At 38.3% G+C, this 72,089-nt stretch overlaps 4 protein-coding genes and 1 non-coding gene across 5 annotated transcripts; 2 read left to right on the top strand and 3 right to left on the bottom strand.

Annotated features, from left to right (window-relative positions):
- Positions 1 to 23,697: 23,697 nt before the first annotated feature.
- LOC110682123 (SKP1-like protein 1A) lies at positions 23,698 to 26,257 on the top strand. Its single transcript, XM_021858369.1, has 2 exons — positions 23,698 to 24,133; positions 25,740 to 26,257. The coding sequence occupies exons 1-2, from the start codon at positions 23,816 to 23,818 to the stop codon at positions 25,911 to 25,913; spliced, it is 492 nt and encodes a 163-aa protein (XP_021714061.1). The 5' UTR covers positions 23,698 to 23,815; the 3' UTR covers positions 25,914 to 26,257.
- A 718-nt stretch (positions 26,258 to 26,975) lies between these two features.
- LOC110682122 (pentatricopeptide repeat-containing protein At3g51320-like) lies at positions 26,976 to 29,753 on the bottom strand. Its single transcript, XM_021858368.1, has 2 exons — positions 27,398 to 29,753; positions 26,976 to 27,297 (listed from the first exon to the last, which is right to left on the bottom strand). Exon 1 carries the CDS (start codon positions 29,553 to 29,555, stop codon positions 27,489 to 27,491), a length of 2,067 nt encoding a protein of 688 aa, XP_021714060.1. The 5' UTR covers positions 29,556 to 29,753; the 3' UTR covers positions 26,976 to 27,297; positions 27,398 to 27,488.
- An 8-nt stretch (positions 29,754 to 29,761) lies between these two features.
- On the top strand, positions 29,762 to 48,888 carry LOC110682125 (protein preY, mitochondrial-like). The gene is made up of 3 exons (XM_021858370.1): positions 29,762 to 29,924; positions 30,043 to 30,097; positions 48,456 to 48,888. The coding sequence occupies exons 1-3, from the start codon at positions 29,824 to 29,826 to the stop codon at positions 48,552 to 48,554; spliced, it is 255 nt and encodes an 84-aa protein (XP_021714062.1). The 5' UTR covers positions 29,762 to 29,823; the 3' UTR covers positions 48,555 to 48,888.
- A 2,894-nt stretch (positions 48,889 to 51,782) lies between these two features.
- Positions 51,783 to 51,854, bottom strand: TRNAE-UUC. The gene has a single exon. It is a non-coding gene; the product is annotated as a tRNA-Glu (tRNA).
- A 5,016-nt stretch (positions 51,855 to 56,870) lies between these two features.
- LOC110681696 (protein FD-like) lies at positions 56,871 to 71,861 on the bottom strand. The gene is made up of 3 exons (XM_021857833.1): positions 70,837 to 71,861; positions 57,953 to 58,030; positions 56,871 to 57,261 (listed from the first exon to the last, which is right to left on the bottom strand). The coding sequence occupies exons 1-3, from the start codon at positions 71,458 to 71,460 to the stop codon at positions 57,190 to 57,192; spliced, it is 774 nt and encodes a 257-aa protein (XP_021713525.1). The 5' UTR covers positions 71,461 to 71,861; the 3' UTR covers positions 56,871 to 57,189.
- Between the last annotated feature and the right edge of the window lie 228 nt (positions 71,862 to 72,089).

The raw sequence follows: 72,089 nt of genomic DNA, 5'->3' as shown, positions 1-72,089 counted from the left end.
AATTTACACATTATTATTTGTTCAAGAAATGAAAAAATGCATGATAAATTAACGAAATGAAGCATGCATTAAACAGAAAATAGATGATTATAAGTATGTCAATAATGAACATGTCACATAATACACATTATTTTTTGAAGAAATGAAAAAAAGCATGAGAAAAATAAAAGAAATGAAGCATTAAATTGAAGAAAGTGAATGAAATATTATTAATAATGAGAAAATTAATTTGAAGAATTGTATTATTAGTTAAAGAGAAGATAATAATGAGAATAATTGATGAAGAAATGAATTGAAATATACCATCAATGTTAACGCAAACAGATTGAACCATTATTGCAGTGAGCTCGAAAGATCGATTTTCTTTACACTAGATTGGTTGATTTTTTCTGGTGATAATTTGTTTTGATTTTGTGGGTTTCTGACTTTACTGGGTTTCAGGTATATATAGACACATTTATAGCCGACATTAGCTGGGTTTTACTACCTTTTTTTTGAAAAAAAAAAAAAAAAAAAAAAAAAAAAAAATAATAATAATAATAATAATAAAATGATAACTACTTTGTAACAGAATTGAAATCAGTTACTCCCATTTTATTTAAAGAAAAAGAAAAAAATAAAATAACTGCCTCCGATTCTGTTATTTCTGTTGCAAATCTTGAAGGTAATTTCTTTAAACCTCGTGTTCTATGTTACACACTTTACCCTTATTTGTTTGTCAATTTAAAGTTGGTTAAGCGAGGCGCATGACAAGAAATTCTAAAGCAACTACTAGTGCAAGATTATTATCTAATCTTGATCGACTTGTAGTACTTTATTTTCGGCTTATTTTAATTTTTTTTATTTTTTTTTTAAAAAAAAAAAAACTTAATGAGATGTATTGATAGGTCAATTATAGATGGCTCGTACGAAGTACTCGTATTATTTTACGCCAACATATTTCTTCACTAGTTAATACTTTTATATACCAATCCATATTGTAACTTTTTTTAAAAGAAAACATGTTGGGAGAGCGAGTATAAGCGTATTAAACCAAAAATATATATAAATTACTCCTTTTTTTTTTTTTGAAGACAAACGGGAATTTTATTGAATCATATCAAGTTCCGCCAAAGATTGGAAGCTTTGGGGGAACAAATTCATACGAACACGTTCAAAGTTAGTCTCTGACTCCCATCTAGCGACTAAATGGGCAACGGTATTTCTCGTACGCCTCACGTGGCAACACTTAAAAGAAGAAAACATCATACTAATACGTCTAACATCCTCATAGAAAGTAAAAATAGGAGCAGCTCCCTGTTGGTTCTCGGCAATAGCAAGAACGACATTCAACGCATCACACAAGGACTACACAAGCATAGCCCAACCTGTTCGCAACTTCAACTCCTTAAAATGCTTGTCAGATAATATAAACTCCTTGATCAGAGTGATTTCCATTGATCAATATTTATAGGGTTACAATGAGAAACTAATCATATTAGGTAACATAAGATATGTACAGATATCAAAGATAATCTTATACAAAATATATCCTAAACCTAAGATAAGAATATTCTATGGATATTCTCTATCATACCCCCACAGTCGGAGCGGGAGAAAATCGGATGCTCAGACTGGATCTGAATCACGCATCGAGCGGTAAGGATAGTATGGTAACCCATGATCAAAAGGGAAGTAGTAGACATGTGCCGGTGATGACGAGAGAAGCAACAGCCACGACCTACATAGAGTAGAAATAAGCACTGCTAGGCCGGAGGAGAAGGAGAAGAGCCGCACACAGACTTGGGCTAAGTTGCAGATCCAGAGAAGAAGAAGCTAAGGGATCAAACCATCACCGGGAAGAAGACACTACACTACTACGTGAAATCACAGTTGAAGAAAAACAAATAGAATTGCGCAAGAAAACGATTAAATTCCACCGCTTGAAATTAATCAATTCTCAAAAGAGAAACCTAGGTAGCAAGAATCAATACTCCACAAAGATTCCAAGTGCTGCAACAATAAGAGGAGCCAACTTTATAGCAAAAGAGATGTGCAAAAGTTGACCTTATTCTGGTATACCACCACCAAAACAAAATCTATGTGATTATGTGTAGAAAAACCAATGGGGCAATGTAAGAATCATTGTTGGTCATGAGGAGGTGGAAATAGAGTGCAGCACATGGAGTAGGTTGACAGATATGGTTACTGCCAGTAGTGGGAGGCGGTAGTGTATGCGATTGCCAACAACGATGGAGGAGGCTTTCGCGATTGCTACTGTTGGTGGGAGGCGCAAGGCTACACAAAGATTCTAAAAAAAACTTTGAGAAAAGAAAAAAAAATCTATATGTGTGTGTGTTTGCGGAAGCATAAAAAATTTGTTTATATCCCGCCGGTGGGTTTTGAGAATTTTTGTATATGATCCCAAGATCTCACCTAAACTGTGATACCATGTTAGATTTCGGGAAAACTCCTCGACGAGAGTGATTTCCATTGATCAATATTTATAGGGTTACAATGAGAAACCTAATCATATTAGGTAACATAAGATATGTACAAATATCAAAGATAATCTTATAGAAAATATATTCTAAACCTAAGATAAGAATATTCTATGGATATTCTCTATCAATGCTTATTAGTTATTAACGTCGTCTTCGTCTCATATTCCATTAATAGGTTTCTTTTCTGTAAATAAGTTAGTTATTTTTTTATTTTTTTTTTATTATTTGCTTAATACAAAGGAGGGCATAAATGAGATATCTCAATTTTCAATTTGAAAAGCCATAGGGTTAATCGGAGATTCAAATATGAATCAAATCATTTATATGTCGTGCAAAAATTAATTAATTAATAGTTCAATTGTAAAACCTTAGATTTCATCATGAGTTTAAAATTAAGTACCCAATACCTTTTTACTAGCGAAACTCCTAGAAAAAGGGGTTAGCTTGCTTTAATTTGCTTGCATCTTTTCCTTAATTTACAATTGATTTTATTATTTTTTTTATTAGTATGTACGTATTAGGTAATAAATAAGCAACTAACATGATAATATCAATGTTAAATAACTTTCTTAAATTAGTTTCCACATTCCAACATATAAATCTATTACATATATCATACGAAGTAATATTGTATGTACGAGCTTGAACCACTACAAATATAATTTATACCCAATAATTGTTTTGTATAAAAAATTAAGGAAAATAGGTGGCTAAAATCACACACAAAAAAAAAAAGAATACACATTATTGGCTAGCTTTTTTCATTAATATAGAGGAAAAGACATACGAAATGATCGCGAGTAAACTAAGAAAATTGTTGCATTGCATAGTATGATACCAAACACTAGTACAAGTACAATAATACTCCTAATTGAAAACCACGCAGTAACAAGAATCCTTATTGTTTGTTATAGGCCTACTACTAAGTACTAACATAGGAGAATAGAGTTTTGCTTCCTAATTAAAGAACACTTATTATCTAAAATTGTTTCGAGCCTTGTTTGCACTTATCAACATACATGCAAGAGTCATCACCTCCTGGCACCGCTGCTGCCGCCGCCGCCACGATGGGGAGTCCGAGGCAATGAAGCAGAAGTAGTACACTCGGCGGAGTCGTCACAAGGTTCAGCAAAACGACGTTCTAACTCCAACAACTGAAGTTCGTCACTAGGAAGGGATGGATCTTCCTTTAATTCCAACGACTCAACTCTGTCACTAGGAAGGGATAGATCTTCCTCCTTGGTTCCCAACGACTCAAGTCTATCACTAGGAAGGGATGGATCTTCCTTGTAAACATTATTCTTGTTAATCCTGATATATGCCCTAAACACCCCATCAACTAGCCCAGAACTGCTACCAGTGTTACCGCGATAGAATGTACAGCAGTTTAAACCGCAGGGCAGTACAATCTGACAGCAATACTTCCTTCGTCCACCATTGGAATCCAACTTAAACTTGTTATGAAATTCAAATATGTCGGTATGCCATTCGATCGCAACACGGTGTTCAACTATCATGTACTTGCAATCTCTAGTTTTTAGGTCTACACTGCAGTCCGGCATGTCCAGACGAAAGAACATGAAATAGTCCCCCGTCCCATCCCCAACTTCCGCGAATTTTGCTTCGAATGCGCCTATGTCTTCCGGAGCTATGTATCCGTATATAAGACCATCCTCTTCCTTCAATGGCCCTGCAATTACATTATAACACGTATTTTATGTTATGTCACACAAAATAAATAAATTAATTATGTAGGAAGAATAACATGAAAAAGATTAAGATTAATTATTATTTTACCATTCATTTGTTTTCGTCCATTCTCCCCGTGGCAGCATGTACAATCATCGTTGTGTCGATCCAACAAATTGATTCCATCTACGTACAAAATTTATTTAATGGGAAAAAAAATACTTAATTATTATACAAAATTAAAATGACTTAAATAAATTAGAATAGTGTACATAAATATATGAATGAAAGTAGTTTGTTCATTACCAATTCGAACTCTATAAGGATGATTATGTGTGCCCGAAGAGTTAGAAGATGAACTTGATGATCCTTCATCTAAAAATGTTCATTCCAATAAACAAGATTATATTTCATGCTAAAAAAAAAAAAAAAAAATCCTCAAGAAAAAAAAAAGAAAAGAAAAGAATCTGACCAGATTTCTTATTAGAAGTACGAAAAATGAGGGAGGCATGATCAACTCGAGTAATGAGAATTCTGCAGGTTCCATTTATGATCTCATGGTCGACTACGACTTGATCAAAGTCTTGACATTCAACTTTCACAATAACAACATAAAACCTACTTGAATCTTTCAATGTGTGAAAATCTTCGATTTTTTTGGCGTAACCTTGAAAACGAATCTCCTTATCTTCTTTGTACCTTATAACCTTCAAATCAAACGGTATCACTCCCGGCATGTCCACACGAAGGTAATACCCGTTTTCGATCTTCTTCATCTCGTACGCTCCTTTTGGTCCTGGAATTTCGTTTATTTGCAGTGGGTGTTGCCTTGGAAGTTCTTGAATTTAAACAAATATTATGATTAATTATGTCACACATTATTTTTTGAAAAATTAAAGAAATGAAACATCAAACAGAAAGTAGCTTAGATAATGAGAAAAATGGAAGAAATAATGTAATGGCAAAATAAAGAAATTGAATTGAAGGAACAATATGAAATATTAGAAAAGTGAAAGAAAGAAAGAATTATACCATTGAGGTTGACAACTTCAAACGCCATTTTAGAGAACTCTAGGTTTGTCAGATTGATTTTCTTTAACTAGTTTACTGGGTTTTTTCTGCTAATTTTTTAGGGAAAGGTTTTTTGTTTTTAATTTCTTTTGAATTTCTGGGTTTCTAACTGTACTGGGTTTCTGGTATATATAGACACAATTATAGCCGACATTAGCTTGGGATTAAATACTTTTTAAAAAAAATAATAATAATAAAATAATAACTACTTAGTAACAGAAATGGAATCAGTTGCTATTGTTATAAAAATATATAACTGCCTCCAATTTTTTTAATTCTGTTGCAAAAACCTCTTTTATTCTGTTATTAGTATTGGTAATTTATTTTTAACCACGTGCTTAATTAGTCTCTCATTATGTTACACATACACCCTCTAAATTTTAGAAACGTAAACCCACATTCTACGTACATGAAGAGATTTAGTAAGATAACGAATAGAAGGCGAAGTGTAATTACCTCCAATTAGAAAGCATTGTATGTATGTTGCAACATGAAATGGAAACATCTAAGGGAAAAAAATTGAATATAGGAAAAAGAAAAAAAAAAAAGAAAAAAAAAAAAAAGGAAAATGTTAACGAATTAATAATATGATTGTAAAGCCTAGCTAGCATCCAATATGAGCACTAAACACTACTATCTAAAATATGTACTCCAAATTATTAGTGATTAGTTAAAGTCTAATGTACAAAAGAAAATGATATCCTAAGTAATTAGCTAGATTGTCGAGTGTTAGTGGAGTATTAGTAGCACAACTCCTAGCTAAAAATTAAAAATGAAGCATCAATTCAAGTATTATTCTTAATTATACGGAATAGTACGTAGGCAGGTGTTAGCTAGATTTGCATGCATATATATGATATTATCCTTAATATATACTTCGTTTTTGTACGATTATATTATTTTATATAGAGATGAGATATGAAGATATATATACCAATTGTTACTAGTTATTACTTGTCATATAGATCGATACATACATGTAATATAGCAAACTAATACAATAATAGCACGCAGTAACAACATTGTTTGTTATAGGTCTACTGTCTACATACTAAGATAGAAAATTAGAGTTTTGCTCCCTAAAAAAGATTATCTAAAAAAGAATTAAACACACACACACACTTAGCAAAATGGAATACTTGAGTGGTTGTCATAAGATATGTCATCAGATGACGGCTTAAACCCAAGGAGGATAATAAGTCAACGGGGTGGCCTGTCCTGGATCGGGATCAGAATGAGGATTGTCCGCCAGCATTCTCTCGCCGCCTTCCGATGGATCTTCCTTGAACAGATTGCTCTTTCTAACCCTGAAAACTATCCTGAATTCCCCATTACCACAGGTACAGTAGTTATCACCGAACTCATCAATACAAAATGAACAGCATTTTTCATCGCACTCCAATCTAATCCGACACCCATACGCCTGAATACTCTTCATATGCATCATCAACATCAGATAGGTCACAATTGCATGCTACAAACAACATCTGCTCATTTGCCGCGTAACAGTGGTTCTTATCAATACGACGCCTTTTACCACTCCTCTCCAGTGAACAGCAATCCGGAACATCCATACGGAAGTACATCATATAGTCATCTGTCCCGGCCCCAACTGCCTTAAATTTCACTTCAAATACGCCCATTTCTTTCGGATGTACGTATCCATAGATTCGACCATCCTCTTCGCTCCATGCCCCTGAATGCACCCCGTACTCATTTAATTATACATATGTATGGACGAAATGTAATATATATTAGACCGATAATTATGAAATTATTCATATTTTACCTTGAGTATCATTTATATCGTACCCAAACCCATCGCAGCCGCATAGACAATAACGACCGTGCGGGATGACTCCTTCTATACATATAATTTTTGTTAAAAAAAAAAGCTTAATTATTATACATTAATTCATCGCATATAATTAAAAAATACATAAAAAAGTATGAATGAATACGTGCATGAAAGTAATTAGTACGTACCAATTAGAACAGTATACGGATGATGATACGGTTTTTTATTCTCAGCAGCCTCTGGTTGAGATTGAGATGATGATCCTTCGTCTATTTAAAAACAAATGTTGGATTAAAACAAAATAAAAATTATATTTCATTATAATTAATTGATTTGCACGAAAGAATCTTAATTAGCTCAAGAAATTGTTGCGTTTGTATAATCAAATGCTTAACTATTATTATACGTAAAAATTAAAGAGATCGACCTAAATAAATAAATAAACGCTTAATTTAATTTTGAATATAGTACATGCATACTTGAAATTAGTAATTAATTTATTACCAATTTTAGCACTATTCGGAGGAGCAGACGTGGCCGAAGGGTTTTCATTCTTACCACCTTTAGAAGATGAACTATTACTTGATCCTTCACCTAAAAAAGTTAGAATCAAACAAAATTATATTTCTTGATAATTAATTTCAACGAAAGAATCTCAAGAAAATTAAAAATTAAAAATAAATAAAAACAGACCAGAAGTCTTAGTTGGAGTACGAAAATAGAGGGAGGCATTATCAACTCCAGTAATGAGAGCTCTACAAGTTCCATTAATGATCTGATGTTGGGGCAAGACTTTATCGAAACGTTGACACTCTTCGACTTTTACAACAACATAAAACCTATTTGAACGTTCAATCTCTTCGTCTTTTTTGGCGTAACCTTGAAAGCGAATCTCCTTTGTGTCATTGTCCTTTACAACCTTCAACGTAGTCCAATCCACTCCCGGCATGTCTATACGAAGGTAATACCCGTTTCGGATCTTCTTCATCTCGTACGCTCCTTTCATCGAGTCTGGAAGTTCGTTTATCTGCAACGGGTGTTGCTTTGGAGGTTCTTCAAATTAATCAAACAAAAAACATGGTCAAATTCAAGAAATGAAACATTATCTAACAGAAAATATTCAAGAAATGAAACATTAAACAGAAAACATATACATAATACATGGAATAATGAAATATGAAAAAGAAAATGAATAATTGTTAGATGTGGCCCAAAATTTCATATGGACCAAGTTTTAAAGAAGCCCAATACAATTCTTCTTGCTTCTAGAGTACAATTGGTCTTGGCTGCACTCTAGTGCAGTCAAGATAGCTACAATAAGTGAGGCCCAAAACGCGCGGCCTAAATAAAAAATGAACATTTAGTTAAAAAATATGAACATAAAAAAAGAAATGAACATTTAATAACAAAAAATGAACACGTAAAAAAAATGAACATTTAATACTAAAAAGTTTACATGTTATAAGGAAATGATCATTTATTAGAAATGAATCTGATTATCATATAATCGTAAATTTGCTAGACCACGACCTTAAAAATGAACATTTAGTTAGAAAAATGAACACATAAAAAAAACGAAAAAAAAGAATATTCAGTAATAAAAATGAACATGTAAAAAAATGAGCATTCAGTAATAAAAAGTGAACATGTCAAAAAAAAAAAAAAAAGAACCTTTATCATACAACCATAAAATTGGGATCATATACATCGGAAATTCTCCAACTTAAAGGCAAATTCGTTGCAATATCATATACTTCTTCATCACTTCTTACTTGTTTTTTCACTAATTCAGAGTCTTTGTCTTCTACAAATACAATTAATCTGTACTCACTAAAATATAACAAATAATCAAAATTCATAATCATCACAACATATGTTCATAATAATTATTTAGAATGTTCATAATATATAATCATCAATACAGTAGTTAAAAATATAAATAATTATCACTCTATATGTCATTTGTGTTCATAATCAATAACATATATGTTCGTAATTTGATGAATAACGAAACATATATATTCATAATAAATTTTTCAGATTTTCAACACTAAATGTTAAGATAATTTAACTCTCAACGTATTATATTTTACTTTCAACCTAATAAAAATGAACATTAGTATTAAAAAATAAACACTTATAAAATGAACATATAACAAAAAGTTATGAACATTTAGGATATCAAAATGAACATGATTTTCATAAAGGTTCAAATTCATTGTATATAATTATTAATGAAAAATAAAGATAAAATAAATTGTTGAAATATGTTCATTTTTATGTATTTAATATTAATTTTCGGTGTACTAAATGCCCATTTTGTAAAAGATGTTCATTTTTAAATTCCTACGTGTTCATTTTTTTTTACAGAAATTATATTCAAGATCGATTGTAATTATTGAAACTCTAAAAAATTGAATATACACCTTAAATCTAATCTTGATTCATCTTAGAGAAATTAATTATTGATTTGTAACATGATTAGAAATCAAAAGAAAAAAACTCAAAAGAAAAAGAGAAAGAGAGAGAGAGAGAGGGGGGTGGGGGGAGAGAAAATAACTACAAATTAAGCAATACAATTGATATTCATAAACAATTAAGCAATTTAATTGATATTCATCACAAACTCATAATAATTTCAAACAATCAAACAACAAATCATCATGCATGATCAACGAAATCATACAAAATACAATTACAAATTAATAAAATCTAACCTCCATTGTTTTCTTTTACCTTCAACTTTTTCTCTCCTCCATTTTTTTCTTTCCTCTTTGATAAAGCTAAATGATTGAATCTGAAACTCATAGATTTAGAAAGAAAGAATTATACCCATTAAAACACGAATTAGTAACTCAAAAATTTATAAAAAGAAGAAGAAAACTTTAAAGATTGAAGGGAAATGAGGTAAAGAGGAGTGACAAAATGTTAAATTGAGAAGAAAAGTGAAGAGAGAGAAAAATAATAGAACTAAGGAAGAAAAAGAAAGATAATTAAGATATAAGGAAGAAAAAAAAACGTATGTTTATTTTAACGTACTATATGTTCACATTTAATGGTGTTGCAGCTAGCTTGGCTGCACTAGAATGCAGCCAAGAATTTGCATCTAGAGTATGTTAAATATTCTACAATTATGTTGATTATTCTAGAAAAATGGTCAACTCTCTAGAAGCTATATTATCATGCAAGCAAATCTAGAGAATTCTTCATACATCTTGAGGCATCCATTTCCACCGACCTAACCAACTATAAATAGTTGGAGTTTGGCTCATATTGAGGCATCCAACCAATATACATTCAACCTCCATACAAATTTACTTACCCATAAAATTACTCACCCATAAATTTACTCATATGCTGCTAATGCCAGTCATGAAGAACTAATCTCAGCATTGGTAGCCTGCCTGCTTCATACAGCTGACTCAGATGATCAAGCATCCTTGCCAAGTCATCAATCCGTGTGCTATGACATGTCAGCAGGAATAATAACAAATTCTGTTATTTCTTGTAACAGAATTTGATTCTGTTTTGTAACTGATTGGTTCTGTAACTAATTCTTAGTTGGTTGTTATGAGCTGTAATAATTAGCTTATTTGCTGTAATTTCAGTGTATAAATACACTGCATCTAATACTCTCCTACTCAATGAAATTATACACAAAAATATCAGATTGAGTAATATCATTTTCTTCTTTTTCTCTATAATTGTTCCTTCATATTGTTTGTTATGAAGTTCTTGATTCTCAAAGAACTTCAATACATAAACTTGTAGTGAAATTTCACCTCATCATCTAATGTAAGGGATGCTACACCGAACTTTAACTTATTGATTGTCGTTAAGGAAGGCATGGAGTTGACTTTCTCTTCACCTTGTAGTACAAGTCTTAAGCCGTGAATGTATAACCTATAGTCTTGTTCTCGAGTCTCCAATTGTTCCAACGGAGAGATTAGATTGAAGTTGAGATGTGTAGAAGAAAGCTTACGGTTAGTTTGCGATGAAAGGTTAGGGGTTTTTGGGAAAATTTTCTTGAAAACATTTGTAAAATGACGTCTGATCATATTGAATGATATTGGGGAAGATGAAGTTTTAATAGGTAAGTGGTATCAGCCTATCATCTATATATAAACACGTAAAAGCCGACATTTTGAGTGTACTACCAGTTTTTAATTTTATTATTTTTATTTATTATTATATTTTAAATGTAATTATACGATTAATCCATAACAGAAAGTTGTCCTTATCTGGAATTAGTTACTACCATTAGTTAGAAAATGAAATAAATATAAAAACTCCTTATTTGACGTTCGATTTTGTTTTTCAATGTTGGTAAATATTTGTTAACTTCGTGGAGTTTCATTGTTACACTAACCCTTGATCTACCTTACTTACGATAAAATTGTGTTTAGTTTAAACTTGGTTAAACACATATTTTAGTAAATCAGTTTGGGTGGTGGAGCACCATGCATAGCCAAGAAGCATGATTAAATCAAATTAGAATGCATTATATATAGGAAGCTCTGATAAACGGCTTAACTAAACATATACTCAGTTCGGTCGTTTTGTCTTGAGAATCAGTTGCATTTATGAATAAAAATTAAAACATTTAAAGGATAATGATAAAAGGGTTGCAATACAGGGGCGAAGCCAGGATTATAAAGTTATGGGGCCGGTTAGTTGATATTTCAATTCACAAAATACTACCTCCGGTTCAAATTACTTGCAACTTTGGGGTATTATTTGTGAGAAATAAAATATTACGGTCGGAATATTATCTTTGGGGTTAGTATAAATGTATATGTTAAAATGCTTATAGTCTATAATAGATATTACGGAGTAGTATCTTTTTTTCTCACACTTATTGGGATGATATACCTTTGTTTGCGTAGTAGTAGGTTAGGATCACACTCAAAGTTTAGTAACTATTAAAATATAATGTAATGTAGGCAAATAGTCCAAAATTTTATACGGAGTAATAATTAACAGTTTAAAAATGATTAGAATTGTTGTAGTATAATTATAAAATATGTATTAATTAATCTAGTTTACTTAAGCTTCTTTTTTATTTACATTTGTCAAAAAAAAATAATCAAAAGAATCTAGTTTACAGCCCAGCAAGAGTTTAAAAAAAAGAAAAAGAAAAGTTAATGATGATAATGAGGATCGAACTCCGTGTCAAGGGGTGTAAAAGTTTAAATCTGAAGGAAAAACACCACTATGCCAAACACTGTACATTTATTAAACTTTGATGTAGTTTTATGTTTTTAGGCGGTTTTACTCCATAAATATAAAAGTACAAAAAATGATATAGTGTGTGGGCATAATTTTAGTTTGATAAGTCAATGATATGTGCATTTGTAAGACGATCAGGGTATGTGGTACATTTTTTTACAAACCTCAGGGGTACATGGTGCATTTGAAAGTTTTCAAGGGTATACAGTGCATTTTTCAAAACCTCAGGGATACACGAAACAATTTCCCTAATAATAATAACATGTATCATAATACGAAGCATGCATGCATACATACAGGTAAATACTTAATAAGAATTACTACTCAATTATATTTGAAATAAATATAATAGATAGAACTTACTTTAAATTTTATAAGTTTCTAAAACAGTACCTATACATATATGTGTATATCACAATTAAAGCTGTCAAAAGTTGACCCGACCTGAAATACCGACTCAAACCCGATTATAAACCGACCCATCTGAACCCAAAAAAATGGTGATCCAAACCCGACCTGACCCGACCTGAAACCAACACAAGCCTACCACAAACATTTATAACAACAAATAATGATCATATATGGTTCCAAAAGGCATTATATAATCCTGAGATATATCCCCTATAATTTCAAAACTTTTCGACACTGAGCCCTGAAACCTCCAAAATTTCTCAAAAAGTGTGGATATTAGCCTCTTCAATTTTGGAATTTTTTAACTTTTTTTTGCCCGAAAATAAAAATTGTCGAAATTTTTACCATGGTCCCAAATACCCTCTGTGAGTCCAATTGGTTGGGTGGAACCATCCAATTTATCGATTTACAACTTGCACCAATTTTATTAATTCAACCCTACAACAAACATTTATGACAACATATAATGATCATATATGGTTCCAAACGACATTTTTTGGCTCCAAGATTTATCCCTAAAATCTCCAGCCTTTTCGATACCAAGCCCTGAAACCTCCAAAATTTCTCAAAAATAGTAGATATTAGCCTTTAATTTTGAAAATTTTTGACTTTTTTTCGCCCGTAAATACAAATTACCGAAATGTTTACCATGGTCCCTAATACCCTCTGAGAGTCCAATTGGGTGGGTGGAAACCATCCAATTTACCTTTGAACGACCAATTTACCGATTTACATCTTGCATCAATTTCATTGATTCAAGCCTACCACGAACATTTAACACAACATATAATGATCATATATGGTTCCAAATGGCATTATATGACCCCGAGATGCATCTCCTAAAATCTCAAGCTTTTTCAACACCGGGCCCCAAAACCTCCAAAATTTCTCAAAAAGTGTGGATATTAGCCTTCAATTTTAGAATTTTTTGAAATTTTTTCACTCGAAAATAAAAATTAAAGAAAATTTTTGCCAAGGTCCCTAATACCCTCCGAGAGTCCAATTGGGTGGGTGGAACCATCCAATTTGCCTTTAAACAGCCAATTTACCGGTTTACAATTTGCATCTATTTCATTATCTCAAGCCTACTACGAACATTTATGACACATATATTGATCATTTATTGTTCCAAACATCATTGGGCATTATATGACCCCGAGATGTATCCCCTAAAATCTCATTTTTTTTTTCGACATCGGGCCCCGAAACTTTCAAAATTTCTAAAAAGCATGGATATAATTAGCCTTCAATTTTGGAATTTTTTGACTTTTTTTCACACGGAATTTTTTTTTAAATGTTTACCATTGTCCATAATACCCCCCCGGGAGTGAAATTAGATGGGTGGAACCATCCAATTTTCCTTTAAACGATCAATTTACTGGTTTACAACTTGCACCGATCTCATTAACTCAAGCCTACCACGAACATTTATGACAACAAATAATGATCATATAAAGTTCCAAATGACATTCTATTACCCCGAGATATATTATATAGAATTTCAAGACTTTTAGACACCAGACCCCGAGAACTACAAATTTCTCAAAAAGTGCGGATAATTCGCCTTCAATTTTTGAATTTTTAGACTTTTTTCGCCCGAAAATAAAAATTATCGAAATGTTTACCATGGTCCCTAATACCATTCGGGAGTACACCTTGGTGGGTGGAACCATCCAATTTTTCTTTAAATAGCCGATTTACCGGTTTACAACTTGCATCGATTTCATTAACTCAAACCTAACACGTACATTTATGACAACAAATAATGATCATATATGGTTCCAAACGATATTATATGACCCCGAAATGTATTACCCAAAATTTCAAGACTTTTCGACACCGGGCCTCGAAACCTCCAAGATTTCTCAAAAAGCGTGGATATTAGACTTCAATTTAGGATTTTTTTTATTTTTTACTTTTTTCGCTCGAAAATAAAATATTCCAAAATGTTTACCATGGTAACTAATACGCTCCGAGAGTCTAATTGGGTAAGTGGAACCATCCAATTTGCCTTTAAACGCCCAATTTACCGGTTTACAACTTGCACCGATTTCATTAACTCAAGGCTACCACGAACATTTATAACAAAAAATAATAATCATATATGGTTCCAAACGGCATTAAATGACCCCGAGATGTATCCCCTATAATTCCAAGACTTTTCGACACTAAACCCCCGAAACCTCAAAAATTTCTCAAAAAGCGTGGATATTAGCCTTTAATTTTATAATTTTTGGCTTTTGTTCCCCCAATTTAAAATTGTCGAAATGGTTACCATGGTCCCTAATACCTTCCGGGAGTCCCATTGGGTGGGTGGAACCATCAAAGGCAACCTTTAAACGACCAATTTACCGGTTTACAACTTGCACCGATTTCATTAACTCTAGCCTACCATGAACATTTATGACAACAAATAATGATCATACATAGTTCCAAATAGCATTATATGACCTGAGATGTATCCCCTAAAATTTCAAGACTTTTCGACAACAGGCCCTGAAACCTCTAAAATTTCTCAAAAAGCGTGGAGTTTTCAATTTTGGAGTTTTTTTTTTTTTACTTTATTTCGCCTGAAAATAAAAATTGCCAAAATTTTTACCGTGGTCCCTAATATCCTTTGGGAGTCCAATTGGGTTAGTGAAACCATCCAATTTGCCTTTAAACTACCAATTTAATTACCGGTTTACAACTTGCACGATTTTCATTAACTCAAGCCTACTAAGAACATTTAGGACAACATATAATGATCATTTATGGTTCCAAACGACATTATGTGACCCCAAGATACAACCCCTAAAATATTAATACTTTTCTAAACCTTACCCCGAAACCTCCAAAATTACTCAAAAAGCGTGGATATTATTAGCCTTCAATTTTGAGATTTTATGATTTTTTTTCGCCCAAACTAAAAATTGCCGAAATGTTTACCATGGTCCCTAATACTCTCCGGGAGTCCAATTGAGTGGGCGGAACCATCCAATTTACCTTTAAACGACCAATCTACCGGTTTACAACTTGCACCGATTTCAAGCCTGCCACAAACAATTTATGAAAACAAATAATGATCATATATGGTTCCATACGGCATCAAATGACCCCGAGATGTATCCCCTATAATTTAAAGATTTTTCAACACTGGGCCCCGAAACCTCAAAAATTTCTCAAAAAGCGTGGATATTAGCCTTCAATTTTATAAATTTTGGTTTTTTTTTCGCCCGAATTAAAAATTGCCGAAATTTTTACCATGGTCCCTAATACCTTCCGGGAGTCCCAATGGTTGGGTGGAACCATCCAATTTGCCTTTAAACAACCAATTTACCGGTTTACAACTTGCACCGATTTTATTAACTCAAGCCTACCGCGAACATTTATGACAACAAATAATGATCATATATGGTTCCAAATAGCATTATATGACCCGAGATGTATCCCCTAACATTTCAAGATTTTTCGACAGCGGGCCCTGAAACCTCTAAAATTTCTCAAAAAACGTGGATATTATATTAGTCTTCAATTTTGGAGTTTTTTTTTTACTTTATTTCGCCTGAAAATAAAAATTTCCGAAATTTTTACCGTGGTCCCTAATACCCTTTGGGAGTCCAATTGGGTTAGTGAAACCATCCAATTTGCCTTTAAACTGCCAATTTAATTACCGGTTTACAACTTGCACGATTTTCATTAACTCAAGCCTACTACGAACATTTATGACAACATATAATGATCATGTATGGTTCCAAATGGCATTATATGATTCAAGATACATCCCCTAAAATATTAATACTTTTCTACACCTGACCCCGAAACCTCCAAAATTTCTCAAAAAACATGGATATTAGCCTTCAATTTTATAATTTTTGGCTTTTTTTTCGCCCGGATAAAAAATTGGAGAAATGTTTACCATGGTCCCTAATACCTTCCTGGAGTCCCATTGCGTGGGTGGAACCATCCAATTTGCCTTTAAACGAACAATTTACTGGTTTACAACTTGCACCGATTTCAAGCCTACCACAAACAATTTATGACAACAAATAATGATCATATATGGTTCCAAATGGCATTATATGATCCCGAGATGTATCCCCTAAAATTTCAAAACTTTTCGACACCGAGCCCCGAACCTCCAAAATTTCTCAAAAAGCGTGGATCTTAGCCTTTAATTTTTGAGTTTTTTTTTACTTTTTTAGGCCCGAAAATAAAAATTGCTAAATTGTTTACCATGGTCCCTAATACCCTCAGGGAGTCCAATTCGGTGTGTGGAACCATTCAATTTTCTTTTAAACTGCCAATGTACCGACTTATAATTTGCACCGATTTACCGGTTTACAACGATTAACTTGCAACGAACCCGACTTGAACCGAAATTGACTCAAACCCCTTTTAACCTGTCAAAACCCGAAATTAAGTCGACTTTTTACTAACCTGACCTGAATTCAACCTGACCCATTCCTAACCCGACTCGAATTAACCCAACCTGTTACAAACCCGACTCGATATCAACCCGACTGTTATTGACCTGACCCAAATTCAACCCCACTTATTATTGACCCGACTCAAATTTTACCGTACCTATTACTTACCCAACCCAAAAATTCAACCAAATATGTTACTAACCCGACTTGTTATTGACCCGACCTAAATTCAACCCATATTGTTCCTGACCTAATTTTAAATCACCTTGAATGCAATTTAGACCACCTTAATATTGTTGATCAAAGCATTTTGTCTTGGGAGTCCAAGTCGGTCCATGCCAGAAAAAGAAAGGAGCATCATCCTAAAATTTAAGAGTTATATATAGTATATAGTATGGTCAAAGGAGGTAATTATCTTTCTAAATTATAGACTATAGTTCCCTAGTATATTGCCATATACTTCCTCCGTTTTCTTTTACTGCAACACTTCCCTAAAAAGAAAATGTCACAATACTTGCAACACACTATAAAAGGAAAGTTACTTTAGGGATACTATTTCCCTTATTTAAAGCACATGGCCCACTAAATTACACTCCTAACAACCACTCATCCCATTTTAAAGTGTATTATATCATGTGAACCCCATATTTCTTAAATACCGTGAAAAAGTGTGTGTTGAATCTAAAAGAAAATGGAAGAAGTATATTATAGTCAAAGGAAATAATTAGCTTGATTAAAATGATAATTATCTATTTATAGTTAGTTGAACTCGAATATGACCTGACTTAGAAATGACTCGATCTGATTGTAACCTGCAAATTATTGACGTGAACATAACCCGACTTGAATTTTAGAATGACTAGACTTGGAGATGACCCAACCTGATTATAACCCGCAAATTATTGACTTGAATCGAACCTTACTTGAATCCGAGAATGACCCGACTTTAAAATGACCCGACCTGATTATAATCCTTAAATTATTGACTTGAACCGAACCCGACTCAAACTCGAGAATGACCCGACCTGATTCTAACACGCAAATTATTGACTTGAACCGAACCCGAATCGAACCCGAGAATTATCCTAACCCGTTTTAACCCATGAAAACTTGAATTAATCCCGACCTATTGTTCACCCGACCTAAACCCGACCCAAACTCGATAAGAAGTATGACCCAACGTGACCCGACTCAAGCATGACCCAACCCAAACCCGACTCGCATAGGTTATGGAATTAATTTGAATTGAACCGACCCGAGTTGACTCGACCCACTTTTACCAACTCAAACCCAACCTGTTTATTCGAATTAACAGCTTTAATCAAAATGCACTAATGCAGAGTATTATTTTACATATGACTATTTTTTATATCCACTTTTTTTGTATTAAAATTAACGTATGAGTATTTTTTTATATCCATTTTTTTTGGTCTTTAAACTTATGAATGGCATCTAAACATAATATTAGCACGTAAAATAACACAAAAATAAATCAAACCAACGTTAAGGCTAACCTTTACAATACTCATCACTATATAGATGAAGAGAAGACACATCATATGATCACACTCACAACCTAACTAATTGCAACGTCAAACGTAGTACATACAGTGTTGTTGTTTGTAGCATAGTAAAAGATTAGAGCTTCGTCCCTTCCTAAAGTAGATGATCTAAAAAAAACACTAGCTTAACAGAATTGACTATTTGATCAGCTGGTTTCAGGCCTTGCAATTAACATAACATATGTACATGAATGTCAGATCAGATGACGGTCACTTGTTCGAACATTCTGGTGTAAACGAAGTCGTGGAACACTGTGCGGAGTAGTCGTGAGGGGGATCAGAATAAGCCAGAAACCTCTCGCCAACTAAAATCATGACTAGTATCCTTAAAACCCCGTCTTTAAGGTTACACACAGACAAATTTTCCAGAAATGAACAGCCGTGCACGCAGCTGCTGCTGCTGCTGTTGTCGTCGTAGTAGTTGCTGCAGTTCAAAGTGATCATACACATGTATTTCCGTTGTCCATTATTCTCATCCAACTGAAACTTATCTGTAGATAAGCCGGTATCACTGTCAACAAAGACGCTGTATTTTTTTACCCACACCTTGTAATCGGTGCAGCCCGGCATATCCATACGGATGTACAGGAAATAGTTACCGGTAGCGTCGCCCTCTGCCTTGAATTTGGTTTCAAATATGCTCTTCCCGGCCTTCTCATACGCACGAACAAATGGGTTTATATCACAATCCTCTCCTGTCCAAGGCCCTGCACGGTACCCCATTACATACACGTATTTTATTTGCTACTCTCTCCGTTTCATTATAAAAACAAATCGATTCTAATTAGTATAAGAGGAATATGAAATCGATTAGAAAAAATCATGAAAGATACTGTTATTACCGTTGAAGAGAACAACTCTTGTATTGCCGTTGCAGCATTTACAATCAGCGTTGTGCCATTCCTCGGAAACGACTCCCTCTACATAACATGCATTCGTAGTTTAAGGAACATTAAATTAGTACTACATTATATCATACAAAATTAACAATTACAGTAGGAATACATAAATTTCAATAAGGTACATGAAACTAATTCATTACCAAGTTTAAAATTATTCGGATTATGATGCGGTTGATGCGAGGTCGAGGCCAAAGGTTGTTTTTTATTCGCAGCAGTTTCAGATTCTTCATGGAATTAAACAAAGTTACAACGCATATTTCAACAAAATAAAATTTAAGAAAAAAAAAAAAGGATAAATTAAAAAACAAACCAGAATACTTGTGTTTAGTAAGATAAGTGAGGTAGGCATTATGAACACCAGTAATTAAAAATCTGCAGGTTCCATTGATGTGTTCAAACTCATAGTTTACTTGATTAAATTCCTGACAATCAAGTTTTATGGTACCATCATAAAACCTCTTTGATTCAACGATGAGCCATCCTTCGTCGTCAAATTTATGGGCGAAACCTGTAAAACGAATCTCCTTGAGTTCTTCCACCGCTCTCAAAGCAACGTCTCTTACTCCCGGCATGTCTACACGAATGTAAACGCCGTTTTCGGTCTTCCTCAACTCGTACGCACCTTTTGGTCCTCGAACATGGTCTAGCTGCAGTGGGTGTCGCTTTGCTGGTGGTATCACACATTATTGTAAGAATTTAACATACAAGAAAACGACTAATATGAAAAAGAAAATGAAGAAATGAATTTTACCATTTGTGTGAATTGTTATTGAACCCTTGTTCCCTAAAATCTTGACTTGTATCCTTAAAACCCCGTATTGAAGTTTACACACGTACCAATTTTCCAGAAACGAACAGCCGAGCGGGCAGTCAGTGTCTTTGCTATAGACCCCGTTGTAGTTGCTGCAGTTCAAAGTGATCTGACACTTGTATTTACGACGTCCATTGTTCTCCTCCAACTGAAACGAATCTCCTGTATTTAAGTCGGTAATCCCGTGAACAAAGACACAGTATTTCCATACCCACACCTTGTAATCGGTGCAGCCCGGCATATCCATACGGATGTACAAGAAATAGTTTTCGGTCACGTCGTCCTCTTTCTTGAAATTGGTTTCAAATATGCCCTTCCCGGCCTTCTCATACGCACGAACAAATGGGTTAACATCACAATCCTCCTCTGTACATTGCCCTGCACCCCATACATATACACGTACTTTATTACTCTCTCCGTTTCATAAAAAAAAAACATGATCGATTCTAATAATTAGTACTTGGTATAAACCTAAGAGAAATATGACATCGATTAATTAGAAAAAACATGAAAATATTATTTTTACCGGTCGTAACAAAATGAGTCTTATTGCCGTTGCAGTATCTACAATTATCGTTGTGCCTACTCTCGAAAAAGATTCCCTCTGCGTAATATGCATTCGTAGTTTAAGGAACATTGAACATATGCTAATAAGTACTAATGTATCATACAAAATAACAACTACAGTAGTAATAAATAAATTTCAGTAAGGTATGTACATGAAACTAACTCTTACCAAGTCGAAAATTATTGGGATTATGATGCGGTTGTTCTTCATTCGCAGCAGTTTCAGATTCTTGATAAAATAAAACAAAATCACAACGTATATTTGATGAAAATTTCAACAAAAAAAATGAGGATAAAAATAAAAAGACAGACCAGAATCCTTTTTCTGAGGAGCATTATAGGCGAGGTAGGCATTATGAGCACCAGTAATTAAAAATCTGGAGGATCCTCTGCTGAATTCAGCGTGGTATTTTACTTGATTAAATTCCTGACAATCAAGTTTAATATAACCATCATAAAACCTTTTTGATTTAACATGGAGCCATTCTTCATCGTCAAATTTATCAGCGAAACCGATAAAATGAATCGCCTTGAGTTCATCCACCAGACTGAATCGAACCTCTTCTGCTCCCGGCATGTCTACTCGAACGTAAATGCCTTTTTTGGTCTTCTTCAACTCGTACGCTCCTTTTGGTCCTCGAACATAGTCTAGCTGCAGTGGGTGTGGCTTTCCTGCTTCTCCAAGAAAATGATGAATGTCAAAAAGAAAATGAATAATTGAAGAAATGAAATAGCAAAAGGAGAAAGAACAAGTGAAGAAAGGAATTATACCATTGTTGTCAATTGTAATTAATTCCACCATTATTAAAGAGAGCTCGTGAGTTTTTAAGATCAATTTTGTTTACTGGGTTTTTCTGGTAATGATTTCTTTTACTTCTGGATTTTCACTCAATTTTCTGTTTATCTAGTGTATATATAGGCACATTTTAGAGCCCACATCTTGGGTTTATAATTATAATTAATGACTATTAATTTATTATGAGGATAAAGTTAGTTAACTACCAACGATTCTGTTAATTCTGTTGGATACCTCTGTTTGTTCTGTTTTTAGTTCTTGGTTAGTTTTTAAACCTCGTGTGGTAAATTATGTTACTAACTCTACCCTTACGTACCATATAATTGTTGTTAAATTATTACTGTATAAAGCTGCTTAGACCCATATTACCCATATTTAATTTTAGATTTTTAGTATTATAGTAGTTTAATTTGATTCTTGGACTTTTAGAAAGCCAATTAGATTATAAAGTGGATTGCTAAATACCGCCAGCTTTTTTTATCAAACCGCCAACAAAAGTGAAGAATGGACAAAATTACCCTTACTCATCCTCACTTTGCTTTCTCTCTCCTAAGGCATCAATCAAGCCTCAAACTCAAACTCAACCACCACAAAAGCAACCACCATTGCCACCCACCACTCACGCCACCACGACCACCGCCCATACCACTACAACCACCGCCCATACCACTACAACCACTGCACCAAGGCACCAAATTGTTTTTGAGGCCGAAATCCCGAAAGAACCAACAACAATCATCAACCATCGGACCAACAACAATCATCAGCCATCGGATAAACAACCCACCACCATCCCACGTCGGCGGGAGGGTGGTGATTTTCTTTTAAATCTGGCGACCAGCACAACCGACGCCCAAAACCGGTCACCCAGAACGGTAATCGGTTTCCAGCGTCGGTTGACCATGGTAACCGACGCTGGAAACCGGTTACCGTCCCGGGTGACCGGTTTTGGGTGCCGATTGACCACGGTAGACCGACATCTAAAACCAGTTACCGTCTCGGGTGACCGATTTTGCACGCCGATTGACCATGGTGAGCGCCGGAGATTATTAAAAACAAGAACTAAGCAAAGTGACGAACTGGTTTTTCAATTTTGACCACCGTGATGCCGGTTCATCACCTCCAATCCTCACCGTTGTTGTCCTTCCACGTCCGGCCACCACTTCTCTTCACCTCTGATGTACAACCTCAATTTGAGGTTGATGGTGGTTTGGTTGTTGGCGATTTTGACAAAAATTGTTGGCGGTATTTAACACCCCCCATTATAAACTCTCTCCATTTCATTAATGTTATGGAGTGCAAAGACATTCTAAGATTATACGAGTACATCTTTACTCTTATTAAAATTTTACTATAAAGTCAATTAGTTTTTTTTTTTTTTTTTTTTGAGGAAAATTAGTTTATTTAAAACTATGTAACAATTAATATAATTTTTTGAGTAAAGGGTTGTGTATAAGAAGTTAAAAGAAGAAAATTACAGAAAATTAACATTTAATTACATGATTGATGCTTGTTTTTAATTTGTCATTAACTCCAAACTTATTTAAAGTACTTTTTGTATGGACCCTATCTCATAATGTAACGCCTATTTGAATCAGTTGAAACTCGATGCAAAAGATTCATGGATGGTATAGATAATGTGGATGAGTGAAAAATGAATAGCAAGAGCGGATTTTTTTTTTTTTTTTTGGTGTTTAAAGAGCCACATGAACGGGGGTGAGAATCGATCCTAAAAACCTTCTAAAATCGGGAGGGAAACTCTAAATACTTGACTCTCATAGGGGAATGGTTATGGACTCATGATTGTTCATGCATGCTCAAACAAAATCGAGAAGCCAAAAAGGCCCAAAACCCAATAAACCAAATCGGACCCATAAACCCATGGGTTGGTTTCTCTAGACCATTCCAAAATCCAAATTTCCACGCGTACTTTAATTCATCATTTATTCATGATTGTCTATAAAATAAAAAAACAACAAATTAGAAATTAAAAATCCCCAAACTTGTTCGTTCTTTCATTCTCATCTTCTTCCTGCTATTACCATTTTCTCTCTCCTAGGGTTAAGCTTCTCAATCCAGAAAAATCAATGGCGTCAACCAGGAAGATTACACTGAAAAGCTCAGATGGTGAGACATTCGAGGTAGAAGAAACGGTTGCTTTGGAATCTCAGACGATTAAGCATATGGTTGAAGATGATTGCGCTGATAATGTTATCCCTTTGCCGAATGTTACGAGCAAGATCCTTGCTAAGGTGATTGAGTACTGTAAGAAGCATGTCGATTCTCCTAAATCATCGTCTGATAACGCCGCTGCTGCTGCCGATCGTCAGGTTGATGATGAACTTAAGACTTGGGATGCTGATTTTGTCAAAGTTGACCAGGCTACCCTCTTCGATCTCATCCTTGTATCCCTCTTTCTCTCTCCTCTCTCTATTTCATTCTTCAATTGTTGAATTTTCTGGGTTTTTATTTTTCTCTATTGATTGGATGAAATAGTTGTTTATTTGGGGGTTTGAACTTGAATTTTGCTTGGGGTTGATGTTTTGTAAGACTTGAAAGTGTTGTTTTGTGGACAATTTCTGATTTTGATATTGAATTTTGACTGTGATGTATTATATTTGGGAAGTCTGGGAGTAATCATTTTTCGGGGGTTTGAACTGAAATTTGCTTGGGTTTGATGTATTGCAGAATAATTAAGTGTTGTATATTTTTTGGATATTGAATTTTGAAAGTAGTATACAACAGATTGACAGCTTCTGTAGGTATAGATATTGCCTTATTGGAGAGAAGAAATTAGGACTATGTTTCTTAATTGATTGGAATTTTCTTCGTATACTGCTAGTCTCCTGGATGTTTTATATGATTCCTCTTGATAGGATTTTCGCTCGGATGATTACCTGATTGTTTATTTTTCGACTCTGTTGCGCTATAATTGGATGCGGATTAAAAATTTGTGTGCTCTGTTGGAATCGGATTGTTTAAGGTTGTGGTAATTGTGCATCTGTTATTGTTTTGTTTGATTCCTTAGGGGTGTTGGTGTTGGGGTAAAGGTGTGTCCAAATTTTAGCACTTTGTTTGGATAAGGGAAAAAGAGCGGAAGGAACAAGTTTTTTTTTGTTTGATTAGGATGGAGAGAATCTTCCCTCTTCTCCCTTGCAATCCTCTTCTACCTTGCAATCCAAACAAAGTTATAAGGTTGAATCATCGAGTCCGATGCATCCTTCCGATGCATCCTTATGTAAACATCACACGGATGAATTAAAGAATGGTTTGTCTTTTAATCTTGGTCAAGAACCTATAGGGAAGTAATTGTTTTCTAAAGTGCTGGGAAGCTTTGAAAATCTCTTTGGAGACTCAGTATCATATCATCTAATCATCACTTATTCCCTATTTGTGCTTTTTCTATATTGCTTGACCATTCATTCTTAAATTTACTTTGATTCTGGAGTGGTGTACAGGATCATGTTGTGACTGTCTATTTTCTGTTTTCAGAAGGGGATATGTCTGTGTTTTTTGTGTGCTGAAACTGTTTAACTTTTGGTATTTTGGAGTAGTTCAATGCACTCTTGGGCTCCTTTATCCATTGCTTACTAGAAGTGTATATGACTAATTACTTCTGGATGGGATAAGTCGATAACTAACATCTGCATTAGTCTTACAAAGTTTGAATTATCTATTTGTTTTACATTTTGCTGCCTAGAGTACTACCTGATTGGGTTGTATTCTGGTTTATGTGGTTAGTTTCATAAGTTCATAGCTACAGTTACTGTATGTTCTCTTTGAATCTGATTAATTTCTTGGATAATGTTATACCCTTTCTTGTGCAATTTTTATTTTTTGCTTATATATAAATGTGGATAGAAAAGCCAAACTGTGTTTGACAGTCTTTTTATCTTCTCAGATAATATTGTGAGATGTCTTTAAAGATTCTTGATTTATTTTTCATAAAGTAATAAGCATACTTTTTTTTAGAAAATGTATAAAAATTGGTTGATTTGCTCGTAATTTCAGGCTGCCAACTACCTGAATATCAAGAGCTTGCTGGACTTGACTTGTCAAACCGTTGCTGACATGATCAAGGGAAAGACACCAGAAGAGATCAGGAAGACATTCAACATCAAGAATGACTTTACTCCGGAGGAAGAGGAAGAGGTTCGCAGGGAGAATCAGTGGGCCTTTGAATGATGCTGTGGCATTGGGGAATACAATGAAGCCCGTGGGAAGGATGTGTTTGGCTATTCTATGAATGAATATACCAATGAATTTATGCCTCTTGTAGTAGAAATTGAGATTCCTGACTTGGTCTCATCTTTATTCTTCTGTCTTAGAATGTACTCTTCAGTGGTGAGACAAAGATGGATTGTAAATAATAGTAGTCTTATGGAGGGTTGCTGCTTGTGGGTGACTGCTACTGATGGTAGCCCCATCTTCAGACAGTCACACCTTCCATCTTTTAATCATGTATGTGAATTGTGGGGTACTTTGCATTCATAACTTAAATTTTATGTTTCTGATTTCTTTGAGATTTAGCTACTATGTGTTGGTGTTCTTGCTGCATTTTGAGTTTTGCCTTTAGGCTGAGAACTTGTTTAGTTCTACTGGGGATAAAGGTATGGAATCAGACATAAGGAGAAAGTACTGCAATACGAATAATATTAACTTGCGGTTTGTCTCCCAGCATCATCAAGGCATTCAAATTCGTCATTATCTTCCCAAGAACCGAGAAAATCGTCATTTCTGAGGCTAATTTACAGAAAATTTTGGAGATTTTCAAAGCCAATAGTTAGGAAAGTGAAAGAGATGAATTGTTGTGTTTGAGCCTCGTTTTTGCTGAACATTTTAACAGCCTACACTCTAGATGTTTGCATGTATGTATTTCGATGAACTCATATGAGCATATGTAAGCATAAGGTAGTATTAGTTTTTCGAATTGTTTCAAATTCAACTACCATATTGCTTTCAGAAATTCTGAAGAGTGTGAACAAGCTGCAACTTAAAATTGTTTCTGTTTCAATGAGTTTGGTGTTGTTAAATTTGTTAGTATAAACTATGAAGATTGAAGTGACTAGATGTTGCCTATACCGCCAAATGAATCCCTATAATTTGTCATTGCTAAAAATGATGTAGTTGCATTATTTCAGTGGCTGCTTGGTTAGATGCAAAAGGTTGACATGTAATGTCGTATATCCTAGTTTGCTCAGGAAATGCTCAAAACTATACTAATTCCAGGGGATCTTACTTTACTGCTTTACATATGAAGTTTCACTGACCTTAGATTTGATTTAAATCAGAGGTGCAACCATAAGCAAAACGTTCATGCGAACAAAGAGCCAGTGTAGCATCAAAAGAGTATGCAAATTACAAGGCTCCGGGTAGATATAAAACTATGTAAGTACTCATTTTAAAAATGAACATCACAATTTGTTATTTGGTGACAAAAAGGGGAATATTTCACTCAAGTTGTTACTAAAATAATACAGTAAAACTTGAGATGTCAATGTGTGTAAGGGAGTTTTCTGACCTCAAGAAGGCTCTCCCCATTCGCCTCCTGAGTTATTCCATCATCTTCCTGCTTACATAAAGCCAATGATCAGCCGAACTCCTGGGCAATAAATCCCATATACTCAACAATTCTTTACCAAATGGTGTTTTAAGTTTGAACCACATACCATCAACAACACCATTTACCGTATTTGGCAACTTGCATTGATTTACATCAGTTAAGACATCCCACATGAGTGATATAACATGAGCCTGATACTAAGTTTGACTTTCAGTCTTGCTCTCTTGGACGTCAACAGCTTCTCCACCAATAACCAGTTTGGCTATCTCCACTGCATACTCTTTCCCATCTCCTAATCTAAAATTGTGAACAATTTCTATCAAGTCTACAAGACTACCACCGTACACTTTGCCAGCCTCTCTTTTATACATCAGTTCCTTCACCTCATCAGCATCCTCCCACCTACCGGCAGCAGCGTAAATATTCAAGAGTAGTGCATAGCACATTGTATTTTGTGGCTCTAGTTCAATCAATGTTTTTGCAACTTGTTCTGCAATAGATGAATCACCTTGGAATCGGCATGAACCAAATAAACTAGCCCACAACAATGACTCTGACGACACATCAACAACAAACTCATTTACTTTCTTTACAGTGGCTAGTGCTTCTTGCACCAGCCCCTTACTTGCCAGTAGATTTGCCATGCACCAATAATGCGCAAAATTGGGCTTTATGCCGAACAAATTCTCCATCTGATCAAAATAAAATCTTCCTTCTTCCAATAGCCCTGCTCGTGTACATGCGCATATAACACCGACGTAAGTGATTTCATCAGGAAGCACTTGATGTCTTCCGCCTACATGCACATACCTCTGACCTTCAGCTTCACTATCTAGTTTCATCTTATACATCATATCTTCAAATAAATGAAGTCCATCATTAGGATTTCCGTTAAGACAATGCCCTAATATCATTGAATTCCAACACACCAAATTCCTCTGGAGTAGGCCATCAAATATACTACGAGCCACCTCGACCTTTTTGCATTTACTATACATATCAATGAGAGCGGTGTTCATTATCAAGCTTAAATTCCATAGCCTTCGCACAAGGAAACCATGTATTGATGCTCCCTCTTTCCACCTAGCAGATCTCCCACAAGCTGCAAGCACATTAACCATAGTCGTATCATTCCCCAATATTCCGCTTTCTATCATCTGCCTACAAAGTATTAACACATACCCAGGATTGAGCCTTTCTAAGTAACCTGTCATCATAATGTTCCAAGACACTACATTTCTCTCAGGCATTGAATCGAACAAGTTGTGTGCATTTCTCAAATTACCAACTTTCACAAACCCGTCACAGATAGAGTTCCAGGACACCACATCTCTCTCAAGCATTAAATCAAACACTTTCAAGGCAACATCAATAACCCCACAACAAGCATACATATTGATCAATGAACTCTGTATATGCATCACACCATCAAACCCATTCTTTATAACTTGACCATGACACATTTCACCTATTCTAGAACTACCCTCTTTAGCACAACAATTCAACAATGGCGGAAAAGTATAAGAATTAGGAAAAACCCCAGATTTCAGCATCTCAAAATAAATCCTTACACCTTTCAATGGCAAAATACTACCTGAATAAGCTTTAATCGCATTGTTAAAATAAACTATATTTGAAAAATCACCATCATTCACAAACCCATCACTGCAGGACACTAAATCTCTCTCAGGCATTACATCAAACACCTTCAAGGCAACCTCATTAATCCCACAACAATCATACATATGAATCAATGAGCTCTGTATCTGCACCACACCATCAAACCCATTCTTAATAACTTGACCATGACACATTTCACCTATCCTAGAACTACCCTCTTTAGCACAACAATTCAATAATGGCGGAAAAGTATAAGAATTAGGAAAAATCCCAGATTTCAGTGTCTCAAAATAAAACCTTACACCTTCCAATGGGAAAATACTACCAGCATAAGCTTTGATCACATTGTTAACACAAACTATATTTGGAAAATCAATGCTGTGAAAAACCCACAAAGCATCACGCAAATCACCAAATTGGGATGAAAATTTGAGCAACTTACATCCAAAAAAAGGGATTTTCACGCGATCAGAAGTTATCAAAACTGCATAAAGTTCTTTGATTTTGTTCTTCTTCAACCATTGAGAATTGATGCAGGTCAAAATTTGATGAGAAAGAGGGAGATTATTAGTAGAAGATGAGTAATTACATCGAAATGCAGGAAGAAAGAGACAAGAAATGTCTCGAATTAAAGCTCTTGCCATTCATCTGCAACTGGGTTTTGATGGGATTTCGAAATCAAGTTGGGTTCCGTCATTGACGTTCATAATAGCTTTCTCTCTCCTAGATTGTTTCTCTCTCTAAAACCGTGGGAAATTGGAGGCGCAGGAATTTACCCATTTGTTGGCTTTGAAACGGCGTCGTTTCATCAGCAAAAGGGTTTTACTTGGGAAAAAAAATTAAAAAATAAAAGGACAAAATATAAGCACTATGAAAAAATAAAACAGAGGAGAGAGAAAACCAGGAATAAAAATGGTAAAAGTGAGCAAATTTGTGATGAAAAATGTGGGAGAAGGAATCAGTAAAACTCTGTCTGAAATTCTGGTTTGCCCTTTAACCAAACAACCCTTAAGGTATTCATTTTCTCTCTTTAATTTTTCAGATTTGAGTTGCTATTTAAACAAATTAAATTGATTCCGTAAATAATTTATGAAGTATTTGATTTTTTTTTTGTTTTTAATATATGGGCAGATTTTGTGAGAAGACAGGATCACTAATCAGTGATGAAATTGGGGTTTCTTTTCCGGTGAGATTTACATTTTTTTACTTCTGTTTTTTTGTTTGATGAATTGTTTGCTGGAAATTTGGGATTTTTCTTGTTTTGAGCTAGAAATTTGGGGTTTTTCTTGTTTTGAGCTAGATATTTCTAATGAATTGTTTAAAAGAAGAACCAAATTCCTGGTGATTGGGGCATGAGCAATTGAGCATGGCATGAACAGAGAAACTTGTAAAATTGAATTGAAAAAAAATTAGGGATAGAAGATATGTGGCAACACAAAACTCATTTTAATTCGGTAGGAGCAATAACATGGTTGATTTGTTGTGGTCAACATTGGCTCTACTCTTAGGGCTCTCCATAGTTATTGATATTAAGACTAGATGCTCAATCTTGCATGTGGTAGCTGAAAGATGGTTGAAGCGATAAGCATTGCACTAATGCTGTAATGCACATTGTCACCTCACTAGGATCACTTGATGTAATGTGTTGAATCATTGGGGAAAATGATGATGGTCATGGAATGCCCTAACACGTCTAATTGAATGTCCAAAGTAAGGCATTTCCATCACCAAACTTTAAAGGTGAGTGTGTGAGTCTTTGATGATTGGAGAATAATATGGAATACTCCTTGCCAAATTGCTTCTTAAATTCATTTGTCAATAACTAGTACTTTAATAGAAAACAGAAATGAAGGTTCTTGAATACAAGTCATTCCTTAAGGACCTGTGATCCATCTGATATATAGTTTCTTCTTTCACATTAGAGCACAAGAGTTTTAGACTACTTGCATAGAAGTGCAGGAATAAAATTACTCAATACTCGTATGTTATAGGCCTATAACATTGGTCAAAACTTGGGGAAATTCCGAGCCTGGAACTTTATTAGTAAATGTATCAGATACTTGCAGTTGAGTCCATTAACATCAGCTGTAATATGGTTGCACACTAGCAACTGCATGTCTGCATTACCTATCTTGCATTGTTTCTGTAAAATTCTGACATTAAACTTTGCCTTTACTAATGGTATGCTTAGAGTTGTCAATTGGTAAATGGGTCAGGTTTGGGTAGGGTAAGAGTGGGTCAGCTCAACTCGGGTCGGGTCAACGATTAATTCCACAATCTATGCGGGTCAGGTTTGGGTTGGGTCATGCTTGAGTCGGGTCACGTCGGGTCATACTTCTTATCGGGTTTGGGTCGGGTTTTGGTCGGGTTAATAACAGATCGGATTACATTCGGGTCGGAGAAACAATAGGTTGGGTTTAATTCGAGTTTTCACGGGTTAAAATAGGTTAGGGTAATTCTCGGGTTCGAGTCAGGTGCAGTTCAAGTCAATAATTTTCCGGTTAGAATCAGGTCAGGTCATTCTCGGGTTTGAGTCGGGTTAAGTTCAAGTCAATAATTTGCAGATTATAATCAGGTCGGGTCATTTTCAAGTCAGGTCATTCTCGGGTTCAAGTCGGGTTCGGTTCAAGTCAATAATTTGCGGGTTATAATTAGGTTTGGTTATTTCCAAGTTGGGTCATTCTCGGATTCAAGTCGGGTTATGTTCAAGTCAATAATTTGCAGGTTACAATAAGGTCGGGTTATTTCCAAATCAGGTCATATTCAGGCTCAACTAACTATAAATAGATAATTATCATTTTTATCAAGCTAATTATTTCCTTTGACTATAATATATATGACAATATACTAGGAAACTATAGTCTATAATTTAGGAAGATAATTATCTCCTTTGACCGTACAACAAATATATACTATATTTAACTCTTAAATTTGAGGATGATGCTTTTTTCTTTTGCTGCCTGGACCGACTTGGTCTTCCTAGACAAAATGCTATGATCAACAATAATAAAATGGTTTAAATTGCATTTAAAGTGATTTGAAATCGGGTCAGGAACAATTTGGGTTAAATTTAGTCGGGTCAATAACAAGTCGTGTTAATTTCGAGTCGGGTTAATAACAGATCGGATTGAATATTTAGATCGGATAAGTAATAGGTCTGGTAAAATTTAGGTCGGATCAATAACAAGTCGGGTTGAATTTGGGTCAAGTCAATAACAAGTCGGGTTGATTTCGGGTCGTGTTTGTAACAATGCCGTTTGGAATCATATATAATCATTATATGTTGTCATATATGTGCGTGGTAGGCTTGAGTTAATAAAATCGGTGCAAGTTGTATACCGGTAATTGGCCGTTTAAAGACAAATTAGATGGTTCAATCCATCCAATTGTACTCACGGGGGGTATTAGGGATCATGATAAACAATTTGACAATTTTTATTTCCGAGAAAAAAAAGTCAAAAACCATATATAAAAGCTAATATCCACACTTTTTGAGAAATTTTGGAGGTTTCGAGATTCGGTGCCGAAAAGTTTTGAAATTCTAGGGGATATATATCTCGGGGTCATATAATGCCGTTTGGAATCATATATGATCATTATATGTTGTCATAAATATGCGTAGTGGACTTGAGTAAATTAAATCGATGTGAGTTGTAAAGTGGTAAACTGGCCGTTTAAAGGCAAATAACATGGTTCCACCCACCCAATTGGACTCGCGGAAGGTATTACGGACCATGGTAAACATTTCGGCAATTTTTATTTGCGGGCGAAAAAATGTAAAAAATTCTAAAATTGAAGGCTAATATCGACGCTTTTTGAGATAATTTGGAGGTTTCGGGGTCCAGTGTCGAAAAGCCTTTAAATTATAGAGAATACATCTCGGGGTCATATAATGTCGTTTGGAACCATATATGATCATTATATGTTGTCATGAATGTTTGTGGTAGACTTGAGTTAATAAAATCGCGGCGCAAGTTGTAAACCGATAAATTGGCCATTTAAAGGCAAATTGGATGGTTTCACCCACCCAATTGGACGCCCGGAGTATATTACAGTATGGTAAATATTTCGCCAATTTTTCTTTCCGGGCGGAAAAAAGTCAAAAAATTCATAATTGAAGGCTTATATCCACACTTTTTGAAAAAAATTTGGAGGTTTCGGGTCACAGTGTTGAATGACCTTGAGATTTTAGGGAATACATCTCGGGGTCATATAATGACATTTGGAACCATATATGATCATTATATATTGTCATAAATGTTCGTGGTAGGCTTGAGTTAATGAAATCGATGCAAGTTGTAAACCACTTAATTGGTCGTTTAAAGTCAAATTGGATAGTTCCACCCACCCAATTTAATTCTCGGAGGATACTAGGGATCATGGTAATCATTTTGGCTATTTTTATATCTTGGCGAAAAATAGTAAAATAAAATCCCAAAATTGAAGGCTAATATCCACGCTTTTTGAGAAATTTTGAATGTTTCGGATCCTGGTGTCAAAAAGCATTGAGATTTCAGGGGATACATTTCGGAGTCATATAATGCCGTTTGGAACCATATATGATCATTATATGTTGTCATAAATGTTTGTGGTCTATGTTACTCGGACTCTTTCATTTACCTCACGTGTCCGTGTCGACACGACTCGTGTCGGACACCGACACCGACACTTGGACACTTCATTTTTAACTAAAAACACAACTTTTTTCAAGAAAATGGTCGAGTCCGATGCTTGGACACCCGTGTCTAATTTGACACTTCATTCGAATCCAAGTAACATAGTTTGTGGTAGACTTGAGTTAATGAAATCGTGGCGCAAGTTGTAAACCGATAAATTGGTCGTTTAAAGGCAAAATGGATGGTTCCACCCACCCAATTGGACGCCTGGAGAGTATTAGAGACTATGGTAAACATTTCGCCAATTTTTATTTCTCGGCGAAAAAAGCAAAAAAATTCTAAAATTGAAGGCTAATATCCACGCTTTTTGAGATATTCTGGAGGTTTCGGGGTCCGGTGTCGAAAAGTCTTTAGATTATAGAGGATACATCTCGGGGTCATATAATGCCGTTTGGAACCATATATGATCATTATATGTTGTCATAAATGTTCGTGGTAGGCTTGAGTTAATGAAATCGGTGCAAGTTGTAAATCTGTAAATTGGCCATTTAAAGGCAAATTGGATGGTTCCACCCACCCAATTGGACTCCCGGAGAGTATTAGTGACCATGGTAAACATTTCAGCAATTTTTATTTCCGGGTGGAAAAATGTCGAAAAATTCCAAAAAATAAGGCTAATATCCACGGTTTTTGAAAATTTTTGGAGATTTTGAGGCCTAGTGTCGAAAATCCTCGTAAATTTAAGGGACATCTCGTGGTCATATAATGTCGTTTGGAATCATATATAATCATTATATGTTGTCATAAATGTTCGTGGTAGGCTTGAGTTAATGAAGTCAGTGCAAGTTGTATACCGGTAATTGGCCGTTTAAAGGAAAGTTGGATGGTTCAATCCATCCAATTGGACTCACGGAGGGTATTAGGGATCATGGTAAACAATTCGGCAATTTTTATTTCCGAGCAAAAAAAAATCAAAAAATTCAAAAATTGAAGGCTAATATCCACACTTTTTGAGAAATTTTGGAGGTTTCGGGATTTGGTGTCGAAAAGTTTTGAAATTCTAGGGGATATATCTCGGGATCATATAATGCCGTTTGGAATCATATATGATCATTATATGTTGTCATAAATATGTGTAGTGGGCTTGAGTTAATTAAATCGATGTGAGTTGTAAAGTGGTAAATTGGCCGTTTAAAGGCAAATAAGATTGTTCCACCCACCCAATTGGACTCGCGGAGGGTATTAGGGACCATAGTAAACATTTCGGCAATTTTTATTTCTCGGCGAAAAAAACAAAAAAATTCTAAAATTGAAGGCTAATATCCACGCTTTTTGAGATATTCTGGAGGTTTCGGGGTCCGGTGTCGAAAAGTCTTTAGATTATAGAGGATACATCTCGGGGTCATATAATGCCGTTTGGAACCATATATGATCATTATATGTTGTCATAAATGTTTGTGGAAGACTTGAGTTAATGAAATCGCGGCGCAAGTTGTAAACCAATAAATTGGTCGTTTAAAGGCAAATTGGATGATTCCACCCACCCAATTGTACGCCCGGAGAGTATTAGAGATAATGGTAAATATTTCGCCAATTTTTCTTTCCGCGCGGAAAGAAGTTAAAAAATTCATAATTTGAAGGCTTATATCCACACTTTTTGAAAAATTTTTGGAGGTTTCGGGTCACGGAGTCAAATGGCTTTGAGATTTTAAGGAATACATCTCGGGATCATATAATGACATTTGGAACCATATATGATCATTATATATTGTCATAAATGTTCGTGGTAGGCTTGAGTTAATGAAATCAATGTAAGTTGTAAACCACTTAATTAGTCGTTTAAAGTCAAATTGGATGGTTCCACACACCCAATTGGATTCCCGGAGGGTATTATGGAACATGGTAAACATTTCGGCTGTTTGTTTTTATATCCGGGCGAAAAATAGTAAAAAAAAATCCCAAAATTGAAGGCAAATATCCACGCTTTTTGAGAAATTTTGAATATTTTGGAGCTAAGTGTCGAAAAACATTGAGATTTCAGGGGATACATTTCGGGGTCATATAATGCCGTATGGAACCATATATGATCATTATATGTTGTCATAAATTTTCGTGGTAGGCTTGAGTTAATGAAATCGGTGCAAGTTGTAAATCTGTAAATATGCCATTTAAAGGCAAATTGGATGGTTCCAACCACCCAATCGTACTCCCGGAGAGTATTAGTGAACATGGTAAACACCCCCGCAGTTGAAGCGAGAGGTGGTCGGACGCTTAGACTGGATCGAAACTCGAGAAAAAGTTGTCGAGGTAGCCCTTTGGTGAAGATGTCTGCGTATTGAAAAGGAGAAGGAACGTGAAGCACTCGAACCTCACCCCTAGCAACCTTCTCACGGACGAAATGGATATCCATCTCAACGTGTTTCGTCCTTTGATGTTGAACTGGATTGCTTGATAAATAAACAGCAGACACGTTATCACAATAAACCAAAGTTGCTGCCCGAATGGGACAATAGAGCTCCAATAGGAGATTTCGTAGCCAACATGTTTCGGCCACGACATTAGCAACACCTCGATACTCAGATTCCGCACTAGAGCGGGATAAGGTGGCTTGACGCGTGGTCGACCAAGAGATGATGTTGTCACTAGGGGTGTACATAAACAGGACCGGACCTGAAAACCGACCTGATCCGGACCTGTTGGGACCGGACCTGACCCGGACCTGTAGATTCAGGTCCGGTCCCGGTCCTTAAAATTCAAGGTTTCCGGTCCCGGTCCGGATCAGGTCCAAACCCGGGGTTTTCAGGTCTGGACCTGAAACCCGGTAAAAATGTATTTTTTAAAAAAAAAACTTTTTTTTCCCAAATATCAAAACAAGAAGTCAGTTCATTTCTAACCCTAACTTAATCACTCACTCCCTAACCCACTCAGCCAACACAAGTCACACAACACACTTACAAACCCACTCCTCTAGCGACCACTGGATCGCGCGACTCTAGCAACCCCAGCCACTAGAACGTGCGACTCTAGCAACCGCAACCACCACATTGCGCGACTCCAGCAACCACAGCCACCAAAACACGCGACTCTAGCGACCGCAGCCACCAGATCGCGCGACTCCAGCCACCAGAACGCGCGACACTAGAGGCCGCAACCACCAGATCGCGCGATTCCAGCGAACGCAGCCACCAGAACGCGCGATTCCAGCGAACGCAGCCACCAGAACGCGCGATTCCAGCGAACGCAGCCACCAGAACGCGCGACTCCGGCGACCGCATCCACCAGATCGCGCGACTCCAGCGACTGCAGCCACCCAATCATACACCAATCGCCCTCTTACTCGCTTCACGATCTACCCCGACCTTCCTTTGCGACCATCTACTTTGAAGGTGGTAGATCTGGTGGTTACTGTTGTCTAGTATTTTTGGTGTTTGGGAATTGGGACTTTAGTAAATTTATACAATTTATGTAGTATTCATGATTGATAATATCAGATTTTATGTTATTATTTATTTTATTTTTTAAATAAAAAATCAAAAAATAAATAAAAAAACAGGTCTATTCAGGTCCGAACCCGGACCGGACCTGATTTTTCAGGTCTAACCCGGAACCGGACCTGTTGAATCAGGTCCGGTCTCCGGTCCTTAAATTTCCCTGATTCAGGTCCCGGTCCCAATAGGTCCGGTCCGGTTTTGGACCGGTGTACAGCCCTAGTTGTCACCTAAGAACACACAGTACCCGGATGTCGAGCGACGGGTGTCGGGGCAACCCCCCCAATCGGCGTCGGAGAAAGAGACCAACTTGGTTGGAGAAGAGCGATATAGGTGAAGACCGTGATCAAGTGAGCCCTTGATGTAGCGCAAAATCCGTTTAAGAGCATTAAAATGTGGCTCTCGTGGGGCATGTATGAACAAGCAAATTTGTTGTACGGCAAATGCAATATCGGGTCTTGTGAATGTCAAGTATTGTAAAGCCCCAACGAGACTACGATACAATGTTGGGTCACGAACCGGGTCACCAAAATCCGCACTTAGCTTGGACTTCGAGTCAGCAGGAGTTGCTACTGCCTTGCAATCGGTCATATTAGCACGAGACAAAATTTCTTCCGCGTATTTATGCTGAGATAGGAACATGGTGTCCTTGGTACGAGTGACTGAAATGCCAAGGAAAAAATTTAATTTCCCCAAGTCTGTCATTAAAAATTCTGATTTCAGCATTTTGATCAGATTATTTTGTAGTATGTCGGAGGAAGCAGTTAACACAATGTCATCGACGTAGAGCAGCAAGTAGGCGGTGTCATTGCCGTGCCGATAAACAAATAGTGAATTATCACTCGTACTACAAACAAAACCAATTTGCACAAGGTAAGTAGCAAACCGTTGATACCAAGCTCTCGGGGCTTGCTTTAAACCATATAAAGATTTCCGAAGCAAGCAAACATGAGTCGGAGCCTCGGGGTCGACAAACCCGGGTGGTTGGTGCATGTAGATAGTCTCATGAAAATTTCCATGAAGAAAAGCATTCTTAACATCAAGTTGGTGTATAGGCCAATCCTTCCCCATAGCAATACTCAAAACAGTACGAATTGTCGCCGGTTTGACAACCGGACTAAACGTCTCATCACAATCAATTCCCACTTGTTGAGATTTCCCATTAACAACTAGTCTAGCCTTGTATCGTTCAAGATCACCATTTTCCCGAAACTTGTGTTTGAATAACCACATACAACGTATAACGTTGACCCCCTCTGGTCGTGGGACTAAATCCCAAGTGTGTTGCCCAATAAGAGCATTGTACTCCTCTGTCATGGCTGCATTCCAATGTTGGTCTTGCATGGCAATTTTTGGATTTTTTGGAAGTGGAGAAATAGCCTGCACAGAGAGATTAAAAGGCACTTTGATTTTGAAAATGCCATGTTGGGCTCGTGTGGTCATTGAGTGGGTTGGGATAATGGGCCTTGGGGGGGAAGGTTGGGGTGGGATAGAATGTGGGCTGCCAGGTGGGCTTTGCGCCAGCCCAGAACCGTGAGGGGAGGGAGTAGCACGATTGGGCTGGGTTGGGGTATTTGGTGGTGAGGTATTGGGTTGGGCAGGAGTAGGAATTTGAGTGGGTTGGGCCGTGTGAAAGAGAGGGGAGAGCAAAGGGGACTGGTCATTGCTCAAGAAAGAATAATCAGATTCCTTGAACTGATTAATATTATGAAAAGGGAAGATTGACTCGGTGAATGTAACATGGCGAGATATGATAATTTTATTCGTAGATAAGTCGTAGCATAGGTACCCACGATGATTTGATGGGTACCCGAGAAAGACACAAGGGGTACTACGAGGAGCTAATTTGTGGGAGCTAGTAGAGGACATATTCGGGTAACACAAAGAGCCGAAAGTCCTAAGATGGTCATAAGATGGAATACGACGAAAGAGAATTTCAGTAGGGTGTCTTGTGTTGGAGAGTGCGAGTGGGAAGAATGTTTAGCATGTAAGCCGCAACATGAGATGAGTAAACCCAAAAAGATGGAGGAAGAGAAGCATGAAAAAGGAGAGTTCGGGACATGTTATTGATAGTGCGAATCATTCGTTCGGCTTTACCATTTTGTGACGAAGTATTAGGACAAGAAAACCGGAAAACCATACCATGGGTTGCACAAAAGGTATGAAAAGGGGTATTGTCGAACTCTCGTCCATTATCAGTTTGGAATGATTTAATTTCTTTTTCAAATTGGGTTTTCACATAGGCCCTAAAGTTGAGAAAAATAGAATAGACTTGTGATTTAAACTTAAGAGGATAAACCCAAACAAAGTGAGAAAAATCATCCAAAAGTACGAGAAAATATTTGTGACCCAATTTGCTTACAATAGGAGAAGTCCATAGATCCGCATGAATAATGTCAAAAGGAGAGTAAGTTACAGTCAAAGAAGACTTAAAAGGAAGTTTAACATGTTTTCCTAAAGGGCAAGAGTAGCAAAAATGGGTACGAGCCCCCTTATTACAAGAAATTAACTTCCTATTTTTAAGAGCTTGGAAAGCTTGATTTCTGGGATGTCCAAGTCTACTATGCCAAGTAGAAGAAGAGATTGCGGCTAGAGAGACGGGAGTAGTGGTTGTAGAGGCGAAAGTCGAGGAGAAAGGGTAGAGATCCCCCACACTATTGCATCTCGTTATAATTTTCCCCGAAGTGAGATCCTTCACAGAAAAACCAAAAGGGTCAAATTCAATGGAAATGGAATTATCACTAGAAAATTTCCTAACAGAGATCAAGTTTTTGATTATATTAGGAGTATAAAGAACATTGTTTAAAGTGAATGGTGGGTTAGGTGGGGGGGGTATAAGTCGTGCCATGACCTTTAATCGGAATGCGATTGCCATCACCAACTAAAATAAAATTTTGATGATTAGATGGAACTAGAGTAGAAAGAGTACCGGAGTCACGAGTTAGGTGAGAGGTGGCGCCGGTGTCCATATACCAAGAAGAATCCGGTGGTTGAAGAGACATGGAACTATAAGCGTGACCCAAGTCAATTGGGCTCATTAGTGGACCCGAGTACTGTTGTTGAGGCCCAGAAGAGTAGTAGGCTTGAGGTGGCTGATTTCGTGGGCCAGGTCCAAGAACTCCTTGTCCCTTATGTTGCTGACCAGTAAAGGGAGAAGGAGAAGTAGGATATGGGCAAGGAGGGGTAGCCCATAAACCATTGGGCAGCCATTGTTGCTGTCCGGCCCATTGAGGTTGTGAGGCTGGGCCTTGTTGCCAAAATGGCTGAGATTGCCATTGTTGACCTTGGGAATTAGACCCATGTCCAGGAGCACGTCCCCCACGACCCCGGCCTTTGCCTCCACGCCAGGGTTGCTTGCCTCGGCCGCCGCGACCACCACGCCCCCCACCACCATTACCACGGGGGGGCTGCTCTGTCGCCTGGAGAGTGCTCGCCGGAGATGAAGGAGTAGCAGACGAGGTGGCGACGAGGGCTTGTTGCGAGTGTTCTTCTTGTTTGTTCTTGCGGGTCTCTTCAAGCAGAAGTTGCGAGCAAGCCTTAGTAAAAGAGGGTAACGGATCTGCTTGTTGTATCAATGTGGCGATTGTGTCATAGTCGCCCTTGAGTAGGCCCTTTACTAACTGAAGAACCATTTTTTCGTTGGTAACAGGGGTACCAAAATTACCCAATTGATCAGCGAGCACCTTGATCTGCTTACAATAGTCAGCCATATTTGTAAAATTTTCCAAGCGAGTTCCGGTGAATTGTTCATCAAGATAGACAGCTCTAGTATTTTTGTTGTCCTGAAAAATTTCCTCCAACCGTGTCCATAAATCAAGAGCCGAAGTGCCGGGTTTCATGATGGTGTGAAGAAGATCTTTGGAGATAGTGCCATAAATCCATTGTTTGACAACCGCATCTAAACGCGTCCAAGTGGTATCAGCGATGTCCAAAGGTCGGGAAACAGAGGAATCAATGTGATCTAGGACATTGTAAGCACAAGCATGAATGTGAAAGAGTTTGACCCACGAAGCGTATTGGCTGTCTTCATGATCAAGAACAAGGGGGATGAAGTTCTTGATATTGTTTACGGCAAGGGCAAGATGGAACGAGGAAAACGGTGGGGGAGGAGGGGGAGGGGGAGGGGGAGGAGTATCCTCATTGGCCATGGCAGAGAAGAGGTAAGGATGCCAGGAAAAGGAAAAGATAGAGAAAAATTAAGATGGCTCTGATACCATGTAGAAATGTATAATACTCCCTTGAGGGAAGCTCTTCTCATTCATCCAGTATATATAATGTGTACAACCAATAGTATATGAAAGGGCTCATAATTACAAACATAATTACATAGAATGATTCATATACACTAATGGTTCATATGTAGAAATGTGTAATACTACCTTGAGGGAAGCTCTTCTCATTCATCCAGTATATATAATGTGTACAACCAATAGTATATGAAAGGGCTCATAATTACAAACATAATTACATAGAATGATTCATATTCACTAACAAGGCCTAGTGTCGAAAAGCCTCGAAAATTTAAGGAACATCTCGTGGTCATATAATGCCGTTTGGAATCATATATAATCATCATATGTTGTCATAAATGTTCGTGGTAGGCTTGAGTTAATGAAATCCGTGCAAATTGTATACCGGTAATTGGCCGCTAAAAGGAAAATTGGATGGTTCACTCCATCCAATTGGACTCACGGGGGGTATTAGAGACCATGGTAAACAATTTGGCAATGTTTATTTCCGAGAAAAAAAATATAAAATTGAAGGCTAATATCCACACTTTTTGAGAAATTTTGGAGGTTTTGGGATCCGGTGTCGAAAAGTTTTGAAAATCTAGGGGATATATCTCGGAGTCAAATAATGCCATTTGGAACCATATATGATCATTATATGTTGTCATAAATATGCGTAGTGAGCTTGAGTTAATTAAATCGATGTGAGTTGTAAAGTGGTAAATTGGCCGTTTAAAGGCAAATAAGATGGTTCCACCCACCCAATTGGACTCGCGGAGGGTATTAGGGACCATGGTAAACATTTCGGCAAATTTTATTTCCGGGCGAAAAAAAGTAAAAAATTTTAAAATTGGACTTATATCCACACTTTTTGAGATAATTTGGAGGTTTCGGGGTCCGGTGTCGAAAAGCCTTTAGACTATAGAGGATACATCTCGGAGTCATATAATGCCGTTTGGAACCATATATGATCATTATATGTTGTCATAAATGTTTGTGGTCTATGTTACTCGGACTCTTTCATTTACCTCACGTGTCCGCGTCGACACGACTCGTGTCGGACACCGACACCGACACTTGGACACTTCATTTTTAACTAAAAACACAACTTTTTTCAAGAAAATGGTCGAGTCCGATGCTTGGACACCCGTGTCTAATTTGACACTTCATTCGAATCCAAGTAACATAGTTTGTGGTAGACTTGAGTTAATGAAATCGCGGCGCAAGTTGTAAACCGATAAATTGGTCGTTTAAAGGCAAAATGGATGGTTCCACCCACCCAATTGGACGCCTGGAGAGTATTAGAGACTATGGTAAATATTTCGCCAATTTTTCTTTTCGCGCGGAAAAAAGTTAAAAAATTCATAATTTGAAGATTTATATCCACACTTTTCGAAAAAAAATTGGTGGTTTCGGGTCACGGTGTCGAATGGTCTTGAGATTTTAGGGAATACATCTCGGGATCATATAATGACATTTGGAACCATATATGATCATTATATATTGTCATAAATGTTTGTGGTAGACTTTAGTTAATGAAATCGATGCAAGTTGTAAACCACTTAATTGGTCGTTTAAAGTCAAATTGGATGGTTACACCCACCAAATTGGATTCCCGGAGGGTATTATGGACCATGGTAAAAATTTCGGCTGTTTTTATATTCGGGAGAAAAATAGTAAAAAAAAAATCCCAAAATTGAAGGCTAATGTCCACGGTTTTTTGAGAAATTTTGAATGTTTCGAGGACCGGTGTCGAAAAACATTGAAATTTCAGAGGATACATTTCGGGGTCATATAATGCCGTTTGGAACCATATATATGATCATTATATGTTGTCATAAATGTTCATGGTAGGCTTGAGTTAATGAAATCGGTGCAAGTTGTAAATCTGTAAATTGGCCATTTAAAGGCAAATTGGATGGTTCCACCCATCCAATTGGACTCACTGTGACAATAGTAAACATTTCAGCAATTTTTATTTACGGGTGAAAAAAAGTCGTAAAATTTCAAAATCGAAGGTTAATATCCACGGTTTTTGAAAATTTTTGGAGATTTCGAAACCTAGTGTCGAAAAGCCTCGAAAATTTAAGGGACATCTCGTGGTCATAATGCCATTTGGAATCATATATAATCATTATATGTTGTCATAAATGTTCGTGGTAGGCTTGAGTTAATGAAATAGGTGCAAATTGTATATCGGTAATTGGCAGTTTAAAGGCAAATTGGATGGTTCAATCCATCCAATTGGACTCACGGGGGGTATTAGGGACCATGGTAAAGAATTCTGCAATTTTTATTTCTGAGAAAAAAAAAAGTCAAAAAATTCCAAAATTGAAGGCTAATTATCCACACTTTTTGAGAAATTTTGGAGGTTTCGGGATCCGGTGTCGAAAAGTTTTTGAAATTCTAGGGGATATATCTCGGGGTCATATAATGCTGTTTGGAACCATATATTATCATTATATGTTGTCTTAAATATGCGTAGTGAGCTTGAGTTAATTAAATTGATGTGAGATGTAAAGTGGTAAATTTGCTGTTTAAAGGCAAATAAGATGGTTCTACCCACCCAATTGGACTCGCGGAGGGTATTAGGGCTCATGGTAAACATTTCGGCAATTTTTATTTTCGAGCGAAAAAAATTAAAAAATTCTAAAATTGAAGGCTAATATCCACGCTTTTTGAGATATTTTGGAAGTTTCGGGGTCCGGTGTCGAAAAGCCTTTAGATTATAGAGGATACATCTCGGGGTCATATAATGCCGTTTGGAACCATATATGATCATTATATGTTGTCATAAATGTTTGTGGAAGACTTGAGTTAATGAAATCGCGGCGCAAGTTGTAAACCAATAAATTGGCTGTTTAAAGGCAAATTGGATGATTCCACCCACCCAATTGGGCGCCCGGAGAGTATCAGAGATAATGGTAAATATTTCGCCAATTTTTCTTTCCGCGCGGAAAGAAGTTAAAAAATTCATAATTTGAAGGCTTATATCCACACTTTTTGAAAAATTTTTGGAGGTTTCGGGTCATGGAGTCAAATGGCCTTGAGATTTTAAGGAATACATCTCGGGATCATATAATGACATTTGGAACCATATATGATCATTATATATTGTCATAAATGTTCGTGGTAGACTTGAGTTAATGAAATCGATGCAAGTTGTAAACCACTTAATTAGTCGTTTAAAGTCAAATTGGATGGTTCCACCCACCCAATTGGATTCCCGGAGGGTATTATGGACCATGGTAAACATTTCGGCTGTTTGTTTTTATATCCGGGCGAAAAATAGTAAAAAAAATCTCAAAATTGAAGGCTAACATTGAGATTTCAGAGGATACATTTCGGGGTCATATAATGCCGTTTGGAATCATATATGATCATTATATGTTGTCATAAATTTTCGTGGTAGGCTTGAGTTAATGAAATCGGTGCAAGTTGTAAATCTGTAAATTGGTCATTTAAAGGCAAATTGGATTGTTCCACCCACCCAATTGGACTCCCGGAGAGTACTAGTGACCATAGTAATCATTTCAGCAATTTTTATTTACGAGTGAAAAAAAGTAGAAAAATTCCAAAATTGAAGGCTAATTATCCACGGTTTTTGAAACTTTTTGGAGATTTCGAGGCCTAGTGTCGAAAAGCCTCAAAAATTTAAGGGACATCTCGTGGTCATATAATGCCGTTTGGAATCTTATATAATCATTATATGTTGTCAAAAATGTTCGTGGTAGACTTGAGTTAATGAAATCAGTGTAAGTTGTATACTGGTAATTGACCATTTAAAGGCAAATTGGATGGTTCAATCCATCCAATTGGACTCACGGAGTGTATTAGGGACCATGGTAAACAATTCGGCAATTTTTATTTCAAAGAAAAAAAAAAGTCAAAAAATTCCAAAATTAAAGGCTAAATATCCACACTTTTTGAGAAATTTTAGAGGTTTTGGGATCCGGTGTCGAAAAGTTTTGAAATTCTAGGGGATATATCTCAGGGTCATATAATGTCGTTTGGAACCATATATGATCATTATATGTTGTCATAAATATGCGTAGTGGGCTTGAGTTAATTAAATCTATGTGAGTTGTAAAGTGGTAAATTGGCCGTTGAAAGGCAAATAAGATGGTTCCTCCCACCCAATTGGACTCGCGGAGGGTATTAGGGACCATGGTAAACATTTCAGCAATTTTTTTTTTCGGGTTAAAAAAATTAAAAAATTCTAAAATTGAAGGCTAATATCCACGCTTTTTGAGATATTTTGGAGGTTTCGGGGTTTGGTGTCGAAAAGCCTTTAGATTATAGAGGATACATCTCAGGCTCATATAATGTCGTTTGGAACCATATATGATCATTATATGTTGTCATAAATGTTTGTGGTAGACTTGAGTTAATGAAATCGCGACGCAAGTTGTAAACTGATAAATTGGTCGTTTAAAGGTAAATTGGATGGTTCCACTCACCCAATTGAACGCCCGGAGGGTATTAGAGATTATGGTTAATATTTCGCCAATTTTCTTTCCGCGCGGAAAAAATTTAAAAAATTCATAAATTGAAGGCTTATATCCACACTTTTTGAAAAAAAATTGGAGGTTTCGGCTCACGGTGTCGAATGGCCTTGAGATTTTAGGGGTCATATAATGACATTTGGAACCATATATGATCATTATATATTGTCATAAATGTTCGTGGTAGGCTTGCGTTAATGAAATCAATGCAAGTTGTAAACCACTAAATTGGTCGTTTAAAGTCAAATTGGATGGTTCCACCCACCCAATTGGATTCCCGGAGGGTATTAGGGACCATGGTAACATTTCGGCTGTTTTATATCTGGGCGAAAAATAGTAAAAAAATCCCAAAATTGAAGGTTAATATCTACGATTTTTGAGAAATTTCGAATGTTTCGGAGCCTGGTGTCGAAAAGCATTCAGATTTCAGGTATACATTTCGGGGTTATATAATGTCGTTTGGAACCATATATGATCATTATATGTTGTCATAAATGTTTGTGTTAGGCTTGAGTTAATGAAAACGGTGCAAGTTGTAAACCGGTAAATTGGTTGTTTAAAGGCAAATTGGATCCACCTAGCCAATTGGACTCCCGAAGGGTATTGGGGACCATGGTAAACATTTTCGGCAATTTTTATTTTCGGGTGAAAAAAAGTTATAAAATTCCAAAATTGAAGACTAATATCCTCTCTTTTTGAAAAATTTTGGAGTTTTCGGGTAGAGCTGTCAATTCGGGTAAACGGGTCGGGTTTGGGTCGGTAAGACTGGGTCGGGTCAACTCGGTTCTGGTCAATTCGGATTAATTCCATAACCTACACGGGTCGGGTTTGGTTGAGTCATGCTTTAGCCGGATCACGTCGAGTCATACTTCTTATCGGGTTTGAGTCGGGTTACATTCGGGTCGGGTGAACAATATGGCGGGTTTAATTCTGGTTAAAATGGGTTAGGGTAATTCTCGGGTTCGAGTTCAGTTCGGTTCAAGTCAATAATTTGCGGGTTATAATCAGGTTGGGTCATTTTTAAGTCGGGTCATTTTTCAAATTCAAGTCGGGTTATCTTCAAGCCAATAATTTGCAGGTTAAAATCAGGTCGGGTTGAGTTTGGGTCAGGTCAATAACAAGTCGGGTTGAATTTGGGTCAGGTCAATAACAAGTCGGGTTGATTTCGGGTCGGGTTTGTAACAGGTTGGGTTAAATTCGGGTCGAGTTAGGAACGGGTCGGGTTAAATTCAGGTCAGGTTAGTAACAAGTCGGGTTAAATTCGGGTCAGTTCATGTTCGGGTTCGGGTCTCACATACTTGGGTCAACTCAGGTCTAGGGTTGGTTTCAGGTCGGGTTCGGGTCACCATTATTTTGGGTTCAGATGGGTCGGTTAATAATCGGGTTTGATTCGAAATTTCGGTTTGGGTCAACTTTTGACAACCCTAGGTTTGCTTGGTAACGTAGCATTTCCCTTCAAAACTCCAATAGCACCTTCACGATGGACATTCCAAATTAGGCCCTAACATGATGTTTTTGAGTCGCATTCTTGCAAGTCTTAGTGGGACAGTGTCGACTGCAAGACTTTGCTACTGTTTACAAGCTTGCTTTACTTTATGCTTCTCAACCTTATACCAAAACTTGGTTGAACACTTGCCATTGTTTTTGCTCCAAATAGAGAAATTTACTGCCGTTTTCATCTTGCTGTATTGTGGCCTTGTGGGCTCACAGGATATGTCTTCTGCTTTGTGCTAGGATTGTTTTGCTGTCTAATGCCTCTAATCTATGATAGACTGTATAATGTTAATAGGATACAATCTTGTAAATTGTAGCTGAAAGATTCTTATAGTAACAAGAAATGCACATTGACTCCTGACTTGATGATATGTAATGAATCAAGAGGGGGATTGATGATGATTATGTATATATGTGTAAATTGATATGGAATGTCCTTACTTCTTAGTGAATTCTAAGTAATGAATTTCCAATACCAGTTGTTGCACATGCCTTGTTTTTTTGTTTTTTTTAAAGATATGATGAGCGGTGACAAAATTAAAAGGTGTGAAGCTTTATTGTTGTGAAGCTTTATTTTGGAGGTCCATGGAAAATCCCTACCAAATTGGCAAATCCTCATCAAATTCATTGCTTATATTTAGTGAATCGCCTTTGATACAATCACATTTGTAATTTAAGTGTGTTTTAGTTGATATTTGAAAGGAAGGTTCATGAATTCTACTCCTTAAGACCTGCAATCCATCTTAAAAATAACGGATACCTACAACTGTATCCAGTAACTTTGACTGCAATATGGTACCAACTGCATTACATATTTTGCATATATCTTGACTAAAGGTATATTTTAGGATATTGGATGTCCAGTTACAGCTTTACAATGGACATTCCAAATTAGACTGAATGAACATAACCAACTCCTGACACAATGTTGAACAGTGAAAAGTTTCTAACCATATTCATGAACACGATGTTCTTGGGCCATAAACTTGCTGGTCTTAGGCTCTTACTAGCAAGATATTGCTACAGAGTTACTAGCTGAGTAGCTTCCATTGCACATTTACATCGTGTGCCATTATTGATTGCTTGCCATTGGTTGTTATTGCTGTCTTGTTCTTGCTGTTTTGGGGGTTCTCAAGATATGTTTTCTGCCATACATACTAGGAATTTTTTCTTGTTTAATATCTCTCATCATCTTCCTTATTTACACTACAGATAGTTGATGGGATACCTCGGTTGGTTCCAAAGGACGGGAAGATCCTTGAAGATGAAGGATTGTCCCATACAGATGGCCACAAGGAAATGAAAGATTGAGATTGATCTGTACTCTTCTATCCCAAATTCAAGCATGTTGCTTGTATGTTATTATTTCTGTGTGGCGGGAGATGGGACTTCTTGTGAACCTGCCTAGAATAGCTATATACTGTGTTGCTACGAGCCACATGTAACATTAGTCCCAATTTTAGGATTACTGAACTACAATTTTTTTTGTTCCGTATGATTTATACAGCTAATGTCCAAGACCAAGATAGTCGAGTTCTTTAATATCCATTTGTGTAACTATCTCTTATGAAAATTCAGCAATTATATACAAATTGGTGCAGAATGCAGATGCTGTGCATCTGATTTCCCTTGTTTCATTTTTCAATGTGATGCTCAAACTCCATTTCGTGGCTTACTCGATGGCAGTGTTTACGGATGCACACAGACACAGTCATAGACACTATGGATGGGCGATAGGAGTGTAATGCAGAACGCTGAACTATCCATTTAGAGCAAAGGGATAGCAGTTGCTGTTGTTTTAATAAACACTCTGATCATTCCTGTAAAATCTGAATCATGAAACTGATAATTGAACTGTACTTATCAATTATGAGTTGGCATATTTTTAAGGAAAAATCTTGAAGAGGATATATACATATATTACCTGGCAATGATATTACGACACGTGTGTTTTTACCTCGTATTTGTTTTCACCTGTTCATTTAATTTATCCAGGTTTTTTGTTTAATGTATGGTAAACTTGATCAACATATTCACTTAAAGGGTCCTTTGGTTGTTTCAACTTTGGAGCCTTCGTCAAACACTTCAAAGCAGCAATTTTGGTAAGATTTCTTAACCTCCTCTTTTTACAACAATACATCAATTATATTAAACTTTTTATAGAATTGATACTTGAGTATTAATAACAACCTTAAGGAAATAAAAGAAAAAAATTATATGCATGACATGATGTTTAAAGAAAGAAAACTTCACGCACAAAAAGTTCCGATGCCGGGAATCGAACCCGGGTCTCCTGGGTGAAAGCCAGATAACATCGGATTGATGTTATAATTTGCGCATTATATATATTCATTGAATCCTGCATTATTTAAGATATTTTAGATCTTTAATTTGTGATATTAAAACTGCAAATAATATGGTTGTGTGCTTGTGCAATAGATAGTGTAGATATAGATGGTACTCTAAAATATATAAACCCAAGTTGAAAGTACATTATCACCTAAATATCAAAAAAAAAAAAAAAAAAATTATTTAAATTCTTCATACAATTCATATTGTAATATTTACGTGATACACGTCTTTTTCATAAGATTTTAAACCATAGTTGATTCAAGGCTCCTATCTAAGCTTTAATGAAATGTGCTCAAAAGTCAAAACACACTTTGGTGGAGTTAATTATTTTGTTGATTGCCAAAGGGTTGTTGGGAACGGCTATCCCATAACAAAACTAATTAAGTACAACTTAAATAAGTTTGTAAATAATCAACTAAATATCTTAGTGATTCATAGACAAAAAGACAAGGATTAAATTAAAGGGTAACTCTCTAAGTTTAGGTGCAACCAATTTTCACTAGACACTCCAACCATACATTCACTTACAAACCAAGCAAAATGACCTAAAACAAGTTGCACTAACTTCTTTTATCCATTCATATAGTTAGTTGTTTCTCAAGAAACAAAGAATGTATCTTCCGATACTTTTACTACCCCTTCTAATTGATTAGCCTTACACTAGTAACGCAGATGATCATGCGGAACTTTATATGCTTGATCTTCAACTTCATAGGCCTAAAAAAGGTCAAGGAAGCAAAGAAGTTAATAAGTTTCGCGAAAGAAGATGATTGTTGTGTGTGCTTGTCGAGTCTAAGCAAGGAAGATGAAGACGTTACAATTCTTCCGTGCTTACACCATTTCCATTCTACATGCCTCAATAAGTGGTTCAAGGCACGTCGGAAAACATGTCCGATTTGCAGGTTTATTGTGGAAGATGAGAAGAAGGAAGAAGAGCATAGTAGGGAAATGATGATATGGTATTCTTCTTTTCATGTAACTGGTTTGTCTGGCATTTTCTAAGATTTTTGAGTGAAGAAAAATGAATACTTATTAGTCAATTTAAATGTATGTATTTTGTGCACTCTTTAAATTTTGCCTTTAAGATGTGTATGTCAATTGAGTGAAGATATAACAACAGACAATTGTCAACAAGTTACGTTTTGGCTTATGTTTGACTGACATTGAGTGTTTTTATTCCAAAATTATGTAGTTATACAAACTCTAATTTGTCTTTTTTTTTTTTGGATTTAATCTTTTGTCTTAGTTTTTAAAATCACTTAATCATTCCTCATAATTAGTCATAATTCATCAGAATGCTTTCTAAATGGATATTTAACTTCCCAATTCCCATGATAGGCTATTTTCTTCAAAAAGAAACATTTGTTGGTGGGTAATAAAAGAAATGTCATTTGCCATGTTGCTGTGAAAATGCCAAAACTTAACTAGGTTGTAGCTTGGTGACATTTATTTTTACAAAATACTTTTATGACATATGACATATTTCAGTATGGATAGGATTGGTATTGGTTCTATGTATATGATCTAGGCATCAACTTGCCATGGAATATCCGCATTTTTTATGTGTTTATCAATTTACCTTTTTGTGTGTATATTGATCGAGAAGGTAAGAATGTACTCTTTTCATCTCTATCAGTTTGCCCCATTGTAAATATTCTGATCAAACTTAAAAGATTTTGACCATAAAATTCCAAAAACATCTCAGAGTTTATGACGAGTAAAATTAAATACGAAGTAGATCAACCAATTTAAAAACAAAGTGAGTTAAATAGAAAAATTGGTTAGGTTGTCTTAATGAACATGATCTATTGTCTTAATGAACTGTCCACCCTATTTGAAAGTAATCTTGAAATCAAACTTCAGATTGAAGTCAAATGAATATCCAACAAAAGTAATCCATAACCGTAATTGTTTCTTGTTACTCATTTAAAAATAAAAAGAAAAACTAATAAAAAAAAAAAAAAAAAAAAAAAAACGTTGAATAAGGACTTGGCCTCAGTGTCTTGAAAAGATCCAAAAAATCAAACATCAGATTGAAGTCAAATGAATATCCAACAAAAGTAATCCATAACCGTAATTGTTTCTTGTTACTCATTTAAAAATAAAAAGAAAAACTAATAAATAAAAAAAAAACGTTGAATAAGGACTTGGCCTCAGTGTCTTGAAAAGATCCTGAAAAATAAAAAGTTCCGATGCCGGGAATCGAACCCGGGTCTCCTGGGTGAAAGCCAGATATCCTAACCGCTGGACGACATCGGAAGGTTGTTAATTAAGTGTTTTTATTTAATTTATAAAGTAAAATATCTAGCACGTACGCATGAATTACGACTAGATGCCCAGTTGGCCAACCAGAAAAGGAAAGCCCACTCGTTTAAGCCTATGAAAAAGCACAAGTTGATAAAAGAGAATCTCAAGTTATATTCTTTGTCGTGTATTACTCGTATTTTATAGGTGTTTACCTTACGAAAAAGAATATCTTAATACAGTATATCTAATTAAGATTCAAATTGGATTAAGAGAAATTTTCTTCATCTCAACCCTCAAACAGATCCAAAAAAAAATTGTACAAACGTACATGTCAATACAAAAAATTTTAAAAACCAAACAATTACACCATAGACATAATTGTGGGTAAGTTGAGGACAAAAGAAAAAATGCTACTCCGTACCTCCAACGGTCCACCACCTTTGTAACTGATTTAGACATTTGTTTTTTTATTCTACTCCGTATAATTTTGGTTATTTATATAGAGTAATAAATAAAATGAAATGACATTGAGAATCTTGAAAATTCACCCTTTCGTGGGGTTATGGCACAACAACCTCTTGTGTCACATTGAGTACCACGAAGAAGACATCATTTTCTACTTTGGAATTATTATATGACCATCACTAGGGGTAGGACTTCGGTCTGGCAGTTCGGTTTGACCTCAGTTTGAAACGGTTTCGGTTTGAAACGTTTCGGGTTAAAACGGTTTCATTTAAACGGCGGGTCGGTTCAGTTCGGTTTTGATTAGTCACAGGTCGGTTCGGTTTCGGTTTATTTTTGTACGATTTAAATTCGGTTCGGGTCATAAACGGTTCGGTTTATAAACAGTTCGGGTCATAATCAGATCGGTTAGAAATGGGTCGCTTCAGGGGCGGATTTACTCGGGTCAATGCCGGTTCGGTTTTTAAACGGTTCGGTTAATAATCGGGTCGGTTTGAAACAGGTCGGTTCAGGGGCGGGTTTACCCAGGTCAATGCCCGTTCGGTTTATAAACGGTTCGGGTCATGATCTGACCGGTTTGAAACGGATCGGTTCAGGGGCGGTTTTACCGGGTCAACGTCGGTCCGGGTTCATATAGGTTCGGGTCATGAACGGATTATTTTGAAATGGGTCGGTTCAGGGGCGGGTTTACCCGGGTTAATGCTAGTTCGATTCATATCGGTTCGGTTTATACTCGGTTTGGTGCTAAAATCGTTCTGGTTAGTTTTGGTAATCAGTTAAATAGGATCAGGTTGAAATCGAGTTCTAAAAAGTGGTTTTGACCAGTTAGCGCGTTTTGTTTTATATCAAGTTGGGACTAGTATTTCCATTTCATTAGCGGGTCGGCATAGGTTGGTGAAAAAAATAATGGGTCGAGTAGAAATTGGGTTTTAAGAGATTTTTGACCGGTTAGCTATTTTCGTTTTATATAAAGTTGGGACTTCGTCACTTTATTTTCAGACATCGGATTATATACAATTACACAAATCTTCATTTATTCAATTATTCTATATCATGTTAATATGTTATGTTTCAAGTTTGGTTATACTCTTGTTGTTGTTTATTCGATATTATCATATTAGTCTATTACAAATTTATAATGTATTAATGTATTATTGTTTCATTATTAAATATATATTATTAGGTTATCAGCTTCTTGTTGGATTGTTTTAGATATCGTGTCATGACCATGTTTTGATGAATTGCTACTTTGAATACGATAAATCGATTCAGATATCAGATTATATAGAATTACAGAAATTCTCATTCATTCTATATCATGTTAATGTTTATGTTTCAAATTTGGTTATAGTCTTGTTGTTGTTTATTAAATATTAGTCTATTACAAATTTATAAGGTATTAATGTATTATTGTTTCATTATCAAATATTATCAGGCTATCAGCTTCTTGTTTTAATTGTTTTAAAGATCGCGTCATAACCATGATTTGATGAATTGGTACTTTGAATACGATAAATCGATAATTGATATTGTAATAAACTAATAATTTAATGTTACGGAACTATATTTGGATGTTTAATTAAAATCACGATTATTCAATTTCCCATTAGTCTAATAAAGTAATAATTGACACTTGTTTGTAACTATTCCATAATTTTGGTGTTAAAGTTATATTGCTGAATTACTTTGTTGTCTTACCCTCTCTAATCACCTTTTAAGATTACGTGCCTACAAGGCTGCAACATTTATATGTTGCAACTTGCAAGTTAAATAAAACGGGTGGGGAAGTAGAAGTATTCAATTAGATCGATCATCAACTGTTTTAAGTTTTAATAATCAGATACATTTATCGATTATCTATACATACCAATGATAGTATGATACCAATCGTACCATACATTATTATTTATTACATATACTGATATACATATAACTAATATACATTAAATATGTCATATTGAATCAATTCCAATTTTCAAACATTTGTGTTTCTTAAAATTTATAAGTTACATAAAGTTAAGAGTACAGTAGTGTTTTTATTAGTATGTAGCTATGAATAAAAAAAAACATACTATCCAAATCCATTATCCCATGATCCGTGTCACCGTCTTATATTAAATATCAGCCATTGATTTGCATGTCAATTAACGGCCTATCATCGCACACATTCCAATTCACGATCCGTGTGTTTTTCTTTTCCACCAATCAGATCACTCTTACCATCGTCTCTTTAGTACTCTTTTTGATTTCTCTTTCGTTTTCTTAATCCTCTTCTGTAATATTATCAATTTTTTGAAGTCATGGCTGCTAATATGCTCACTGCTCTCTCGTTTTCTCTCTCATCTCCTCTTCCTTCTTCCTTTCTTCTTCTTCCTTCTTCTCCCTTCTTCCGTCTATGTTCTCCTTTCTTCCATCTCGTTTCTCCGTCTCCGTCCACCGGCACCACGCACGACGGTTTTTATGGTCAAATTCGACCACGAAACTCTTGATCTAGTTGTTTCATGATCGAATTTGGCCTTTTAAAACCAAATTCGAGGCCAAATTCAGGATTAATATATAAGGTGTTTTCGTTCTTCCTTTTTTTATTTTTTGTTTTTCTTTTTAATTTTTTTTCAAGTTGTGGGCAACGGAGGGGGCCGAGTTAGGGTGGGTGCGGCGGCGGTTAGACTGGGTTCGGGTGGGTGGGGATGGAGGATTTTTCGAGGGAGGGAGGGAGTTTTATGGTGGGTGAGCAATTAGAGTGAGTTGGGGGGTTTCGAGGATGTTGGGTTTCGTGGGGGTGGGTGGGGTGGGGTTACGGTGGGTTTGGGTTTTTTTTCGATTTTTTTGTATGGGGTGGGGTGGGGTGTGTTACGGTGACGGTGGTGGGTGTGGTTGGGTTGGGTCTGGTATTTTTTTTTTTTTTTTTTTTTTTTACAGTGACGGTGGTGGGTGGGGTGGGGTGGGGTGGGGTATGTTACGGTGATGGTGGTAGGTGGGGTGGGGTATGGGTCTGGGTTTTTATTATTTACGGTGACGGTGGTGGATGGGGTGGGGTAAGGTTTGGGTCTGGGTTTTTTTATTTACGGTGGGTGGTGGGGTGGGGTGGGGTGGGTTACGGTAATTATGGTGGGTGCGGGGGTGGTGTTAGGGTGGGTCTGGGTTGACGTTGGTGGGGTGGGGGTGGGTTACGGTAACGGTGGTGGGTGGGGGGTAGTGTTAGGGTGGGTCTGGGGTGACGGCGGGGGTGGTGTTAGGGTGGGCTACAGTGGTGGGTGGGTGGAGGGTGGTTGGATTGGGTGGGTGGCCAAATTTTTTCATTTTTTTATTTAATTTATAACTCCTAATTTAGTTATACAAGAATATAATTTTAAATTTATAATAGCAAAAAAATTTAATTTAAATCAATAATTATATGTAAATAAAAGTTGTACTGTTAAATTACATTAAACATCAAATATATTTCGTGGAATTCTAACAAATTGTTAAAGGCTGTAAATAGTTCAATTTGAATGGAACGGGTTGTAAACGGTTCGGTTTAAATAGTTTGTAATCGGATCGGTTTAAACGGGTTGCGGTTTGAAAATAGTTCGGTTTAAACGGTTTAATGGGTTATAACAGTTCGGTTTAAACGGTTAGCGGGTTGTAAATGGTTCGATTTAAACGGTTTTTTCCTACGGTTTAAACGGTTCGGTTTAAACAGTTAGCGGGTTAACATTAATCGGTTCAAACGGCTTCGGTTTATAAACGGTTTGGTTTGTTATTGGTTTGTTAACATTAATTGGTTTGGTTCGGTTTCGGTTTGACATTATACGGTTCAGTTCGGTTTTCGGTTTAAAATTAGCGGGTTATAAACGGTTCGGTCAGTGATGGTTCGGTTCGGTAACGGACGGTTTCACGGTTCGGTTTGAAAAGTCCCACCCCTAACCATCACTAAATCTTCACTATCTCACTCACACCCCCCTCTTCTTTTATATGTGGTTCATATTCTTTTTAACCCTTCTTATTAAGGTTATCACACGCACACATCACATATCTCAATCTATATTCATCATTAGACGGAAAATTCTTTTTTTACTTGCTAAATATGAAAGCAATAAAGTACTACGAGTATCAAATTTTAAACAATAAACGGTTTTAAAAGATTGATTTTTTTTCAAAGCTAGATTTTAAGGTTGTGACTTATTTTTGACAAAAATAAATAAATACATAAAGTTAAAATATATTAATATACTCGTTAAGGTATTATGAAAATATATGTTGTTATTGTTGAACTAAATCTCATTATATCAATAGTATAATTTCGACTAAAGTAAGTTAAAGAGAACAAAGTCTAACTCCTTTAAACCATAGTCAAAATAAGGACAAAATTATTGTCCTTTCATGCATGATGATGCTAGTTGAATACCACCATTTTAGAGAACATGTATTGTCCTTTTGTTCCCCTTCCTAATTTTATTCATCTACACAATGACATTGCTGACGTACAATTTTCATTATTAATGTACTCCATAATTATTATTAAAAAAAATGGTATTAAAAATTAATTTTAATAAGATTTCATATCATGTTTTTTCTTACAAAATTCATTAATAAAAGTCAAAATTGTAAATAGTCGTAAAGTCAAAATATATAATCGGCAAAGAAACGGAATTAGTACTAATTAAGGATAATTACATTCATCCACCATTGTTCATAAATAACAAGGAATAGAAGGGGGGGATAAACTAGGGACCAATTAGTAAAAGGCACGTGTCCAAAAGCATATTTAGTTGCTTTGGTCCTCTATCACTGTTAGTAGTACTACAAAATGACCCCACCAATACCAATATATCATTACATAAAGCAGCAAAATACCAAATATTTTGGGTCTTCTGTTTTTTTTGTCAAAATAAAAATATGCATCTTAAAATGGTGCTGTTAATGTTCGACGAAGACCGTGCTTTTTCGGAAGCTGGGCAGGCGGAGCTTCAATTAACTGCATATTATTGTATGGGCCCCCAAAATGTAACCCAAAAAATATCAAATTACCAAATTGACAAAAGTTGCCCACTTCTTAAAAAAATGATTAGTCAAATATAGTAACATAAACATGAGGAGATTATAATATGAGACTTTTTTTTTTTTTTCTATTAATAGTTTGACTTGAATGATCCGAGTTAGGATATGTACTACAAGTTTTTTTATTCTTCTTTAGGTGAACTAAATACAAGTACTCATACACAAGATTTTAATTAAGAGCCTACCTATTTGGCCCTAGAACCAATTAATTCAAAGAAACATAACCATTTTTCAAAAAAAAAAAATAAAAAAAAATTAAATTAGCAAGGTCGTTTGAAAAAAAAAAAATAAGTATAAGATAAAGTTCCTTTACTTTTCGACTTCAAAAGTAAGAGATAATGTGACAAAAATAAATAAATAAATAAATAAAAAATACGCTAGAATAGTTGACATTTTATTGTTGATATAAATGACATTACTTAATTCTTAGACCTACCATTAATAGTAATATTTGCAATGATTTTTCCATGAACTTACAAGTCACATTCATAGTTAAACATCATTGTAATAGTTATAAACTGATAATCATTGTGAAACCAGGGGTTAATGGGTTATAAATAAAAACTTGCTTATAGAAATTAAATAAGAGTTGAAAATGTATTCTTCACCTGTAGTTGTTGTTTCCTTAGTGCCGCGTTCTCTTTTCTGAAATTGTCAATTTCTAACTCCAACTCTGTTATATATGCCTGTTTTAAAGAATAAATCCTAATTAATAGGATAATTAACAATTAACCCTCCTTAACAAAATCAATGGCACAGCTAATATTCGAGATACATGTGAATATTTGTTATTATTCCAATTTTCGGAGGAATTTCATGAAGTTTTTAATAAAAACATGAAGGGTATACGTACTTTATATAATATACCTAAAGAATACTTTATATTAGCACACATGAAGAATTTAAAATTGATAATGAATATCTATAAATTACAATGTAACACTGCATAAATTTGTGATTAACAGTGCTTTGGTATTTAAATTAGACTATTTAGTAACAATAGTAATAAATTAACGTGGGACTTTGTACAAAAATATCCCATGTCTTTGTCCATGGCAAATTGGCGCAACTTTACTCACATACTCCGCATAAAGTATATTTTCTCCCATTTCATTATCACTCAATGTCATCCCAACATAGATGTAATAATTTTTATAACGAAAATTTATTATGAAAAACACAGATGTTAGACTAAAAAGGCTTCGATTTTCCTTACAAACTATACGCTATCTTAATAATCATAAAGATCATTTATTAGCGCCTATCAAACAGAACCAACCGCTTTTCTAAAACGCATATATTGTGGTCGTTACCAATCTCAAAATTCCAATCATAAGTCTCCAAGAATGTGACTATACTGACTAATTGGATGCCTATAGCATGATAGGTTCATGGTGCATTTCAAAAAAAAAAAAAAAAAAGAGACTTATTCTGCATGAAAAACCAAATATAAAAACTAAAAATCAACAAATAACAGCATTCATATATACGGATTAGAAATGTTTCGGATGAAAACAATCGAATCTCGGAAGATCCTTTTATCTTGAGGGAACTTGGTCTCGGTCCGAACGACGCAGGAGCCGAGGGTTTCCTGCACAACAAATACACGTAAACTAGCCTCGGGGGGGACGCCGAGGAAGGCCCCTCCGATGCTTAAGTCAGTATATTAGAGAGAGAAAGCTGTGCAAGAGTTTAGTTGCTTGAGGCTTTATTGTCTTACCAAGAATTGACCAAATTGTTGGCTTTTATACCTTGGCTAATGAAGGAGGCGGATTGGGCCCGGAAGTCAGTTGGGCTGGGCCAAGCTGATTGGGCCGTTGACTGACCTTGACATGGCTTTGAGGATGTTTGATTTTTGACTTTAGCACATTTGGAGAGTTGAACCTTAACCTTGGGCTTTTAATTGGATCATTCAGTGACCAGGCCCAATTGGACTAAATTGGACCCAAACAACTTGCCCCCCAGACCCGATTTGGAAGGATGACGGGTCGGGTTTGATTTAATCAGAAAAGGAGGGAAGTGAATGATTTGTTAATCCAAAAATGTGAATTTAAACCGTAATTAACCCATGATTAATGAGATAACAACAGTTAATGTGGATAATTGCGGAAGTTGGATGGGTAGTGGGCGATTTAACTGCAAGGTCGTGTGTTTAACGGTTACTTAGTGGGGTGCTTGAGAGAAATTGAAACGCAGACTCCTTGAATTCCCATTTCTGGAGATATAAATAGAGGCGCGTCTTCTCTCCCCACTCACTCATCAACACAAACCCAGAATTCTCAAGAACGCTCAAGAGCCCGCATCAAAACTTCGCAAATTCCCCGAGCATTAAGCTTAGAAGCTGAGACTTGTCACTACCAATTCGTAAATCGGCGGCTTTTGCTTCAGATCAAGGTAAATTCCTTTGATTTTGTTTCATTTTTCTTCGACTTTGCACTCTTTCCCCTTTTTCGACTTTTTCCTTCGAGATTCGTCAATGGTGAGGGGAGTTAGAGGTGGAGCCCGTGCTCCAAGGAGAGCAAGGCTAATCCCCGATCCCAGGGACAGGATTGGGACCTGGAATGGACGAAGGACAGAGTCTGACCCTGCTGAAGGGGTTAGGGCGACTCCCATTTCTTCGGCTCCTCCTCAGAGGGCTGAGGGGGTGAGCGCTTCAGGACGGGATGATGAAGTTCCCGCTGTCCTTTGGGATATCCTCCCAGGGTTTTCAGAGTGGGAGGATGCCGAAGTCGCTTCGGCCATGATAAAGAACCGCCCCTACTCATGGTGGGTAGAGAACGCCGATCAGTATCGATTTGCCGAGCAAATTGAGTTGCACTACGGCATTTTTGAAGCTGATGGATATTGGTGCCGAATGCCCTCAGCATCCGATAGAATCCATCGTCCACCCCCGGGGTATGTGGGGGTGTACACGAGACAGCTTCAGTATGGGCTGAGGTTCCCTTTGGACGTTTTCGTCCGAGACTTGCTGATCCATTACAACATTTCCCTGTGCCAGCTGACCCCCACCAGCGTCCGAAGGGTAATGACGTACTTATGGGTCTGCAAGTTCTTCAGATACGTGCCGAACCTGCACTGCTTCAGAAAGCTCCATCGGCTAGTGCCAAATATTCAGAGTGGGCACGGAAGCCATGGTTCTGGGTGGTATCGGATTGAGTCCCGGCCCCAATACTTGACCATGTGGCCAAATGACTCTTCAGACAAGGACTGGAGAGGTCAATGGATTTGGGTTAGGGCACCCACGGAGCCGAGCCACCCTTACGTTTTCAGCGCTCCCCGGTATCTTGCCGAGCCGGATCCTGATATGGGAAGTTTAGGTCCTCCCGAAGATAGCGGGCCAGACCCGAACCTTAATCAGCAGAACATCTTCGGCAAGCTGCCGAACCGGGGAGGCAGCGGCCGAATGCAGCATATCCCGGAGACTTGGCTCCCCGATACGCACTATGTTTTCCAAGAGAATATGCTGGCAGCTGTCGGCCTCAGCCGAAAGTTTAGGGATGGTAATCTTCTTCGGCTGGGGCCGAGGCCTTTTAATTATCTCTTTTCTTCTTTCATTTTGCTTTCTTGTGATGTGCCGAACTAACTGAATTGACTTCTCCCCTTTTCTTTTTCAGAACGGGACGAGACCAACGTCGGCATTGATTACGCTCGCCTTGGCGTCAACCGAGAACGAGTCGTAACTGATCGGGCTCCCCCTATCACTGAACCAAGGCGCCGAGAGGTTCACCTAGACTCTTCCCACTTCCAAATTGAGGCTGTTGCTCTGTATCAGAGGCAGAAGCCTTGGTGGAAGAAGAGAGATCCCTTGTTTCAGCTGCTGGAAGAAGAAGCTGAAGCTGCCCGTACAGCCGAAGAGGTTGCACGGGTTATTGAAGCTTGTGAAGGTGGAGAAGGGTCCTCCAGAGTTGCTGAAGAAGCTGCGGCTAGGGCAGCTGAAGAAGACGAGGCTTTGCTGAAGACCTCGGTGAGCCTTTAGACTTAACTTTGTCTTTCTTCTTTTTTTTTTTTTTTTTTTTTTTTTTACACTCTTCTTCCCCCCTGTCTGTTACAGTCTGAAGAGAGTAACAGACACAGAGAAGGCAAAGCTCCTGTTCGTCCCGAAGATCAAATACAAGAGTCTTCAGACTCAGATATGGACGAGCAGCCCCTTCTGAAAAGGCGCCGAAGGATGGCCATCATCGGCCCTCATGACTTTCAGCAGAGGCCGATGACCATCGGCGTCGCAATAAGGGAACCTGAGGAAGGCAATGGATCGCCGAGGGTTCCCCAGCCAACACCCCAATCTCTTCAAAAGACCCCTCCGCCACCTCCTGAGATGGAGGTGGATCAGAGAACTCCCGAACCTAAGGGAGGGGTCCAAGAAGAAATCAAGGAGAGTGCTGCTGAGCACGAAAATAAAGATGCCGTGATGTCAAGTGCTGAAGGCTTCACGGCAGATATCGCAAGAGAGGTTGAGGCTTTCGTCCTCACCCCTGAAGAAGAGGAGGTCATAGTACTTGACTCCTCTGAGAAGGACGATGCTGAGACAACCAAAGCTAATCAAGCTCCATCGTCGTCCTTCCCTTCTTTCCAGACTCTGCATTCTGGAGAAATGGGTTTCTCGGCCCCCCGAATTCCAATCCCAGATCACATCTGGGACCTCATATGGGGTCAAAACCGAGAAGGAGCTGCAGCCTACTTCGGCAATTTTGCTGGCATGTCCGAAGTAGACAGGGCAAGGATCTGGTCGCTGAAGGCCACTGCTGGGATGGGCGAATCCAGTAGATCAGTTCCTGACCCAGCCAGGTCTAACCAACTGCTGATGATGCAGGTAATTTTCCTTGCCTTGATTTCTTTCTGAACTCAACCTTTCAGCTATTATTTTTTACTTTTTTAACTTGTGCCCCTGTTTTCAGTTCGTGCACAATCAGACTCTCACTGTAGAGCTGATAGATTCCCTACAAGATAGGGTGGACGCTGCTGTGCACGAAAGGAAGGTGGCTGAAGAGGAAGTTAAGCTTGCTAAGCTGAAGCAAGCAGCAGCTGAAGAGAAGCAGCAGGAGGTTGAGGAGTACGGTAAAAAAGCTGCCGAAGCTCTGAAAACCTTCTGCGATGCTATGGAGATGGAGGTTTTTCCCCCACTGATGGAAGGGGAAAAATTCCTCCAGGAGCATATGGGAGTGGACGTCTCCAAATTCAAGGCTGCTATTGAGAGCCGAATTCAAGAAGGAACTGCTGCACAAGCTGAAGTGCAGCAGCGTCTAGAGGCTCTTGAAGCCAGCCGAATGGCTGCTGAAGAGTTGCTCTTGGCCAAAGACGTCCAACTCTCAGAGGCTGCTGCTGCTGCTGAAGCTCAAAGAGCTAAGCTACAAGAGGCTGAGGATCAGCTCACTGCCAAGAAGGAAGAAATGGTCCAAGTTCAGGCCGAGGCTTCCCGGGTTCAGCAAGAGTTTACCGAGCTGAAAGGCTCCTCCTCCAAGCTCGTCGATGAGCTGAAGAGATCCGAGGAAGACTTGGAGGAGACGAAGAAGAAGTTGGCCGATGCTGAGGCTCTACTCAAAGTCCGTATCTATACCCAAGAAGAGTATGAAATGGGTTTTAGAAACGGGTTCAGAGTGTGCCGAAGGGTCTGCCTTCATGCTGAGCCGAAGCTGGACTGGTCCAAATGTGCTGAATGGGTCCAAGATCCCGAAGACCCTCACATGAAGTATGCCACTCCAATCGAAGCTGAAATCCTTAAGGCTGAGGAAGCCGAGGAAGAAGCTGAGAGGATGGAGTTGGAGGCTGAGCAGAGGGAAAGGGAGGCTCGGCAGAGTGCAAAGCCTGCTTCTTCTGCTGCTGGAGCTGAGACCACCATTGGGCCCAATGAAGCTGATCAGTCTGATCCTCAGGCTGAAGCATAGGAACTCGGGCAGTCGTCTTCAGAATCTTGCGGTTCATCATGCGCTCAACTTTAGACTTGCCGCTTTCTGAATTTTTGCCTTTTGTTTTTTTTTGCTTCAGCTTGCCTTATCGTACAACAGCTTATTATATTTTTATTTTGCCTGTACGTATTTCGGCAGCTGTTACTTTCCGCTTGTGGGCGGCTGCCGACTATTTTTGTAATTCAACATTTTTATTTCAAAGAAGTTCACTTTCTCAGCTTTCTTGTGTATATTTTTTTTTTTCTTCGCTTTACCAGTCTTCGCACTTTACTGCTTTCTTTGAATGATCTTTCAAATATTTGCTAAGTGCAGAACTTCAGCTAGCGAGAATCATTTCTGCTGAGACTTCTTTTTGCCGTTTGTACTCGGATGTTTTCAACTTGTGAAAAAACTGACATAAGTATCAAACTTCGGCTGAGCTGAAGGGTATTAGATCAGTTGTGCCATTTCTCTATTTCCCTCTGCCCCCCCAGAAATCTGAAGATGAGGTCTTCTGAATTCTGGAATGGCTGATAATTTTTCTCGGCTAAGCCGAGGATCTTTGAACACTTTGCTTTATTTTCTACATCTGTTTTTAAAGTACTGATTTCCCACCTGAGAGTTTTCACTCTAGAGATGGTACTCTTGTGACACTTTCTTCAATTCATCCAAGGGAACAACTATCCGAAACACCATGCCGGGGCAGCAGTTTATCTGAAGTACGAGGCATCATCATGCAATACTTCAGAGTTGCAACTACCACCCGGAACTGATTCATCCGAAGTACAAGGCATCACTATGCAATACTTCGGGGCTTTATCAGTTCCTATTTTTTAGGCTATGTTTCGGATAAGTCTATGGCCTTTTTGCCCAAAGGAACAGCTTCTCCGAAGTACAAGGCATCACTATGCAATACTTCGGGCTTGTATCCTTTTTTGGCAGGTTTTACGGCTTGCCGAGGTACAAGGCATCATTATGCAATACCCCGGACAGCGCCGAATGAAACCTTGAATTTTTGAAAAACCGTAGAAAGCATAAAGACTTAAAGAATACACGCAATCTGAATGAATACTGGCTCGATGGCCTTTTTGTAAACAAAATCAGTGTACTTACATAGATTGTACTATCCGAAGGATTTACACATAGTATTTTTTGAGCACATCGGCATTCCAATGGTTTTTCAGCTCGGTGCCATCCATTTGTTTGAGTCTGAAGGTACCGGGCTGAAGCTCTTGATAAATTTCATAAGGTCCCTCCCAAGATGCTGAGAGTTTGCCATGAATGCGACTTTTTTGAACAGCTGCAGCATTCCTCAAAACTAAATCCCCAACTCTGAGAGGTCGTTGATAGACTCTTCGGTTGTAGGACTTGCTCATTCTGAGCTTGTGTGCAGCCATCCTTTCTCGGGCTAGATCTCTAATCTCGTCAAGGAAGTCGAGGGACTCTTTCATGAGCTGCTCATTTTCCTCGGCTGAGAAGAGATTCACTCGTAGGCTTTCTGAGCCCACTTCCACTGGAAGCACTGCTTCGGATCCATACACCAGCTGAAAAGGTGAATGCCCCGTTGCCTCCTTCTCGGTTGTCCGGAGTGACCAGAGGGTTCCCGGAAGTTCCTCTACCCACTTGGACTTTTGATCCTCTACTCTTTTTCTGAGAGCGTTAAGGATCTGTTTATTTGCGGCTTCGGCTTGGCCATTACTCTGAGGGTGGCAAACCGCGGAGTAAGCCAATTTTATCCCGAATTGATCAGTGTATCGGCGCAAGGGCAGGTTGTCAAACTGTCTGCCGTGGTCGAACACAAAAACTTTTGGGATGCCGAACCGAGTTATTATGTTCTGCCAGATGAACTGTCTGACAGTTTGCTCAGATATGCTTGAAGCAGCTTCCGCTTCAATCCATTTGCTGAAATAGTCGATTCCGACTATCAGCCACTTTCTTTTGTATGGGGCCTCGGGAAAGGGTCCCAGAATATCCAACCCCCATTGTGCAAATGGAAGAGGATTAAGAATTGGCTGGAGATCTAGGCATGGCCGATGGATTACCGGTGCAAATTTTTGGCATTTCTCGCATTTTCTGACCATGTTCTTTGCATCCGAGATCATTGTAGGCCAAAAATACCCTGCCCTGAGAGCTTTGTGGGCTAAGGTTCTCCCTCCTATGTGGTTTCCGCAGATGCCGAGGTGAATCTCTCGGAGAATATAGTCGGCATCCGTTGGACCCACGCATTTCAATAATGGAGCGGAGAAGGATTTTCTGAGGAGTTGGCCGCCGAAGACGAGGAATCGTGAACTGATCCGCTTTATCTTGGAGGCCGAATTCCTATCCTCGGGGAGCTCGTCCCTGAGTTTATAAGCCAGGATGTCATCCATCCAGCTCGGCTCGAGTGCAGCGCAGCAGATTGATATTGCTTCGGCTACACTCTTTTCTCGGCGCACCTCCACATAGACAGAACGGCTTAACTCAGTCAGAGTTGAGCTTGCAAGTTTGGAGAGTGCGTCCGCTTGAGCATTTTGACCCCTTGGGATCAGCTCTACTTCGAAAGATCTCAGCTTCGCAATTGTCGATTTGATCCTTGTGAGGTAAGCTTCCATTGAAGGCTCTTTAGCCTCATACTCCCCCCGGATCTGATTGGCGACCAGCTGAGAATCTGTCTTGAGGTAGACATGCTCGGCTTCCAACGATATGCACAGGTCTAAGCCAGCAATGGCTGCTTCATATTCGGCCTCGTTGTTAGAGGCTTTGAATGAAAATTTTAGTGCATACTCGAAGGTTTTGCCTTCGGGAGAGGTGATGACGACCCCTGCCCCCGAACCGTTCACGGTGGAGGACCCATCCGTGAAGACGGTCCAGATTTTCCTCCTTGCATCCAGAGTCTCCTGATAGGAGCACTCGGCCAAGAAGTCTGCCAAGGCTTGCGCCTTGATGGCTGTTCTCGGCTGATAACCGATACTGAACTCGGTGAGCTCGAAAGCCCACTTTGCTAGTCTACCGGATTTTTCAACCTTGCCGAGGACTTTCTCTAACGGCTGATGAGTTAGAACCGCTATTTGATGAGAATCAAAATAGGGTCGCAACTTCCGAGCAGCCACCACCACTGCATAAGCCACTTTTTCTAACAATGGGTAGCGCGTCTCGGCATCCGTCAGGGTGTGGCTGACGAAATAGATCGGCTGTTGAACTTTTTCTTCTTCCCTTAGCAGCACCGCGCTTACCGTGGCTGGACTGACCGCCACGTATAAGTATAGGATGTCTCCTACGACTGGCCTTGCCAGTGTTGGGAGTTGAGCCAGGTGTTCACGGAGCTGCTGAAAGGCTGACTTTTGTTCGTCTCCCCATTCAATGCCTTTTGAATTTTGGAGCTTCAGCGCCTTGAAGAAAGGGAGCCCTTTGTCTGAGGCTCGTGAGATGAACCTGGACAAGGCAGCCATTCTCCCGGCTAGACGCTGAATATCCCTTTTTGTCTTCGGCTCGGGGAGGTCTAAAGCAGCTTGTACTTTGGCGGGGTTTGCATCAATCCCCCTCTTGCTGACCATGAAGCCGAGGAACTTGCCTGACTTCACGCCGAAGACACATTTCTTCGGATTCAGCTTCATTTTGTATTTTCTGAGGGTGGCGAAGGTTTCGGCTAGGTCCGTGACATGATCTTTTTCTTTTATGCTTTTGACGATTGAGTCGTCAACATAAACCTCCATGTTTCGGCCTTTTTGCTCGGCGAAAACCTGATCAACCAACCTCTGATATGTTGCCCCCGCATTTTTCAATCCGAAGGGCATCATTCTGTAATTGTACAACCCGGAACTTGTTATGAACGCTGTTTTAGCTCGGTCCTCGGGGTGCATGAAGATCTGATGGTATCCCGAGAATGCGTCCATGAAACTGAGCAGAGCATGCCCGCTTGTCGAGTCGACCAGTTGGTCGATCCTCGGCAGCGGATAGGAGTCCTTGGGACATGCCCTATTCAGGTCCGTGAAGTCAACGCACATCCTCCAGTTACCATTTGCCTTCTGAACCATTACAACATTGGCCAGCCACTCCGGATACTGACAGGGTTCAATGAACCCAGCATCTAGGAGCTTATCGACCTCAGCTGCGATGTTCTGGTTCTTTTCGGCGGAGTAGTTCCGCTTTTTCTGCTTAATGGGTCGACTGGAGGGGTCGACATTAAGCCTATGGGAGACGAAGTCCGGATCAATCCCGGGCATTTCTGCGGCTGAGAAGGCGAACACGTCTCCACTGGCCCGTAGGAGTTGGACGAGTGCCGCACGGGTGTTTGGCTCCAGTGACGACCCGATGCTAACACATCTGTTCGGATCTCCTACGGTCAGTTCTATTGACTCGGTCAGGTCATCCGTCTCCATGCTCTTAGAGTTGGATTCCTCGAATTCCGGCCTGCTATCAATATTAGCAGACTTTCCTGACCGCGGCTGGCCATCAGAGTCGTTCGGCTCTGAGGCGGAGTCAGCCTTTTGGCCCCCATCAGATTTCTCGTTGTCTGGGGCTTCATTAGCCGAAACGTCTGAGCCTCTCGGCTTTTTGGCGTTTCGGTCCCGGTGCTTTTCCTCCCCATCGCCACGGTCGCCTCGGCGAGACGTGGATGGCTTGAGGTGATTGCATCGGCGGGCTTCTTTTTGACTGCCCTTTATTTTCTCGGAGCGTCCCTCGTCTGAAACGTATATCATGATTTGATGATACGTGGAGACGACTCCTTGAATGCCGTGAATGAGGGGTCTCCCCATGATCACGTTGTATGCAGATGGAGCATCTACGACCAAAAATTCGGCCATGATATTCCTAGCTGCTCGGCCTTCGCCGATGGTGACAGGAAGTGTAATCTTCCCGTCAGGATACGAGGAAGAGCCGTTGAATCCAGACACCGGGTAGGGTGCGGGGGCCAGGTGCTCGGCTCCCATCCTCAGCTGGTCGAACGCTCCTCGGAAGAGGATGTTCGCCCCGCTACCGCCGTCGACGAGGGTCCGCCAGACGTTGCGGTTGGCGATGCCCAGAATGATTACTAGCGGGTCATCGTGGGGGTATACCACCCCCTCACAGTCTTCGGCTGTGAACAGGATGTTCGGCGCCGGTGACTGGGACTGCCGAAGCTCAGCCTGATGAATCTGATGGGTTAGACCCCTCAGTTGGCGTTTGGCTGTGCCTCGCGAGATTCCCCCGGAAATAACTAGGATGTCGAGGGACTCCTTGCCCTGAGGTCCCTTATCCTTCTTCCGAGCGAAGTTGAGGTCCTGCCGAGAATCTTTTTCAGCTTTTTTCTCCTCGCGCCTGTCCGCGAGGTATTGGCTCAGGTACCCCTTGCGGACCAGATCCTCAATCTGGTCCTTCAGCTGGACGCAGTCCTCGGTGCGATGTCCGGGTGAGTCATGGAACTCGCACCACTGGTCCTTTCCCCTCGTCTGATGCCAGGGAGGCAATGGACGAGGTTTTTTGAATCTCCCCTCGTCCTTCGTCGTGCTGAAAATCTTAGCACGGGGAAGGGAGAGTGGAGTGTATGAATCGTACCTTCCCGTGTAGGGAAAGTGTCTTTCCTTCTTCGGCTCGGCAGCAGAGGACGGTTCTGAGGCCTTAGCCTTCCCTTTCCTCTGCGCCGAGACTTCGGGCTGCTGCCCTTTCGGCTTCTCAATTCTCGGACGAGACTGAGACCTGGATCTGTTCCACTCCTCGGCTCGGATGAACCTATCCGATGCTTCCAAGGCTTCCTCCAGGGTCTGCGGGGGATGCATGACCATGAAGTCCAGGAACTTTCCAGCTTGGAGGCCGTTCCGTAGCGCGAACACGGCCAGGCTTGATCCAGGCTTGTGATTCCGGATGACTCGTTGCTGAAGCGAGTCAGATAGTCGCGGAGGCTCTCGTCCTCCGCCTGCTGCAGACTCATTAGCTCTGCAGTGGTCTTCTCTCGGCGGTTGGCCGTAGAGAATTTGCTCTTGAACTTGTTGGAGAGGTCGTTCCAACCGGTTATGGAGCCTTCCTTGAGCCCTTTGGTGATCCAGGATTGGGCAACACCTTTGAGGGTCGTAGGAAAGTATTTACACCAGGTAGCCTCAGACCTCGGGTTCAGATACATGTGCCCCTCGTAAGAGGCAATGTGATCCTTAGGATCTGAGGTACCATCGTAAGTAATATGTGCCGGGATTTTGACCGTTGGCACATGCTCTTCCAGAATCCACTTCTGGAAGGGCGAGTTCGATGGAACCATGACCGCCTTCCCCTTGTACCCGGCCTCAGGGACCTCGCTCCCTCCTCTCTCAGAGGTGGAAGTGGTTTTCGTCCCCGGCTGAGACAAGGTTGGGTGGGGTCCGGTATCCTCTGGGAAGGTGAGGCGGCTATGCACACTCACCTCCCTCGAACCCAAGCGTTCGTGAACGCTTTGGCGGGCGAATTCCGGGTCCTTGGAGGGCCCCATGGAATTCTGAGCTTCAGAGTGGTCAGAGGGTTGAGGGTTCCTCCTCCTCTCCTTACTGGAGTTTCGGGTGTCCCCTCGCCACCTCTGGCCGAGTTGTCTATGTGGTGGAACTTGTTCACCATCATCCTGACCGATCCTCCTTTTCAGGTTTCTCGGCTGGTGATCATCAGGCATCTGGATTGGAGCCCCTTGAGCTTTAAGGAACTCCATGCAGATGGCCACTGCTCTGGCCACTTCCTCGGTGGAGGGTCCGGAGGGAGGAGTCTCCCGCGGATGTGACCTGGATTGCACGCTATGGCGCGGCGGGGAGTTCCTCGCACCTGAGCCACTCGGTCTCGGGGATGGCCCCGGCTGCCGAGTGTGGTGCGAGGTGTTCTCCTCCTGGAGGCTAGGACCTCTTGAGGCTTCCCTTTCCGGAGAAATGGGGGCCTCCGATTCGGAAGAGGCTTGCTCCGGGGAGGGATAAACCGGCTGGCGTTCCCTCACCGTAATCCGGCCTCCTCCCTTCTTAGCCTTCTTGGAACTCTTTCCACTCTTAGTCATGGCGACTGCCGGAGTGTTTGATGACTGACGCGAAATTTAGTAGCGTTCCCCACAGACGGCGCCAAATTGTTTCGGATGAAAACAATCGAATCTCGGAAGATCCTTTTATCTTGAGGGAACTTGGTCTCGGTCCGAACGACGCAGGAGCCGAGGGTTTCCTGCACAACAAATACACGTAAACTAGCCTCGGGGGGGACGCCGAGGAAGGCCCCTCCGATGCTTAAGTCAGTATATTAGAGAGAGAAAGCTGTGCAAGAGTTTAGTTGCTTGAGGCTTTATTGTCTTACCAAGAATTGACCAAATTGTTGGCTTTTATACCTTGGCTAATGAAGGAGGCGGATTGGGCCCGGAAGTCAGTTGGGCTGGGCCAAGCTGATTGGGCCGTTGACTGACCTTGACATGGCTTTGAGGATGTTTGATTTTTGACTTTAGCACATTTGGAGAGTTGAACCTTAACCTTGGGCTTTTAATTGGATCATTCAGTGACCAGGCCCAATTGGACTAAATTGGACCCAAACAAGAAATAAATAAATTTATGTCATATTCTGTTTCCCATAAATGGCACCAAAATTAAAAGGACGAGAATAATAAAAATAGTAATAACACATATTAATAATAATACAGTAGAAAATAAAACAAGAATAATAAAAACCTGCTTTCGCGCCCTAGAACGAGCAGCAGATTCTCTGTTCTTGATCATCCGCTTATGCCTGCGCACACGATCAACCGAACCATCCACAACATTATCAGCCACCTTCTTGTTATCGAAACCACCTCCGCAACCGCTGTTGACAGCGGTTGCGAAGGTGGCTAGAACAGAGGAAGAAGCAAGATTATCAAAAGGAGCAACACCAGAAATCATACTAGGAACAGAGGGATTCCCCTGTAATTGAAACTCATTATCGAGAAATTGAAATTCAGTAGTGGTGGTTCGAGGAGGAAGAGGCGGCAAATCGACGGAGGAATTACGAAGATTAGTGGGGTAATTACCACTACCATTGAGGAAATCCTGGAAGATGAAACCCTTGTAATGGGAAGCAGTGTTGGTTGAAGTAGGGTGATGAATTGAGTGAATGTGAGAAATTGGGGTGTTTGGGAGTGAGTTAATGGTGATATCATTCCAAACTTCCTCCATTGTTTTCTGGGTTTGAGTTGTTTTTGATTCAGAATTTTGATTGTTGGGTTTAAGGTGAGAAGAAGGGGATGAAGAAGATGATGAAGAAGGGGAAAGTAATGTAGAGTCACTTGATGGTGGTGATGATGATGATGACAACATTTGATTGGACAAGAGAGAGAAAGTGTTTTTAGAGAGAGAAAGAGAAAATGGTGAAGGAGTAGGAGGAAGGGTTGAGGTGAAGTGAAGGGGGGTGTATGTAAGTTTTGTATTGCAGGAGTGGAGCAGAAAAAAGTAGAGAGAGAAACTGTTTTTAGAGAGAGAAAGTGTTTTGTGTGTACTATCTTATTTTGTCATTATTATCTGTATTTGTAAGGTCACGTGATATGCACGTGTGATTAGGGGTATGGAGGTTGTTTTTTAGGTTGGGAAGAGGGGAATGGTCTTTTGGCCAATGGGTGAGTGTGTGAGTTTTTGTAACCATCTATTTGGGATTCAACTATTTTTGGAAGGGAAATAGTAAAAGAGGTAATCCTAAGATTATCTCTTGTTAAAAAATAGTAATCCTATGATCATGTGGGTGTACTACTACTATTAATGGTAATTTTCAAACTTTTTCCAAAATTAATTGAAGGTGATAGGTATACTCCATAACTCAATGAATAATGGCATGTGAGAACGCATTTGACCGTGTAATTTGTACTGTGATAGGTATACTCCATAACTCAATGAATAATGGCATGTGAGAACGCATTTGACCATGTAATTCTATACCGTGTTTATGTACACAT

This window comes from Chenopodium quinoa, unplaced genomic scaffold (assembly GCF_001683475.1).
Source record: "Chenopodium quinoa cultivar QQ74 unplaced genomic scaffold, ASM168347v1, whole genome shotgun sequence".
Taxonomy (NCBI): domain Eukaryota; kingdom Viridiplantae; phylum Streptophyta; class Magnoliopsida; order Caryophyllales; family Amaranthaceae; genus Chenopodium; species Chenopodium quinoa.
This window is presented reverse-complemented; position numbering and strand designations above follow the sequence as displayed.

What these genes read in the sequence shown, in the direction of transcription:
- LOC110682123 (XM_021858369.1), top strand. Translation starts at nt 23,816, where the DNA reads ATGGCGTCAACCAGGAAGATTACACTGAAAAGCTCAGATGGTGAGACA. An exon ending in CCCTCTTCGATCTCATCCTT is followed by an intron (nt 24,134 to 25,739) that starts GTATCCCTCTTT and finishes TCGTAATTTCAG; the next exon opens with GCTGCCAACTACCTGAATAT.
- LOC110682122 (XM_021858368.1), bottom strand. Translation starts at nt 29,555, where the DNA reads ATGGCAAGAGCTTTAATTCGAGACATTTCTTGTCTCTTTCTTCCTGCA.
- LOC110682125 (XM_021858370.1), top strand. Translation starts at nt 29,824, where the DNA reads ATGGTAAAAGTGAGCAAATTTGTGATGAAAAATGTGGGAGAAGGAATC. An exon ending in TTAACCAAACAACCCTTAAG is followed by an intron (nt 29,925 to 30,042) that starts GTATTCATTTTC and finishes ATATATGGGCAG; the next exon opens with ATTTTGTGAGAAGACAGGAT. An exon ending in AAATTGGGGTTTCTTTTCCG is followed by an intron (nt 30,098 to 48,455) that starts GTGAGATTTACA and finishes TTTACACTACAG; the next exon opens with ATAGTTGATGGGATACCTCG.
- LOC110681696 (XM_021857833.1), bottom strand. Translation starts at nt 71,460, where the DNA reads ATGTTGTCATCATCATCATCACCACCATCAAGTGACTCTACATTACTT. An exon ending in GTTCTAGGGCGCGAAAGCAG is followed by an intron (nt 58,031 to 70,836) that starts GTTTTTATTATT and finishes TCTTTAAAACAG; the next exon opens with GCATATATAACAGAGTTGGA. An exon ending in TAAGGAAACAACAACTACAG is followed by an intron (nt 57,262 to 57,952) that starts GTGAAGAATACA and finishes AATAATATGCAG; the next exon opens with TTAATTGAAGCTCCGCCTGC.